The 72,089-nt window shown below is 43.2% G+C and overlaps 2 pseudogenes; one reads left to right on the top strand and one right to left on the bottom strand.

Moving 5' to 3' along the window:
- Positions 1 to 35,345: 35,345 nt before the first annotated feature.
- Positions 35,346 to 36,566, bottom strand: LOC147673859 (proline-rich protein PRCC-like; annotated as a pseudogene).
- Positions 36,567 to 43,894: 7,328 nt separating this feature from the next.
- On the top strand, positions 43,895 to 44,445 carry LOC147673858 (coiled-coil domain-containing protein 43 pseudogene; annotated as a pseudogene).
- The last annotated feature ends 27,644 nt before the right edge of the window (positions 44,446 to 72,089 follow it).

Raw genomic sequence — 72,089 nt, 5'->3', positions numbered from 1 at the left:
TCCAGGTCTCCGTGAGGAAGGCAACGTCTGGAGCTGTGGTGTCGAGGAGGTTCCAGAGTTCGATGGCATGTCTGTGGATGGAGCGGGTGTTGAGCAGGATGCACTTGAGGTGGGTACTGCTGGTGTTCGGCTTGGTGGGTGCTGGTGCGAGGCAGGTCCGGATGCAGGTGAACTTGCAGGCGTGGCAGCTGAAGGGTCCGTGGGTACGTCGTGGAGAGGCTTGATGGCATTCTGGGAGTCGGCCGGTGTTGAGAGCGGTGAGGGTGGCGGCGGAGTACGTCAGGCGGGTCGGTCGGGGTCTTCGGGGGCCAGGGGTCCTGGCGCTGGTCGCGATCCGGTCGCGGACGGGCGTAGACGGGCTTACCTTTGGCGCGCCTTCGGCGCACAATCGGCGCGCCCGCTGCGCGTGACCGCTGCGCGTCCGCACGGTCGCCATTTAAGGCGAAGTGCGCGGGTGGGCGGAGCAGCTGGGAGGCGGGAGCGGGGAGGGAACAGAAGAGAAAAAGGGGCGGGGCCAATGTCGGTGGCGGGAAGCGAGAGCGGAGGGCGGCGAGGTAGGCGGCCAATCAGGAAGGAAACTGGACACGGCACAGGGGATACAAAGAAATTAACAGGCACAAATTTAGGGCAAAACAAATAAAAACGGCAAAATACGCGAGCAGACGGCAGAAACAGACAAGCACAAATTTAGGGCAAAACAAATAAAAACAGCAAAATACGCGAGCAGACGGCAGAAACAGACAAGCACAAATTTAGGGCAAAACGAGGAAAAACAGCAAAATACGCGAGCAGACGGCAGAAACAGACAAGCACAAATTACGGGCAAAACAAGGAAAAACAGCAAAATACGCGAGCAGACGGCACTATAGACTATCTCTCTAAAATGTGAATTTTTTTGTTTTGTACCATTACTAAACAATCTATCAGTTTACACTGGGGGCAACATCATGACCTCTGAAATTGGTTGATTACACAGAACACTCTGAGCTTCTCAAAGAAAAGGATGTGAGTTCACTTCATAATTTTGTTCTTTTCTCTGCACATTTTTGGAAATTAAAGTGAGATTGCCAAGAAGCTATCATGCACAAACTGGTAGGCAAACTAAACTAAATAATGTCTCGAAAGAGTTGTCTAATTAAGGAAGAAGCCCATCAGCTCCCTCATGAGTCTAAAGTAATGTTCAAGATATATGCCAACCGAAACTATACATTGGCATCACTGTGTGGTGTATGTGATTAGGTTTGTTAGTTGTGATAAATGACCCCATTTTTGCCTGGCTTGACACTGTGTGCGTTTTCACTAAACAGTAGTAAAGTGCCTGTGCATCCTCCTAAAACATGGTATACGTTGTAAATTTCTGTTTGACCTATTTAACTCATCTATAAGGTCATTAGAATTATAGCATAAAATGCTCCTATGGCATGGAAGGTAGACTGGTTATACATGGTGTACATTGCATATTAACGCAACAAATCTCTATAACAAAAAAGGTCTGCCAGGGGCACCTCTGTGCTCTGACTGTGCTGCAATAAAACATGCAGTGCTATGACACATAGAAATAGTCTGTTTGCCATGCCAAAACGTCCTCTTTTTATGTATCTATGTGTTTACTCCTAATGTGTGCCATGTAAGCCCACAGGGAAGTGTGCCAATTTATGATAATAATTAAAATAGGGTACATTACATATTGGGGCTAGTGTGCTCTCATATTGAAATAAAACCAAAAAGCGACTTCCAAGTTTCCTTGCTAGACTTTTCCCTGAACAGGTCTACATGGGATTAAAATAATTTCCTATCTCCTCTTTGGAAATTTTATTTATTTTGGATTTGTAATGCGCATGGCTGCCTCAGCAATGAGGCGTCCCAGCGAAACCAGAAACCAGGAGACATGAGACCAAGGAGAGCGGGGTAAAGAATTAGATGACCAAATTAGGGAAAAGCCAGGTCTTTAAGGCTTTGCGAAAGGTCAGATGATTCGTAGTGCTTCTCATAAAGACAGGAAGCGAGTTCCAAAGCTTCGCCGCCAGGTAACAGAAGGAGCGACCTCCGGCCCTCGCTTTCCAGACTCGTGGAACGCGGGCCAGCGCGAGATCAGCGGAGCGGAGCAGACGCCCCAGCTCATAAGGCGCCAGCAAATGAAGTAACCCTGCTGGGGCCTGATGTGTTATAATCTTATGGTAAAAGCACCTCACCTTAAACTCGATGCGCTTTTCAACTGGTAGCCAATATAGTTTAGGGAGCACATGCGCCACCGAGCAGGATCTAGGCAGTGCAACCAAGAGCCGGGCCGCTGCGTTCTGAACCCTCTGCAACCGCTTGATACTCGCCTTATTTGCCCCCAAGTAAAAAGAATTACTGTAAACCAATCTGGACAAAATAGACACCTGTACAATGGTCTGGCGCACCTTGGGAGGACAGAAACCCAGCAGTAGTCTTAGACCCCGCAACAGCCCAAACCAAACCCCAGCCACTGTTTTTGTTTGTTTTTTCAAAGGTCAGACCATTATCCAACCACACACCCAAGTTCTTCACAACCTCCTTAGGGAGTGGGGTGGGTTTGAGACGATCCGGCCAGCACTGCTCAGACCAAAGCTCCTGGTCCCTGCCGAACAACAAGATCTCCGACTTGCTGGCATTTAGCTGCAAACAATTTGATGCCATTCAGTCGGAGATGGCCAGGAGATCGTCCTTGAACTTCCCCAAACTGGCGTTGCATTTCTTAGAGAAAGCAATCACCAGTTGGGTATCGTCCTCATATGACACCAGGGATAGCCCCCTGCCCTTTGCCACCTCCGCCAGGGGTCTAACATACAAGTTAAACAGGAGTGGACTTAGGACCGAGCCCTGTGGCACCCCCAGATGCAAACTCCTGGGAATTAAATGGAGGAACTAAAACCCAGAAGGACCTATCCTCAAGAAAGGACCGAATCCAGGCTAAGGCCAGGTCCCCAATCCCAACTTCCAGGAGGCGTTTCAAGAGTATGTCATGGAGAACTGTGTCAAATGCGGCACTTAAGTCCAAAAGGACCAATGCCGCCGAGTCCCTAACATCCAAGCTGCCCCGAATAGCCTCCGACACAACCAGTAGCTCAGACTCAGTGCTATGTCTGGGTCGGAAACCATGCTGTGACAAATCAAAAATGGCGTTCTGCTCAATGAACTTCGGAAGAGTAGAGTTGACATGGGATTCCACTAGCTTAACTAAAAAAGGGAGCTGGGAGATTGGCCGGAAATGTTAGGAAAATAATTCATATTTATTTCCTTACTCATTTTAAAAATAGGATTTACTGGTGAAATAGGCTTTTTGATAACCTGAGTGGAATAGTAAATTAAAAAAATTTAATTTAGGCTCCCTGAGCCAGATCTGGCTTAAAACCAATTCAGCCGTTCATCACACCGCCAGAGCTCGAATGCACATCCTTGGCTGGGAAAGTAAACAGCTCTGGCTGATAGGATAAAGCCTGCCACTGTGCCCAGAAAGAGCAAATTGGTGTTAGCTGCTGACCACTTAAAAGGGGTTAACTATCTAGGAATTTGCAGGAACAGTTGGCAAAATAAAAGAGCGACTTTAGTCCTAGTCCTTTAAACTTGGAGATGTCATGTAGTACCTCTCCTGTTTATTCTGAGGTCCCTCTCTGATAGCTAGGCTCTAGTCACAGTGGAGGAGAGATTCAGTGTTGCCCCTGTCATGTGGAAGGAAAACACATCTAAATTGGGGAGCGGCTAAGGAGCTGAAGACAGATCTGCATGATAGCGTATGGGCTCCATTGTCATGAAACAGACTCCTGGGTCATTTTATAGAAAGGCAAGAGAAAGGGCGGCAAAAGGAGATGGGTAGACTGCAAGCAAATAGTTAGGATAGTGTGACAGAATTTCTCAAATTGCTGGCCAGTCCAAATCTGGCACCTCAACCTCCTCAGAACATACCCGGACCTAGTAAGACTCCACCTGAATAGGGTCCTACTAGTTGAAGACTGCTTAAAGAGTTCTAAAACCTGCTGCAACCAGGATACAAAACTGCTCTCCTTGAGTCAATTGGTTGGTCTGCTGTTTACTAGTCTTAAAGACAACAAAATCAGAATGACTCCAGACTCCAAGATGGCATGACAGATCACTAAGAATAGGACTCTGTAAGAGTCCTGACTGGAGAGTGACCTGGAGCCTAGTTTCTTGTACATGAGGAGCTGAGTATGGTAGGATTGACGAGGCAGAACTTTTTCACCACCTTTAAAAAGTGGTACTTAGTCATTTTTTTCACCTCAAGTAAACTGGGACAAGGTGCTGAGGCTTGCCCATGGAAGTCACCGCCATGGCGGGCAAGATCCCATGTTTGTCCTACTAAGAACTTTTTGCTGTGATGAAAACTGGTTCAGCAGGTCATTGTGGTGAAAGTATCAGGCCTTTTAAGCCCTACCTGGCTACATCTTAGAGTCTTGCCCTACTACCGGAGGCTTTTGACTTTCAAAATAATGAATACATTCAAATGTAAAACCTTGAACTGAGGTGAGAAGGCAAATTTTTCCAACTCATGAAGTGAACTAATCATATACCGGTTGGTGTATCTAGCCTCCATTACTTAGTGATTGGGATGACCATCCCTAGGACCAGGTAGATCATAACCAGTGATTTTTGATTTGCGCTTTTCTTTTTCTTGGTGCTTAAAATTTAAAAATTCCTATCTTCAATTCCCAATAAGAAATTGTAATCATCTTGTTGTCTTTTTGATCATTAAATTTTTTCTAAATTGTTTTGGGAATTTTATTGTGTTTTGTTCTTTACTTTAAAATTGATGGTACTTCTTGAACAAAACACATAATTTTTGGGGAATTACCTGCTGCTTGTGTTATAGTTTCCAGGGGTTGAGCAGAGAGTCTCTTACAATGTGTTTTGACCCACTCAGAGAGTATTTGTTAAGGGTGAAGGGATACCCTCTTGGCAAATTAATAACCTCATTCCTGAAAGGTGTCAACTAAACATGTGAAAGTCAAAGACACTCATAATAGCTATGTATGCTGGGTCCTTCACCATAGACAAACTGTAAATTAATTGTCCATTAACTTGACTGTCTCTCATCAGGAAAATACATCCAGTGTTCCATATATGACTCTTGAAACTGTACTTCCCACAAACGCATTACAAAGCTGCATTGAGAGCTATGAAAATGCTTCACTACTCACTCATGTTCAGTGGATACTGTTTATCCTTCGCAGGAACTACACAAGATTTTGTCAGGGTTCAAAAACCCAGAGCTTGATGAATAAGAGATTTCACCATCTCATGCTTTGAGCAACACAATGTCAAAATAGATCATCTTAAAAATTGAGATACTAAAGAACTACCTGAGGAGCGAAGCAGCTGCCATTTCTCAGCCGCCTTTAAAATCTTCATAGATGTGCTCCTGACATTCTGTTCCAGGGCTGCGGCTAGACCCATAACAAAATCAATAGTAGGAACATGGATCCTTCCCATCTAAGTTGAAGATCACCTCCATCAGTACATTTCTTGAAAAGAAGAATGTTGATCCATCCAACCCCGAGAATTACAGATTACTTTCAAAAGGCCAGTTCCTGGGTAAATGCATACACTTCACATATAAAAAGAACTTCTGTTGAATCAACGATCTGGATTTGAACCAAGCAGAAGCACAGAGTCAGCCATCATATCTATATGGGACTTATGCAGAGAAAAATGGGGTTACTTGTCTACTGCTTCTGAACTTATCACCAGCTTTAACTTGGATAAACACATAGACAATACTTAGACTTCACATTGTGGTATTTGCGAGAGTGCTCTACAGTAGACTGTCTCTTTCTTTGAGGAAAGACAAAGACTGGTATTCCAAATGTTTTTCATGCACCCTCACCTTACACTGCGGCACCTCACAGAGATTTAGCATTTCTCCTCCTCAAGACAATGCTTACCTAACCCCCCCTATGGGAGGGATGGGTGGAAATTAAATCTAGGAGGCTTGATGTGTTTCTCAATCTTGGTGGTTTATTAAACAATGTTCAGATGCATATGAGAGTGACAGGTTGCAGGAGTATTCAGCTCTTCATGCTTTACTTCCATTTGTCGTCTTCTCGTTCTCTTTAGGTCCATCCCTCTCCGATGGGATGTCCCAGGACCTCAGGAAAGAAGACAGGAAGATGGCGGTAAGTAATACTATATTAGGTTCTTGGGTGTAGGATAGGGACCGTTACCACACTGGTGAGTGCCAGTTAGAAGGGGTAGAGGAAAGATGGTTATGCGTTCCTTTTTTCTCTCTCTTGGCTATAGGACCCTCTGGGGGAAATTAGAGGTCTAGAGGGGCGGTGTGCACAGGAAAAGAAAACAAGTGTGGTCCAGCAGAATGTATCCCTTTCTTCCTAGTCATGAATCCAAGCTTTTTATTTATAACAAGTGTACCCGCTAATTACGCAGTCTGTTTCATCATGGACTACTGAGCGAAAGGAAAAGTGCGAGCCAAAGCAAACAAAGGAAAAAAAACAACCAATAGTTACCTCACAAAGACGGTCATAGGGTGCCCTCTTTATCCATCCCCATACCCCTTCTACACACACACGGTTAGGTTCCTACTCTCTGAACCCCTACTGTCTTTTGCTTTACTCCCCTGCCCATGTACCGCAGAAGCCGCAACTCTCCTCAGCAGCAGTGTCTTTACTACTTCTGGGGCGACCACCACTCTTCACTCCAGACCTCTGGAGCTTCGTCTTCTGATTTGACGGTAGGTGAAGGCGTCTCTTCTTGGGCACATCGCTTCCAGCTCCCGTTGGGCTTTGAGTCGTTTCAGTGAAAGGTGCTTTCTCCACTTCGTGTCGTCCCGCTGTGTTCCTCGGCGTCTTCCTGGTTTTCTCTGCGGATCCTGCCTTCGGATCCTGTGACGTCATTCTTGTTCCCCTCTCTGCCATCTGGTTGGTCTGTTGTATTGTTAAGTCCGCCCCCTCCTGATGTCGCCAGAGTCAGGGCTGCTGAATTAATCTTTTCCTTTTCTTTTTTCCAGGGCAACGGCTGTCAGAGCTGTTCGTCGCGGTCATGCTGGGGTAAAAAGGTAAGTGAGGGGAGGTTATTGGTATCGTGTCATAGCCTTCAGAAGGAACATGGGAAGGGTCCTCTTCACACCCCCCTTCCATATCTGAACAAATCCTTCAGTCATATATACTACAACTGTGCTGACACACACATTATCCTAAAGTTGGTACTTTTGTAAGAACTGTGCACATCATGATGGATGATTGCTTCTGTATCTCAGAGGGTGAAACATGTGTTTGGATATTGTAACTAGCGAGGATTTGTAATAGTGTATGCTATATATCTGACCATTTGGATTGATTCAAATAAGTAATATATTTCACAACAACCGGCGTATGAATTATCAATATGAGCTAGTATGATCTAGGCAGGCCACTATCCATTCCTGACTCAAAAGAATTCTCCTTTTATGTGGCCTTTTAAGTGAAATAGCTGTAAGGACTAACCAGAATACAAAATTAAACAGTCAGACAATACAATGAAATGATAAAATCAGGGCCACTGAATATAAGAACTATGTACCAGTTGTGATCGCTTGTGGATCAGGAACAATGGAACACTTCTTAAAAACACAAAACATAACTTTTCCACAGTACAATTACGACTGCAATGGGACTATTTGCAGAATCTGCCCTTTTGCGAAACTAAGCAAACATTTGGTATGTGCAAAAGCCATATTATGATTCAGTAACTTGTTACCAATTCGCAATTTGGTGTTTAGGGCGTCCCTTCAAATATCAAAACATAGTAGAATTAATTAATGTTTCGTGACTAAATTACAGTCCGAAAAATATTCTTTTTTTGCTGACTACTCAAAGTTAGTGGTAACCATTCGTAAATGGGAAGGCATTGCCATGGGACTCTTTCCCCTTTGAGAACGTTAAAATAAGTATTTTTTAAGAGCAGGCTGTGGTCTAAAGGAAAATAATTTAAAAAATATGCCAACGGTCTTCATGAACTTCCATGCATCTCAGTAATCACAGAGCGCACAGCCCTCACTCTCAGTGCAAAATAATGTGAACATTTTACTGTAATGAGGCATTCCTCTCAGCTCTAGGAAAGCTTTCAATCAACCATTGTCCCAAGGAAGCAGATCGGACACATCTTTGTGTGTCAGCCTCAGTAAAGGCTTAGCCGCTAGGGAAAAATTTGGTGTCAACGGTCCACAATAGGCAACTAATCTCAAAAACATCCTGCCTTGTCTCTGTATTCTTGGTGGACTAATTTTACGGATAGTCTCCACCCTTTATTTTGACAACTTTTTCGTTCCCTTCTCAATTATGTGTCCCAAATACTGTGCTTCTTTCTGACTGTAAAGCTGTTTGCTCAGAGATATTCAACAATGCAATTGTATCCTGTCTGCAAGCTTCTAGTGCATCTGATGCCACAAACAGGTCAAAGATATACAATATGAGAACTAATCTGTAAAGGACCTGCAGTGACTCAAGATTCTTTTAAAAAATCTGGTTGAAACCTGATGGGCTTTCTCTATATCCGTGTGGAACTCTACACCATACCAAAACTTTCTCTCTGAACACAAATGAGAACAAGAACTGGTGTTCCTCGTGCAACGGGACAGAAAGAAGGCTTGGCAAAGATCTACAATGGGAAACCATTCTTCAGTACATGGAATTTGAAAAAATGCAGTAGCTGGATTTGGTACCATGGGACAACTTGGAACAACAATGCTGTTAATCTTTCGAAGATCTTTAACAATCCAACATTTACTATTAGGCTTTTGCAAACCCATGATCAGAGAGTTGCAAGGCCTTTTAAATAATTTCTTTTAAAATCCCTTTTCTCAGCATGTTTTCGATTACAGGCGTTATTCCTGCAACTGTCTCTGGGGTCAAATTATATGGTGGTGTTATCTGATACACAACATTGGGTTTTACTGTGATTCAGACTGGTTCTGCACCTTTAATTAATCCAAAATCTTTCCCTGTAATGTCCCATACTTCTGGGTTCCTGTTTTCTTATAAATCAGGAGGTAAATCATCTACTTGATGCAATCCTACAGCTGCTTCTTGTTAGGCCATTTTTTTAACAAAAGCTTCATCATGTGTTTGGAACTTGAAACCCAGCAGGGTACAGTAAATAGTGCAATTTTACTTGCACAACAGGTCTCTACCTAACAGATTTACCGGACTGGAATCACAAACAAGACTTGATGGTTTTCCTCAAATGAACCTATTTTTACAGGGACTGTTTCTGAAACAGAGTTGGTTATCTATTTATTAGTAACTCCTAAAACTTGGATCTTCTTTCTCAAGAGGAGTAGGTCTGGAACTTTGGTGTTCTAACAGTGGAACAGCTTGCTCCAGTGTCAATCAGAAATTGTACTTGGTGGCCATGAACTTCTCCTTCTATAAATGGTCCACTCTGGTCTACCTCCAAGATTGTGGCAAGTACATAATCTTCCTTCACCCTCAGGCACCATCATTGGGAATCCTCAGAGCCGGAACTCCTGTTATGTATCATAGAGTAAAACTGAAATGGCTTCTGGTACTGATTTTGAAATGTAGCCAGATTTGCTCTTGGCATCTGATTCATATTAAATCTAGGAGTTCCCTTATTCTATGGGACCATTGGGGCTTGTGGAACCTTCATCTTTGGATCTTTTGTCAGCAATGGCGCTTGTATTTGCTGAACAGGTATATTCTGCATTTGTACTTGATTTCTTCCTTACATTTGACCATCTCTGCTCACTCTATTTGGATTCAGCCTACACCACCTCTTCCAATGCCCACTTTTGTTACAAAGATGACAAGGGGTTGATCTCTTTAACATTGCAATGTATATACTGGAATTCAGATCAATCGGAACACCTCTACCTCTGCCCGGCAAAACATAGACACGTCCTTGAGCACCTTGAATTCCCATTTGGAAACTGGCACCTTGCATCCCACTCCAGTTTTCTGCAAATTATTGATTCTGAAAACCTTTCAGAGCCAACCTGGTCTGCAGAAGCATAACCTGCACCTTGAGCTTTTTCTGTTTCAGCTCATGTGCATTGCTACAATATTTTGCATAACATAACAGGTGTATTTGTAAAGCGCATGATTATCCGTAGGTGTCCTGACACTGAATAACAGATGTTTATTGTTACCCAATTCAATGGTACTCATTTTATCGACCTCAGATGGATGAAAGGCTGAGTGGACCCACCGGACTTTGAACCTGTGACCATGAGGTGGAACACAGGCCCCTGTAGTGGTTGCTTTAGTCCTCTGAGCCACCAGACCCTGGCTCCATTGAGCCACCAGACCCTGGCATATCTCAGGATCTCATCTAAAGGTTTTGTCTGTCAGCAAATCACATTCTGCTATATGTGCAAAGTAATCTATGGTCTCAATCAAAGAACAAACTGTGACACAAAGAACCCAATATTACTTTTCTCAGGATTTTCTTGTCCGCTATATTGTTTAAACAACTGTAGCAAACTCTCATAATAAGCATATACTGACTCTTTTGCTTCTTGTGAAGTTCAATTTAACTTCAACCAATCAATATCTTTGGCTGACTCTTCAAATAAGTAATCACCTCATCATACTTGGTCATTACTACAAGAGACGGTGCATGGATACGTGCATCTCTTGGAGGCTCAGCATTTGGCCAATGGACAACTATTTTACACTCAGCCCACAGATCACCTGGTACCACAATATCAAAGAAAGTATTCACATCAGTCCACAGCACCTTTGCAATCTTCAGAAACCTGTTAACTTGTGTGTGCCACTAAATGGGATTTCCCTCATTTTAGGAAAATTGTTCATCAATGTTGCAAGATCTCCCCTACTCCTTGGAATATGAACATACCCAACGGCCCCTGAGATCATTCTCTGAAAACCTCCTTACACCCTCCGCTTTCCACCTCTTATCTAGAGGAGGAAAGTCAATAGCAGTCCTAGGAACAAAAGCATGGAATACCTTGCCCACATATCTGAGGCTGGCACAGTCTGGGCTCCTGTTTAAGAAGCTATGAAAATCCTGGGTCAGGGGGGCCCAGATCAGTTGGTGCTTTCACTTATCTGACCTTCTACGTGACGGCTCTAACTATCTCCTTTTGCACAGCCTACCTCCAGTTTTCAATAGCACCAGATGCTCCTCTGAGGGAACTTTGCTCTTTATAAATAATACCATTCATTCATTCATTCATTCATACCCTCCACATGTTATCTTGCTCATAGAGAATGTTAAAGCTTCTCCTTCATCAGGGAAATCTGTCGGTGTTTTACTATTTGCTTCAGCCGCATCTGATTGTCTCTTTTTCTTTCACAATTTCTTTGCCCATTTACTCTCAAACTTATCAGATTCACTCCATTTGCATATGCATTTCACCAACTCGATAATGTATAATTGCATTCCTGATTCCTGAAGAATGCACTGTTTCGATTGTCTCGTCATCTAACTCTACCCTGAAACTTCTTTGTAACGGGACACTCTTTGAAAAATCAACCTCATATTTCCATGCCAAATTAGTTAATTTATCATGTTTTCTGCTGCACACTTTGTAATTTCTTTACTCCAACATATGAACATTAATGAAACATTTAATGGTCTCTCTCTTTCAGTAGTTGTGGGGTAGCTTGATGTTCTACAATCCCTGTCTTTTTATTCTCTGTTGGTTCTTAAAACCTTGGTGCAAAAAATACATCTTCAAATAAATGTGTCTCTCCCTGTGCTACTTGTGTCGTAAAGACAATCCTTTGCCCTTCTCTCAATGATTGAACTGTTTGCGGTGGTGTCCAGTCAACATTCTGTGAATTCTGAGATGTGGGAATATATTCTGCCGCTGGTGCTCCTCCAACTACTCCTTAAACCTCAAGATTTGGGACAATATTTATTGGTGCAGTCGTCATTTGAATCTCGTAAGGTTGAGCATTGTTGGACTTGGCCCTTCTGGCAGGTTCACCCCTAAACTTTTTGCTTTTTGTATGTGACCTGGGGATGGTGATTCTTGGTTTCTGCGCACTTTCACTGTGTCCCAGTGGAAAGTGCGTGCGCACACTGAGTGCATGTGGTAAATAGGCCTGCCCTCCCATAGGAATGCATGGGGAATGTATGTGTCCCTGGCAGTTCCTGATGCGTGGGGTGTGCAGGCTCGAGTCTGGTATGTGCGAACTCGTGAGATTGTATGCTGCGCAATGATGTGTGCGGCGTGAATGTGTCTAGTGTGGAAGTGCCACTTCTAGACATGGGTGTGCGTGTGCAGTGAGTGTGCTGGCGTGTGATTGGCTGGTGAGCCTGGCTCCAGGAGTCTGGATGGGTGTGCCCTGGTGGTGAGTGGAGAGATTAGCATGCTGATGTGAGGGAGTGGTGCACCTGGGACCTGAATAGGGCTGGGCTTTCCCCACACAATGCTGGCTCCGCCCCCTGTGGTGCATCTAATGAGCCTAGCCTGCCTAGTGAATGGAAGGGGTGGCTGAGGAAAACAAAGTACTCCAAAACCAGCTGCAACTGGTTTTTCCCCCACCCTGCCCCCTGAGACAAAGGGATTTAATGTATAAAAAGGGGCTGTGTCCCCTTGCAATTTGTTCTCTTCTTGGATCCTTTTGCTGAGGGGGGCTGCTGCTGCTGCTGGGCACCAGGAGGACCACCACTAGGGATTGCCTCCCTGCCTAGGAGGACCCTGTGAGCTGGCTCTGGGCCCAGCCTTGCCCCCCCCACCTACTGAAGGACTTTTGCTGGACTTTTGGGCCAGTAGCACTGGGGAGCGCTTTGCTTTTATACCTTTATCCCACAGCGCCTGGAAGTGCGTGGTTTCCCTTGCCAGGAGCGCTGTGTGGCTGGCCCCTTGCTCATTTTGTGTGGGGGGGGAGAGCAGGTGCCTACCCTGCATGTGGCACCGCAAATTGCTGGTTTACGGCGCGGGGGCCCACCCCGCTTATTTGCCGTTTTTGTGCCCCCCAAGCGAGTGCCCACCTCGCATTTGTGCTGCTCGTGGCACTTCGCTCTTTATTTAAATTAGAGGGAGCCTACCCCTCGTGGACCCGGGAGAATCACCGCTGCGGCCCGGGTGACAGAGAGCGCCGAAAAAGGAAGTCAGGCCGAGTATTGCCTGAGGTGGGGCAGGACTTCCGGTTGTCCAGAAGAAGCCCCGCGCCCACGTGACGACCCAGAAACAAATGAGTGAGTGGCCGTCTCTCCCCGGGCCTCCCGAGAGCGAAGGAGAGCCCTGGGTGCTGCCCACGCCACAACACCCAAGGAGAAAGACTGCTGTGACAGGCGGGGCCCCCATGTGGTGGGAGAGCCCCGCGCTGCAGCACAAAAGCCGCCGCGAGACCGGGCGGCAGGAGGAGGTCTCAGACGGCGTGTAGCCGGTAAGTGAAAGCCGGCTGGGGAGAAGGTACGAGATCGCGCACCCCCGTGCCCCTACTCGAGCAGCCCCCACTTTGTAGCGGGCCACCCCCCACCGTGGGCATTGTTGTTGGTTTAGAGCCCACAAGAGGCTCGTGAGGGCCCCATTGTTGTAGAGCCCACGATGCTCCGACGCCAGGGGCAAGTTTCTTCTCGAACCCACAAGGGGCTCAGGGGGCATTTCGGTCGAGCCCAGTGAGGCTTAAGGGCATCTGGTGTATCTCGGGCCCCCCAGAGGGGGAGGCTTCACCGTTCTTGGGCCCTGCCAGTTGCATAGAGCCCACAGGGGCTCCGGGGGCAGTTCGCTGATCTCGAGTCCCCCAGAGAAAGGGGGGACTCCAACGAAAAGGGCATTTCCGTTTTAGAGCCCCGAGGATCCTGGGGGCATTGAGGCATTGGTCTTGAGCCTGAAAGGCTCAACAGTCACGGGGGCATATTTGTTTACCGGCTCCCTGCCACAGCTGCCCAGCACTTAGTGGGCAGTTGCTCCATTTATGCCCCTGACATTTGGGACAATCACTGGTTGTGGCCTAATGTGATTTCTGCGAATTGTTCTTTGCTGCACCTCTGAATGTGTTTTTGATGCATCATGTGCCTTTTTCTTACACCGCTGAATGTATGTTTATGCATCATGTGTTTTCCTTCCCTACACCTCTGAATGTTAGGATGCATCATGTGTAAAATGATCCTATGCCTATACCCCTAACTGTATGGTGATACTTAGAGGGTTGTTCTTGCTAGTACAGATGGTTAGGGTTGCGTAGGTGGTACTTACCTGTTACCAGTAGTTACTGGTTGTGTGCTCTATTTTCTTTTTTGTGCTACAGTGATTTATATTCTATGTTCTAAGTGCTAGTTCTAAAAGTGACTATTCCTGACAGTGGTCCAGGTGGCCCTGTCTTGTACATATACCCTGTAAATTCTGCCTGTGCCTGTTGACACATTGTAAAGTGTGTGTTTTTATCTTATGTGTTTTGGTATAATACAAAGGATATTTTTATATAACCTTGTGTGGAGTTTCCTTTGTGGTGGGCCTTGGGTGTTGTTGCTGGGTGCGGGTGCAAACACTTAACCTACATAGCCTCCGAGTTTAGCCTTACTGCTCGTGTCACGTTACCAAGGGGGTGAGCAGGGGTTATCTTGGCGTGTAACTGCCTTGCCTTGAATTAGAGTGGTGGTCTCTGACTGACTTTGGCGCAAGCCCCAGCCAGAGATCCCATTTGTAACATTGGTGGCAGACGGTGAGGATCCGGATTTTTGTTTGCGTTGTACCGCAGTGGCAACTGGCCGCACTACAAAACTCTGCATTTTAGATAAATCACATTTTGGGGGATTATTGTTTTTGAAGTTCCATTATTTCTCTGACTGACTTTGGCGCAAGCCTTGGCCATCCAGAGATCCCATTTCTAACAAGCATCTGTAACTCTAGTAACTAGGGCAGGTATTGTAACAATCAAAGCCATAACATCCTGAGGTATAACTGTGGGAACAGTCTCAATTTGTGCCTGCACAATATTAGATAAAACAGGTTGTACACCTTCAATGGTCTCTAAATTGGAATCACATTTTGATCAGCAGAGACTGTAGCACCAGTAGTGGAAGTACTTTCAGCATTTATAGCAAGGGCCACATATGGTGATGGACGTGCAGCCAATAATGCATCCAAAATATTATGCCATGAATCAGTATCGGATTTCTTTGCAGCCACCTTATGATCTTATCTCTGTCTCATTCTTTTTGGTCTTCTCTGTGGTTTTAGCTGGGTACAATCTAGTTCCCCTAACTATATATTTTCTCCACCTTTGCTGTCCTTCGTGTCATTGAGCATCTGCTTAATTTCACACAGCTTTATCAGTTCAATTCTAGTATTTCTCTTGTTCTCCTTAACATGTGCTGTTTTCTCCCGATGATTTAATGCTTCATACTGTGTGGGTCTAGGAGGGGGTTTAATCTCATATAACGTTTTCCTTCTGGTGTTCAATAATCTTTAACTAGCAAGTACTATGTTGTGAAAATTTAAGTGGACCCTCATTTTAAGTGATCTTGCACCATTGATGATGCCATGAACATGTGTTTAACTCTATATTCATTGACATGTACTATGCTGGTGTACCCACAGGTGGTGCTTCTTCACCCTCCCATACTGGAATCCTAACATCTCCCCTCACAAGACTCTTAAAACTTTTAAAGCATTTCATTTTTGCAATATTTCAACAATAAGTGTTCAGCAATTCAATTCGCTGTTTTCGATTTTTCAATTTCCGTATACGTCAGATTTCTTTCTCAAATCCTGTTATATCTTTAATACTTAAGATTGGTTAACCAATCTCAATGTGGAACTTGCCCAAGAATTGACTGATGCAAGTGCAGCATTTTGTGTCACCATCAACCGATAGCAGTGCAATGGTACACCAACCAACCAATCTCAGCGTGGCACTCTGACATATTTTCTCACTCCTTGTAGCTGTTTGCCCTCCTTCACAATTGTCTCAAACATAACAATTTTACAACTCAAAACAAACAAAAGCAAAATGTCAAAAAATACTTTGTCTGCTTCCCTAAAAAAAAAAAGATAATACAACAATCGGAATATTAAAGACTTGACACCTTGCGTCTTTTCAACACAAAAAGCTTCACACATGCAAATGAAAGCTTGACCAGCAGGACATCACCTTAATCAATGTAGCTTTTGCTCAAAAGATTTCACTAACATCAATCAACATTGGTACATTCACAAAAATTTATTAGAGCCCTATCTCAATTTTGCAATCGAAGATACCTTACGATCTGCACCAAAGTCTTTAGCAGACCTCTTCAACTTCTTTACAATAACCAAATAAGGATCTCCAATTTACATGCCACACTCTTCAACACATGAGCAAAATCAACAAGAAAAACTGTGATGAATTACCCTATTAATACTCACACCTTCAATCCAGCAACTGCCTTCAGAACAGCAGCACACCAGTCTTCAAAATTTGGGCTATGGGACTTGGACATTATTCTAACTTGGGTAATTACTTACAGCTCCTCTTCTCATAACATAAACCGTCCTTTGCTACCAAGATTTCCTGAAGCAGTGATTTATTTCAATTACATTTTCAGTTTAACATCATCAGGACTAATCCCCACTGTCTCAGGCCCATCAATCTTTGCCCTTGTTTTAGAGACGATCAAGAGCTGTACATCACATTAAATTATTTCTGTTCTAAACTGTCTCTGTCAATAGAGCTTGTTATGAGTTAAAGGGTTTTAATATTTAATTTTAGTAAATCATCATTATGAAAAAGTCACAAGTTAATTCTTGTGAATCTTAGTCATAAAATATTAACTGGAAAATAAATTGATAATATTAATCAATTAATAAATCACAATAAAATGTGTTAAGCACGTTCGATAAAGGAAATGTCCCTCTTCTAATAATGAGAAGCAAAAGGTATCAGTCTCAGAAACCCGTAAAGAGTTCTGATACTGAGAGAAATCTTAAAGGCTAAAGCTTCAGCATTAAAGTCAGTTTAATAAATCAATAATCAATCAAAGCAGAAATTATCGTAAAGAGAGGATCAAGAAACTCAGCAGAGTCTCAGAGCAGTGTGGAATGGGTAGATGTGGAAAGTGGGAAAAAAGATCTCTCTGTCTACTTTATAAACATGCATTATTATAGAAAGACAAAATATTCAGTTTCAATCTTCATGACACTTCTTCCTTCTGTCGACCAATCAGCGTCCAATGCGCCCAAGGAAACAGTTCACTCGCCATCTTCTCACAGGGAACACAATATTATTCAGACAGCAGTTTCAAATTCTGCAACTAAGTTTTATAACTTGTAAGTTTCTCATTCTTAACCTTCTAAATAACAAGTTTATCCATTAGTTAACAATGGTCTTTTGGATGCTGAAACATCTGTATAAAAAAAAGAAAAACATTTTGCACAGCAACTGTTCTTTTGAAACGTTTAGTTGAAAAGGTCTAGATTAAATCAAATGCTGACTTCACAGTTTAACAGCTCTGTTTAATATGACAGCATCTCAGCATTTTAGGCCTAGCAGGTTTAAATACGATTGCCTATTGAAATTGTTCATTAATTTTTAGTTTTAAGTCTCATTAAATCAATCAATCAGTATTTATAGAGCAAGTTAATCAACCCAAGGGGTATCCAGGCGATGCCTGTTTTATTAGTTTTGCACATTAATTAACATTTTCTGGATAATTTTAAATGATTCCCCACCTGAAACATTTTTTCGCTGGATATGCCCCCTCACATTGATCTCTTTCCTCCATTTTGTACTTTACATCTCATCTGTCCTCAGCCTGTAACATCCTAAAGCGTGCTGTCTCTTTTACATCCATCTCCACCCTCCCTCTCTCCCTAGCTTCTTACAATATCTAGATGGTTCTGTCTATCTTACATCCCCTCTAACCTTCCCTCCCCTGTACATCTCTCCTTCCACTTCTTACCTTCTCTTGCTGGTTCTGTGCCCTTCTAATTCACCTTTCCCCTTCCACCATCATCAACCGCCTACTTTTTTTCACTGAATCTGCTCTACTTCTCCCACCCACTATGCTCTTTTTGCTTCCTCTAATCCTAGTCTCTTCCCTTCTATAACTGAACCTACCACTCACTTGCCTGCTGAACATTTCACTTTTCATCTCTTTTCCAGCCTCTCCCTTCTGTTGCTGCTGTTGTCCCTCTTCCATCTACCTTTCTACCTCTACTCTTCATCTTTCATCCCTCTCCAATCCTTTATCTATTTTTTGCAGGTCTGCTCATCTATGATTCACCTTTATCCTTCCTTTCTCCCTGCAAACCTTTTAACATCTCTTTGGTGTCTGCTCTCTTATATCCACCTCTCACCTTTACCCCTCTCTGTCCACTCCCTTACATTCTCTTACTTTTTCTCTCTCTCATATTCACCCCCTTATGTATGTAGTACCCTTCACCTCTCACCTTTCAACCTGGATCTTCTGTCACTGACTCTTCCTCATTTACTTTTAACCGACCCCTTCCCCCTCCACAAGTCTCTTACCTTTTTCACTGATTTTACCCCTCTTACACCCTCCTCTCTCCTCTATGTTCTACTCTTCACCTCCTCTCTCCTGCAGCATCTGTTACCTTAGCCTGAGGGTTCTACGTGTCCTACATCCATCTTACCCCTCTCCTCAATCGTCGTCCCTTCTCTTACTAGTTCTGCTCTATAACATTCACCTCAACCCACAATGCTGTGCACCTCACCTCATCTCTCCCCCAGCCTCTTAAATGTAAATGTGGGGTATTTGTAAAGCGCACTGTTACTCTAACCGAGTGTCCTGGCGCTGCAGACCGCTGGGGAACCCGTTCTGGTTTTCCCTGTGAGATGGTCCCTTTCTGGGAATCTCCAGGGTGAAACCAGGCATCCCTGGCGTCTGTGGGGGGCCGTTGTAGAGATGAGGCAAGCTTAATGCCCAGAGTTACCGAGTGTGTTCCCAGGTTAGAGTAGGCACCGAAGCGAGAATTATCAAGTCCGTTGACCCCTGATCCACGACTCTGCCGCGTCGGGAATTGAACCCTGGCCCCGGGCCGTTCTCTGCTTACAGGTCTGCCACCTCTAACCAGTGAGCCACACCTCTTACCATTCTTGTTAATTCTTCCCCTCTTACAACCACCTCTATGCTATACTGTTCACCTCCCTTACCTTCTCTTGCAGGTTCTGCCCCTCTAAAGGTTACCTCTTCCACTGCTCTCCCTCCGCCTTCAACCTTCTACTTTCTCCTACTGGCCCTGTGCTCTTACATTCGCCTTTCACCATCCCCCCACTTTCCCCTCCACTTAAGTTAATTCTGCCTCTTACCCTTTGTGGCTGATTCTGCCCTACTTACATGCACCTCTAGCTTATCTGCTGTTCTCTTCACCTATGACCCTCCCCTTGTTGCTTTCCTTCCTTTGCTCATTGTAACCCCTTTCCTTCCACCTCTCTCCTCGTTCTCTCTGCTCTTCTCCCACTCCCTTCTACACAAAGTGAGCAATGCTCACAGTGCTACGAGCTCAGTCTTTCTTTTGTGGTGAGCCTTTCAGCATTCCATTCTGGACAGAGGGGGCTGATTGACTCCAAATCACTGTTATCATGCAAATGCAGCAAAGAGAGAGAGAAAGGGAGAGAAAGAGAGGCCAATAGGGGAACCAAATAAAAAAAATATGTAAACACAGATTTTAACTTGTGCAGCTGAAAATGGTTTTAGAAGGGGGCTGCAGTATTTTCAATGTACTGGGTGAATGGCACGCAGCCCCAGTCAATCCACTGGGAGAGGGTAGGGCGCACAGGTTGAGATATGAAGCTTTTTCAGTCCAATGGGCATTCCATGTGTGACATCCATTGATCATACAAAAAAGATATATTTTCTGCTCGAAAAAACATGTGCTGGGCTCCTCTTGCCTCTCCTTTCACGTTAAAGGTGATCCTAGCAAGGTTGTGCTTTGCATTTTATTCTAGGAAATTATTTTTTACATGTTTTTTGAGTTTTAGTAAAGTGCTCCAAATCGACGCAGAATAGTCCAAGGGAGCCTTAGGAGTTGGAGGTGGCAAAAAGAGGGGGGGGGGGCAGGTTTAAATGAGGGGTGAAGGAAAGCAAGATAGCAACAACATGTTACTGACGGCTTGTTCTTGTCCAATAAACCAAGGTACAAAACGTAAGCCTTGGTAGATGAAACATTTCCTTTTGGTCCTGGATTAGAGGTCCTAGCCAGTTTAAGGCTTTTGGGTAGATGGACAATTTAATTAGGATTATTGGCTTTGGGAAGTACAACCCAACTTATGCAACAAAGTTTCATAAACCACTTAAATAGAAAATTAATACAAATGAGGGTTTATTTAAAAGGTTAGAAACGGTGGCCCTCAATTTAAAATCATTGTCAAAGCCCGTAGGTCTCAGCTCTAGAAGGCTGAGCTATTTGCTTTTCTACTGTGTTTTTTTCCCATTGACAATCGCATACAAACACGTCATGAACTTGTTTGCATATACAAATTAAATGCCAGTAATAATGCAATGGGTTTTTATATATTTTTTTAAAACACTCAAAGATGGCAAGCAATGTGTGTGTGCATGCTTCATGACTTACTGTGCAGGTGAGCCTCATATTGAATACATAAAATTAAAGTATGGTGGGTGTCCATTTTAAAACGGTAAATTAACATATAAAAATAGTGAAAAGCAAGTGCATGCCAGTGTAAAAAAAAAACAAGCGAGCAGCACTTTGCAGCTGCCAGACCCTCCCAAAAAAAGTAAAAATAACCAAATCTCATTGAAAAAACATGGATTATAAAAAAATAATTAAAAACAAGAAATAGAATGAGGAGTGCAGGTTGGGAGTAAAAAAGAGAGCGCAGAAAAAACAAGCATTTGCAATGCAATACGACTCACATTTAAGAGAGTTTGAGCTATTGCCATTGTAAATGACAATGCCTTTTATTTATGTGTTGTTTTTAAAATAGATAAATAAAAGGCATTGTCATTTACAATGCCAATAGCTTAAATTCTCACAAATGCGAGATCTATTGTATTGCAAATGCATTTGGCGCCCGTACTATAAACATTTTTTAAAACGTTAGAAGAGAACGTGTCCTGCCTGAAACAGCAGGTAGGACAAAGCTTTTTGAGAAAATAGTGCTCGGAGGCTGTAATTAAAGCCTACCCAGTAACAACACTGGTTACAAAATGAGAGAAGGCGGTACTAAGGAGAGGCTACTAAGCCTATTGACCAATGGACAGCCACAGTTTACAGTGGACAATGACACAAGCCAATGAAAGATATGGGGGGGGGGAGTGGGCGGAGCTGCAAGTCCCTACATGAATACAGCATGCCTCGCAGAGCAGTGCATGCGCTGCCCAGGCTCGACCGAAAAAAGAAAAAAAAGCATGTATGTGTCTGTGGCAGAGACATAAAAAACAGTTATACCCAGTGCTTTAAATGGGCCGGTACTCACAGGTACTGAGTACCGGCACTTCTTAGTTTCATCTCTTTGAGTACCAGCACGTCTCAACTGCCGAGGATAGTACCGGTACTCATTAAACGCTGGTGCTGGCGGCCTGCCACTGACAGCCAAGGCACTTCTGTAGACCTGAGCCGAGCCCCTGCTATACTATTCAGCTTGGGCTCATCTGAATTCAGTTGGGGAGTTTACCATCATGCTGTGTGGCAAACACAGAAATTGAGGCTGCCTGGTGACAGCGCTATTAAGAAAGCCGTGGGAGGTAACCAGGTTCAAATGGCTTTAATCCCATCTTATTCTTTTGTGTAAGTGTCTGCCTATGAGTGTCTGTTTGCCTGTGTACTTGCCTGTGATTGTTTTTGTGTGAGAGAAATTAAATATGAGAGAAAGGGGGAGAGAATAAAGACACTCTTGGAAGGTATATTAAAGAAAATGTGTGGGATGCTTGTGTGTGCACGTCTGCTTGTTTCGGTGTCCCTCGCCTCGAGAATATATAGTATTGTGCCCAGCAACAGCAATCAACAGTATTGATGTTGAAAATATTAAAAACAAGGAAATGTTAAAATATCACCACGTTTGGCGTTCGTTGTGTAATGAGTAGAGAAACCTTCTTTGTTTATTGAAAGACGTTTTTCATGTGTTTTGGTATGTGCTGCAAGTAGTATAGAAGTCAAGAAGTAACAGCATGGACTCCTAAGCCCCGCCTCCAAGCCCCGCCCACTCGCTACATTTAAATGAGTACCTGCACTATTTTCCCCCCATTAAAAACACTGGTTATACCTATCATCAAGCCCTTATATCCAGACACATTTCCTTCACCTGCGCAAAATCTTACAGGGTTCATTGACTTGGTCACAATTTGTCTTCTGTTATTTTGGTGCAAGAATGTGGGCGATTGACAAACTGGCAACCGTATTTAGAGATTCAAGCGGTACCATTTAGGGACTGAATGGGTTACAGAGGTTTAGCTGGTGTGAAAGCATATGTGCGCTCATGTCTTGTCTTCATTAGGCATGGTGACGGTGTTAATAATAAGAGCCGACAGCAGCCGAATTATTTCCAAGTCTGAATGTTTTCTATTGACAATAAACGTTCACGTGTCAGCCCTGTTTTGATCGTGTGTTACTGCTTTCTTTATTAGGTTGCCAGTGTTCCAGAGTTTGTCCACAAGATGGCGCTCGGAGCTCGCTTATGTAAGTAGATAAAACATTTCAATTTTTTCATCTAGTTAAATACAGCACCTGCCTTCTACTATGATCGGATCATTGCAGCTTTCTCCAAAGACTCACGCCGCTCACTGCTCATCCATTCTGCAGTCCACACAGAATGGAAATGAACAAGTTATATATACCTGTCATAATGGCGGAGGAGGTCACCCCACAACCCGCGCCGGAAGACGGTAAATAAAATGACAACGCACTTATTGTCATTTTATTTCTGCTGTCTTCCCGAGCCCGCAATGACAATAGGGTGGGGCGGGTGTTACTCAGCAGGGTTGGAGAAAAAGCACATGCTCCAATGCACGTCTGAGCGGCAAACGAGGCCGCTCAGACCAATCCTGGTGCTGCTCTCCTGAGAGCAGGGTCTGGATTGGGTGTGGTCCCAGAGACATTTTAGGACAAGGGAAAAGTGGGCACTGGCCACTTCGGGGGAGGAGGGGGGCCTCTGATAGAGCCAGATCTGTTCTGCAGAGTCTTGCCCGATGAACTTGAATAATTCTTAAACTCATTATTTTAAATTCCATTTTCCTTTAATTAATTTTAATGTAGGTGCTGTGTGAGAGTCTATTATAGACATTTTGCTGAGAAATGTTGTGTTTATGGTTCATGCAAAATTGTTTCTTTTAGATCACAATAGGACCTCACAGATGAGAAATGGGAGGGTGTTACAGAGATTATTTGCAGTAAAATTAGTGAGCTGCTGCTGGGTTACAATATTGAAAACACGTCACTTTCCTTTAATATTAGATGCAAACACATTCACAATTGAGACGAGCGCGCCTGTGCACTGTCAGTGACCAGGCCAAAGAGGGCATGAAAGTGTTGAAATTGAATCATAAATTCAAAGCTGTTCCAAGCAGGGCCCCAAAAAAATACTTTTAACCCAGGGCCCACAAAATCCTTAAGATGTCCTTGTGTGAAGCCTCTGCCCTGAGGGCTCATCCCCTTCTGTGCCATCGGCGACGAGTGGCGCAGCGAAGATGGCATCAGCGGAGCAGCAGGTAGGTCTTTTATTTTTTACTATTTTAAACCCCCCTCTCCAATCCCTTTCCCTCCCCCGCGGCCGCCCTACTACTCAAGTTAGGCGTCAGCCGCCACTGATATCTGTGTTGTGTACTAGTCTAATCTCAAGCTTTCTCCGTTGGAGCTCTGCTGTCTAGTTTATCACCTTTATATACAGGTCTAAAGTCCTAAAAAAAAAATGAATTGGTGGCGGGGGGGGGGGGGGGGGTTGACATACCAATTTGGGCAGTATGCAAGTGACATCATGGCACGTGGCATTATGGGAAGTGGCATCACAGAAAGTGCCATCACAACCCATGACCTCACAGGAAGTGACACCACAAGAAGTGGGAACACCCACGCAATGCCCATTGAACACCTTCCCAGAGCAGAGTAACGCAACTCAGCGAGTTGTGTTGTGTTACTCCTGATTTATCAAGCCATGCAGGGCCAAGCAAAGTGCAATTGTATTTAAACTTGCTAGGCCTTAAATCATTGCGTGGTGCAAAGGTGACACAAACTCTTGATAAATTGTGCCCTTATTTTTTTAAACTCTGCAGAAAGAATTTGACAACAAGGAGAAACATGGTAGTAAATCTGTTCTTTGCAATTGGTTGCAAAGGCTGCATTTTAAAATATCCTATGGGGTTAAGGCACCTGCTGCAGAGATCTTTGTGTGCCCAGTAAACTAATGGAATAATAATAGTAAGATAACTCTGGAAGTTGACCATCTTGGTCGGTGGATTGTGTAGGGTGATGGCGCTTCTGGGAAATACGCAGTGAGTATATACTAGTGTGCAACTATGATTGCAGTGCTTAAGGGTAGGTAGACCCACCCTTCTCCCCAATGTGTGGATAACCACTGATAAACCAAAACAACAGTCCCTTCCACACTCCAACAGTATATATTATGTATCATTGACAATAATAAAGAACACTCTTGTTCTTCTGTTGAAACAGTCACTTCAGTTTAATCTTGAGATCCTTAGCCAACAGTTGTTTCGTCGCGCTTAATTGTTGTGCTCAGGGTTAAGAAACAAGCAAGTGTATAGAACTTTGGAGAAAAAGATATCCATCACTAACATCAGATGTCCATTACTCTTTGTGACAGTATGTTTATCGCAAAGAGCGGCTCAAGTATAGTCATTGAGCCTGAAAACCCATGCTGTTTTACTAAAACATATCACCATTGCTGTCTCTAGTTAGCTTGTGCAGTTTTAAGATGATCGCTATTTCAAACAAAAATTGTCAGCAAATGAAAATAAGCTAGTTTCTGGTGACTTATTTACGGACATCCAATCTCCGAACATTTAACAGGGACTCTTCTAAAGTGATTTACGAAACACAGCACCCCCTCAATGTTGCCTCAGATCAAGAAGAAGTAGATTTATAATCTAAGAAGGACCTCTTATCTCTTTGTATGGATCCCATATGGAGATAAGGTACAAGGGAAGAAAATAACTTGGTATTAAAATAACGAATCCACTAGGACTGGTGAATAGTGATGATTGTGGAAAGATATTGTAGTGAAACCAACCTCAGTTCCGGTTGTATTTCCGACTCAGAATGGGTTCTAGTACTCCAGTGATGTTTGCACAGTAAAGGGCTACATAGATTACTGTGGCCAAGATTTAGTGTATTCTAGAATTCTTTTCTGGGGATAAACGAGAACGGCAGGCAGAAAAGTCTCTGTTACAATTGTGAGTACACCCCATTTAAGGAAGGGCTTGTTATCACCCCATTTGTAGCTGACAATAGGAAGTGCCATGTACCTTTAGTGTGGATCTTGTGTGTATAAGTCAAAAATCCATCATGAAGAATGACAACGTGGTGTAGTAAAACCACTCTTTGAGGACTAAATGAGTCCCTCTTGCCAGCAACCAAGTCTTTGCTGGCGTAAACGCAAACCCTAAACAAAATAAAGGGTTGATGGGAATTTTGTTACAATCCCTATATACGCCCTCCCCAATTAATACAATTAAGGAGCGTACCGCAACTTAAGGGTGCGCATCTCAGGAGTGTAGAGTATGCCACCGCTGAGTGCTACCGGGTATCCTATCATGGGTGCTTAGCTCTGTTCAGTAGCAGGGCTGCCTCCGGAGTGTCTGCAGAAGAGCTTGGCCTGCTGAGGTTCCTGCCTAAATACTAGAGAGACCGCAGACATATTCATAGGACTACACCCGCTTGCTCCTAACAAATCAAGGAAAGGACGTCGGCTATCTTGAAATGGAGTAAAGTTAATGTTTGAAAGTACAGCTGCCTCCAAAAAGCTAAGTGGATGATGCAGTCCCGAACCCAAAGTGCTCGCGGACTATACTTAAGACGCTCTGTGTGATAAACATAGTGTCACAAAGGGTAACGGACATCTGATGTTAGTGATGAATATCTTTTACTCCCAACTTCTATACACTTGTTTATTTCTTAGCCCTGAAGAAGTCGATGCGCACAACAACATTTGCTGGAAAGATCTACGTTTTGTCTAGTCTCATTTTTTAATCGAAAGTAGCATTGAGGGTTAATGCGTCTCTTGCGAAGTACATAATGCAATATGCAGATGGCAGCTTGTTATTTTATGTGGATAGGCAAGTAGGTTGCTGCTTTTAACACAGAGATCCTTTTGTTACTCTAGTTCATAAACTGTAATCCTTCTAATGTAGCACTATGAGCTGTGAAGGACATGTGACTCCTACACCTTGTAACTCTCAACATATACTGTATATTGATTTACTAACTTGTATAATGTATTCTAAATATATATTGAGTATGTGTAATGTAATGTAATGTAAAGCGCTATGGTACCCTGCATTGGGATAAGTAATAAAACAAATAGTGTTACTTAAACTGTTGTGTAACTACTGAGACTGACCAACACGACTGACACTCTTACAGTGCATGCATATCTCTTAAATACAGGGACTAAACAAAGTCAAAAACATGCCTCTCTTAAATACCTGTGAAGTGATAAGCTGTGTGCCTTTGCTTCCGCTCCATTGCATCTAGGTGTGAGTCTCCAGATAGCTCAACCAGCTACTCGAACAAATAGGCCCCTTAACGTTGGCCTTTTTTTGGGCCCACTGGATTTTAAAATAACAGTCTCCTCGCCGCCTGCAGTTGCTGCTAAGAACTAAGGCAGACAACATGCAGGCACCACTGAATGTGTCCTGGTGTCTGAAACTTACACTAGGACGAGTTCTGCATATTTCAGTGGTGCCCAACTTCTTGGTAGGGTGGACAAAGTCAACCCTGTGAAAAGAGTGGGTGGACTCTGGCTTCCAGCGTTTACCCAAACTTGTAACTTGTGTCCTGTTTAAATGTTTGTTTAATATATAATATTTGCTGAAAAAAACTAAGATTAAACAGAAGTTATAGTTAGATAGGGTAATAAAATCTTAGGTTATGTTTAAAAAAAAACAAATTGACCAAAAAAAATCAAAGGTTAAAGTAATGTGGCACCCCACGGAAGGACCAACCTTCCAGATATACTTAAATTTTGAGCCCTTTCAGGCCCACTCTGAGCACCTCTTTAAATGATAATTTCTTAAAAACGGTTCACCAGATTTACACTAAATTGAAAAAAAGCAAGCTTTCTGAGTAAACCTCCAATTTTCTGCCATATTTGGTGCAATTCTGTTCAGCCATTTTCTTCTGTATCGATGAGCAAAATTTCTTGTGGGATTTAACAAGGGAAGGCAATATTTTGGAACCATCCTTTTTTTGGCACCCTCTTGACAGATCAGTGCCAAACTGTCCATGGAAGAGCATAGGTGGATAAAGTTTTTGGGAACATTTTGTGCAGATTTGCCAACCTGCGCCAGAGTTATTAGCTACCCGTGTGTAGTTTGCAACTCCAGCGGGTTGGTTGTCCAGATGCTTCTGGGCTTTGTGGTATTCATATTTCTTAGAAACTGGCTATCCAAGAAAAAAGCTGGTACAATGCAAGAGCACTGGGTTTTAGTTTATTGTAAGGGCAGCTGGAACAGAATCTGCACAATATTACAATAAAATATGCATTAAGACGTTTACTGTGTGCTCCTGTAATATATTGGCTTATTTCCTAGATAGCCATTTTCTAAGAAATATACATCTCTCTCTCTCTCTCTCTCGCTCGCTCTATTTCTGTCTCCCTTCCATCATGGTAAAAAAGTCTTCTTATTGAATGTTTTCCAGTGCTTTCAAAAACTCGGATTTCACAGAAAAGAGTACTAACCATACAAAATTTTCACATGCACATAAGTCTCCTATCAATCTCTTTGTCAGTTGAAGCACTGTTATCCAGTCTATTACTTTCAAATGTTTATTAATACATATATCTCTATATACTTATTTGCCATTTTGCCAGTCGTTTCAAAACTCGTAATTCATAGAAAAGAGGTCTAACTGTGATATATTTCCCATATTTCACAGTGCTGAATTCATTTGCATGATATTTATATTCCCTAAGTAAATAAAAAAAGTTAAACACAGCATTTCATCTTTCTTTCATTGCAGGCAACATTTTCACAGTGATGGTGCTGCTTTTAGGCCATTATTCAGCACACCTGACAAGCTCATTCTTGCAGGCCCTTCCTTGATGCAAGAATCTACAAATAAATCCTCCCCATTATGTGAAATTGAACTTTTTAAATGCAGAACCCTGTCAGCAAAAAGTTGCACTGTCCCACATTACACTTTGTTTTCTTTCTTTACGTATGTCTTGTTGAACCTATTCTATGATGTCAATGTACTGCAAAAGAAAAGCACATTTTAGAATGCATGTTTTTGATTTCCTTAAAATGTGTTATGCCTTTCACATTTTATTTATTATACCACTCATAGTTGCATAAATCAATTTTAAAACGTCAGCACTCAGCACATTATCCCTGACAAAACATTTTTTTAAAAAAAAAATATTGAAAGACATATCAGCAGTTTCAGGCAAATAATGAGTATTAAATAGACGATGCTGTAATACTATAAATTATTGTAAAGAGTACTAAGATTAATTAATAAATGAGGTATTAGGAAAAAAACTCAGCAGAAGTAACATGTGCAGTAGGCTCCTAGTCGCCTTGTGTTTTTCTAAATGTCACCAGAACCATGTGGTGTATATATATATATATATATATATATATATATATATATATATATATATATATATATATATATATATATATATATATATATACATATAATAAAATAATAAAGGCATTTATAGAGCGCATGGATAAGGTACGCCATCTCGGCGTGTCCCCGCGCTGAGAGAGAGAGGAAAAAAGACTCCTTTAGGGGGGGGGGGGGGAGAGATAGTGCGAGGCACAGGGCAAAAAAGAGACTATAGGGAGAACAAATGGGTTTTAAGTTTCCGTCGGAAAATAGTCTCCGAAGGCTCCAGGCGGAGATCGATGGGAAGTTTATTCCATGCTGTGGCAGCCGCCACTCTGAAGGATCATCCTCCCATTTTTTCTCTCTTGTAGCGGTGGGTCACAAGCGTGCCCATACCACTGGATCTCAGTGATCTGCATGGCTCGTACCTGGTAACCAGACCTGTCAGATAGCCGGGGGCTTTATGCCATATGATCTGATGACATATTAGGAGTGCTTTGTATTTTATTCTTTTGTTCACTGGAAGCCAGAGGAGGGCATCCAGGGAGGCTTTAGAGTTGGCTCTTCGTGGGAGTCTTAGCACCAGGCGAGCTGCAGCATTTTGCAATATCTGGAGTCGTCCTATGCTTTTTCTAGAGGCTCCTAGGAAAAGGACATTGCCATAATCGAGGCGTGACGTAATCAGTGCCTGGGTCATAGTGCGCCTGGCCTGCAAGGGAAGGAGATCCAGGGTTTTGTTGAGAGTTTTAAGGATATATATATATATATATATATTAGACAGAAGGACGTCTTGCAGCGAATCGAACGGCACAAAAGACGAGGCAAACCCAGGAACTGGTGCTTAAAGATTTATTTTGCTCTCCACCACACCGCCATTACGCGTTTCAGCCTGAAGAGGCCTTGATCACATGACATATATATATCACGCTCCAATTTCTTCCGGAAAACCAAAAGAACCAACTGCACTCCGTTAGTGGAAAGTAAAACGGGTTTATTAATCCATTAAATCAGAACAGGACGCATTTCAGCTTTGTGCCTTTTTCATGCTGTTAGGCACAACTTTTGAAAATGGTGTTTATATATTTATGGTGTTTAGATAGTTATTGTTAGGACCACGTTTCCATAGGAAAAGCATTTTTTGATTTGCCTATAACTTTAGCGTCATTTGACGAATGTTTACAAAATTTGCCTAAAACTTTCTCTTTTTAGATCAGCTCCTATGTTGAAAGTTTGGGGGTTATTCGTCAAGGGAGGGCTGAGAAAAATGGGGGGTCCCAAAACGTGTTTTCTTCATGCAATTTCCATAGGAAACTTTAGACAAGGCTACAGGTCAAACTGCTGAATGGAATTACTCCATATTTGGCAGGGAGAAAGGTCTTGTTCCAGAAAGCACGCTTTTGTTTAAATGGGGTAAGACAGTTCAATAGTTTTAGTGAAATATCAAAATTTACAGATATCGATATTTGAGAATTCTGACATCTGATTGGTTGAGGTGTTACAAGCCTGAGCGTGCGGCTCATTGGCTGCAAACTGTTGAGACTAGGAAGTGTTGGCAGCAATTTTGTGACTGAGTTAAAAGGTGTAGGGGAAAAAAGAGAATAATTGTATAGGAGGGTATAGTAGGAACACTGTGGTCTTAGTTTAAGCAGTCTGTACGGTGCAGAGGCAGGGAGTTTGAATGTTGCATATGCTCTGGTAATCCCGTCGGGAAAACAATGCGCTGTATTGCGGCAAGCAGTAAGGTTGCTTAGGCTCTGGAAATCCCGTCAGGAAAACAATGCACCGTATTGCGGCAAGCAATGTGTAGGGTGCACACACAGGTAGTGTGAATGTTGCGTAGGCTATGGAAATGGCGTCCGCAAAACAACAATGCGCTGTATTGCGGCAATGTTCAGTAGGCTGTGGAAATCATATCAGGAAAATAACAATGCACCGTATTGCAGCTTTCCTTTAATATAATGTGCAGTAAAGTTTACTTATAATGCGAAGTTCACTTTTATCACAGACAGTGTCACTTTGTTAGATGACATTTTATATTATGTGGGAGGGCTTTTTCTTTTCCTGTGCGCGAAAATGAACGTTTAATTGGCTGAGGTGTTCCAACAACAAGCTCAATGTTCATTGCTGCAAACAATTAAAAGTAAAAGTGTTGCCAGCGATTCCCTCCCCCTGCACGGAGTAACAAGGACATCTGATTGGCTAACGTGTTCCAAGCAGGACCTTCCCAAGCTTAATGTTCATTGGCTGTAAACCATTGAAAGTAAAAGTGTTGCCAGCCATTCCATCCCCCTCCGCGGAGCATCAGGGATATCAGATTGGGTAACGTGTTCCAAGAAGGGCATTCCCACGCTTAATGTTCATTGGCTGCGAACAATTAAAAGTAGATGTGTTGCCAGCCATTCCTCCCCCTGCACGGAGTAGCAAGGACATTTGCTGACGTGTTCCAAGCAGGATCTTCCTAAGCTTAATGTTCATTGGCTGTGTTGGCAGCAATTCCCTCCCTCTCTGTGGACCACCATGGACATTTTATTGGCTAAAGTGTTCAGAGTACAAGTTTGCTCATTATTGGCTTGTGAACCATTTTGTTCACTTCAATGGAGTACGGGAACACAAAGTAGTAGCGGCGATGGTAGGAACACTATTAACTCTGTACGGTGGTCACAAGGTGGTGGACAGGGATTGTGAAGTGAAGGTAAAAATAGTAAAATAGATTTTTATATATTTTAAGGGCCATTTATATAGTTGGCGTGGGGTCTACAAATAACGGCGGGAAAATCACAGAGTGTGTTGCGGTCTTCTTTTTATTAAGTTTGTGGGTGGGATACTTCCCAGGAGCACTATTTATTTATAATGTGGTGTTTACTTTTGCGACGGGCAGGTGTGGTTGCGCAGCAAAAATTTCAGTCTAGGTTTGAAACTGTTTTTCTTAAGTAATTACAAGTAAAATTTCTTTGGAAACTGACGCTGTATATATCAAAGGGGTAACAAATAAAAACGTGATTTATAAAATATCCTTTAAGCGTGGCCACACCCTCCCTTTTTTTTCTGCTATAGTTTGTAAAAGTGTTACCCCATATTCTTGATAATATAAAAGGGCATGAGTTACTTTTAGATAGAGTAGAAAAGAAGTGCTACAAGAAACACTCCGGCACTACATCATCTCAGGTCACAATAACAAGTAAAAAACTGTTAAACACAAATTACTTTATATTACATAGAAATGTACGCTTTATCGTTTTTTACAATTTCTATTCTGTAGAATTCTGGAACGTTCTGTCGTTGTGCTTAGAGGTTGCTCACTGCTCCGCTAACAAATCACGTACTCTTTTAAGAATATATAGGATAATAGTATAATAATATACACTACCGGTCCTATATATTCTATAGGGAGAAGCTGAATAGGAACTGCAACTGAGAGAAATAAGAATTACAAAATATCATTTAGAAATGTAGGGTTTATCAAAAGTATTCACTAAGAAAGTATCTATGCAAAATATCTTTTTATAGGCTGCAATTTCAAAAAACATTCTCACTGTAAAAATATCTGATCATGTAAGTTAGAAAGGTCAGTAAGCTATATTTCAGATGGTTTACTCCTGGGCGCCAACAAATCTCCAATTCCTGTTCGGTGACAATATGACACTCTATTACAATATAGAGAGTGTCACTGATGCCACACAAAAGGAAAATAAAAATAAAGTTATGAATACAAAAATAGATCAATAACGAAATACTTTACAGCTGTGAATATGTTCACAGCTTCTTTTCTCCGGGACTTCGAAATCTTTCATCTTCACGGTGATGGGTCATAAACTCCTCTGAGATCATAATGACTGTGAATATTATCGTATACATATTCACACTTTATAATCCCAAGGGGGAAACCGAGTTAGATACCAGAAGCTGCTGACGTTGCATATAAATCTTTAGTATTCACACCAACGGGTCATGAACTCCTCTGAGATCACAATCACTGTTAATATTATAATGTACATATTCACAGAATATGATCCCAAAGGGGAAACAGAGTACCAACCAGAAGCTGATGAAGTTACGTATAAATCTTTGATCTTCGCACCTTCGGGTCACCAACACCTCTGAGGTCAACACCTCTGAGGTACAGTCTCAATATTATAATATAAAAAGTCACAGTATATGAGCTCAAAGGAGCCAGAAAAGGAGCAATGTTTGCTTTATTCTGTCTGTTTCTGAAAACAAGCTGCCGATGTTACAGAAAAAAGGCAAAAACAACCAATAACACTTTTTTCTAAATACAAATGTTTTAGATATTGACAAATAACTACGTATTATAAATATCTACTATGCCATAATCAAACAACTTACAACTCTGGAATGTGTTTTGTTGCCGCAAAACAAGAATTCGAATCTAGAAAAGGGAACCTGCATCACAGAATGAACACGCGTAAATAACTTCCAAAAATGAAACTAATCAAACAGCGGGTGTGGTTTATATACTTTTTGGTTATTAAGTAGTCTATGGAATGAAGATGCAGCTCCGCCCATTTAGATGTCACGTTTTACATTTCACACATGGTCAAGTTTAACTGTTTAACTTGTGCACCTGTTGGGAAAAGTTAAAAAATGTGAAGCCGTAAAGTTTTCGATTTCGATCCTAACACGTTTAAGGTCCTTAATATGTACGTACGTTGGAGAGGTTAAAAACTGTTACCCGGCAAACCGTGTCATTTACATTCTCATGACTAAAAACATCTATTAATTGCCGTAATTCTAAATAGAAGACATAAAAGAAATTATCGTTCAGAATAGAAGAAAAAAAAATACGAGCTAATATTTCTCATCACTATTTTTGTAAATAAAAAAAATGCCAGCATTTGTAAAGCATACAGCTACCCCTGGAAATGTGTGCCGGCACTTGGGGGCGTCGGGAAGATTAAGCAAGGTGTTGCCCACAGTGACATAATGGTGGGTTAACGTGGCGTTGGAGCCGGGAATCCAACTGTGAACTCTGTTGTTCGAAGTAGGTATCATAACTGATGTGTCACACTTTTTCCACACTTATATGTTAATTGCTGCTAATAAAGTTTTAAACATTGTTACATTATAACTTGTAACAGACTACTGTTACAGTTACTTTATCACTACAAAAAGTATGCACGTCTTTTTAAGATGTTCTTAAAAACAATATAGGTTTCAGGGACATTGTAGTTAGAAATGAGCATTTATAAAATCTTTGAAATTCACTGAAAAAACCATAGATTTTACAGACGTTACAGTTAGAAATTAGCATTTAAAAAACCTTTGAAATTCACTGAAAAACACCATAGGTTTCAGGGATGTTATAGTTAGTTGGACTTTTCACTCATACAAAACCATAGAAATTCTACTGTTATAGTTAGTTCAGGCCAATGACATTACTGATGACATCACTGATGACATCTCAAACGACATCACTGATGACATCATCCAGTGACTGAGTGTTTCTGTAAAGTTTAAATTTGTTTTATATATATTCCAAGGTGTATTGAAGAACGAGTGGGTGTAAAAGTGTGTGGATGGAGGATTTAAAGTGTATGTGACTGATTGTATAAGTGACTGATTAAATGTCTTACTGAAAGCATGGGTTAGTGACTAAACTGTGTGAATGTCTATCAGTCTGTCTGTTGTTGGGTAAGCTGGTACATGGGTTGGTAAGTAGCTACATGAGTGTTTATATGGGTTATTGATTGTTTGCCTGAGTATTTGTATGGGAGACTGAGTGTGTGTGTGTGGGCGGGTTAGAGGTGTGTGACTCTATGCATAGATGTGTGAGTGGTTGATTCACTGGGTGTATGGGTTCAAGAGTGAATGAGGAAACAGCTATATGGGTGGGTGAGTGTGTGAATGGGTGTGTTGGTGAGTGAATGCATGTGTTGGTGAGTGAATGGATGTCTCAATGGTACATGTGCGAGTAACTACATATGTAAAAGTCAGTATATGTGAGTGAGTGATTGTGAGAGTGGCTTTATGGATGAGTGTGTACTTGTATCAGTGATTATATAAGAGAGTAAGTATGTGTTACTATCTGTATGAATTAGTGAGGTGGTGTGTGTATAACTGTATAGGTGAGTAAATGGGAGTGTGATTGATTCTTTGCATGACTGACTAGGTGTGTGAGTAACTCCATGGATGAGTGGCGGTGTGTGAGTGTCTGAATAGGTGTATGAGTGCATATGATGGTGTTGTATTGATGAGTGATTGCATGTAAAGGTGATTGTATGGGTGAATGAGTGGATGTGTGTGTAGATCTAGGAATCAGTGGGTGCGTATGTTGTAACTGGGATTGGTGTCTCGATAGTTTCGAAAATGGTAGTCTGTATTTTACAGTGGATATATCTATTTAACAGTGGGTGTATCAAAGGGTATATTAGACTGTGAGGAGGTGCATCTGATTTTCACGAGAATGATGTCATGTCTCCATGCTCTTTCTGCAAGTTTAAGGTGCTTGTGTACCTCATTAGGGTTTTAATTGAACCAGGGGTTAGATCATTTGGGCAGGATTCTCTTTAGTTGTTTAGATGCAAGGGTGTCCATGATTTTTGACATGGAATTGATGTAGTGTTCAGTGAGATCATGAGCATTATACATGGAAGCGGGCAGGGGCAGGATGGTGTTAATCAGAGCCAACATAGTGAGTGGGCTACGGTTGCAGGCGTCTCAGACCCAGGGTTTACTTTTGCAGGTTGACCCTTAGAGATAATTGCTTTCTGAGATGAGGAAGGTGATGCGGTGATAGTCCAGTCACAAGGTAGGATAGATTCAATTTGTATGGTATCTCTTCCATGCTTCTGTTTCACTTCCCCTGGAGTCGCTTTAATGCTTCATTGTCTATAAACGATGATGGCCCAGTGACAGTTTCAGTAGGCGATGATACAACTGAGTCCGACTCACCATAATAACCTGCTGCACAGTAGTCCTGATAGTAAGGAGCTCCAATCACAGGAGGAACAGAACCAGAGCCACGGTACTCAGTGTACCGGTTATAATGATCTACTTGGAAGTCCACTCCTCGTTTAGCTTCCCAAATGTCAGACGTCCTAGGTGGTGGTGGTGTTCCTGGACCCGCTTCTGACTTGAACTCCAAAGGGACATTGAAGGAACTATATACCAAATTAACAGTTTCCAGCAATGAACTATCCATCGCAATGGGGGCTGCGCACATAAATGATTCAGTTCGGACAACAAGAGAGTCACTGTTATTCGACAAGAAAAGGAAGTTGCCACGGTTAGGCTCATCATCACTGTCCTCTTCCTCCTGAAGTATCTGTTTGGTGGTCTGAAGGCTGGTCCACTTAGTCTCAGCTTTGATTAGAGATGGTGAGAGACTGGCATGTACCACCAACTTGGACACAGGTTTTGGATTTGATGAGGAAGCAGTCTTGATAGGGTTTTCATTATTGTCTGCAGGTTATTTCATGAAGTAGTACGATAGAAGCTGGTGCTGTGACCCTTCTGGCCAAGTTCTTGGGTTGCAGAAGCAAAGCTGACAATCCTGATCCATCTCTGCTTATCTGTTGGTGAATGGTTTTCTTCTTTGCAGGCTCCTCTTCTTCTGAATCTGAATCATGTCCATGCAGCTGGGGGGTAATGACCCTCACACGCTACGCCCTCTTCTTGGCACTGGGGATGATAGAAGTATCAGAGGTACAAGCAGGAGGGATCAAACTGGTTTACTTAAGAGTGGGCAGCCTTAACCTGAATTCAGTAGGGAGTGCAATCTTTGGGCCGAGGGACGCAGTCCGATGAGGAGGTCTGCCTCATCAACCAAAGTGAAGTGGGGCTATGACGTTAAGGGAAAGTGGCAGACTTGAGAACAGTCTTGCTTCCCTTTCCCAGGCGGCCCAGGTTCTGAGCCACTATACTCACTACTGGCATAGGCTACCAAAGACATATCGAAGAAACCTCAGTGAATGCAAGGCCCAGTATGCTAGCCCGGGAATCAGCCTGCACAAACCTCGATGACTTACCCAATTTCAGACTTAAGTACCTCAATCTCAAATATCTCAATCGCAATTTCAATATCAGTCACAAATACCTCATCTCAAATATCTCAATCTCAAATATCTCAATCTCAGTCTGTCTCAATCTCAATCTCAAATATCTCATTCTCATCTCCTCTTATTCTGGCGCCTACCAGTAAACTACCGAAGTGGTAGAATGGCTAGACTGTCCCTGCATTTATTGTACCAGTGGTTAGTTGTTGTGGGCGTCAGCACTCATTTTTCGGGACAAGGTCCTATTTTTCTTAATCAGACTTTGACCCAGAGCAAGGGAGAAAAGCCAGACACGGAAGGTGGAAAAGAATGCTAAAAAAATAGTTACAAAGGGAGAAGCAGGGATGAAAAAGAACCTTCAAGAGTGAGGTAACAAGACAGGAAGAGCAGGGTGGTGGAAGAAAGAGGCATGAGGTGAAATCTAGACTAGGCAGGCTTTGTCTATATAGTGATCATCGCATATGATAGTACCGGGGAGGAGTGGTTCAACTTAATTGTTTTACAAATTAAGCACTACAAAGACAGTTGTAAATGACATATCCTGGCTAATGGGGAACATCTAACGCAGGCATGACATAGTAATGCCTTTACAACGCATCCATTACAACACATATGCCATTACAGTGCATGGTATTACAATGCATGCCATTACAATGCATATGCCAATACAATGCATGGTATTACATCGAGAGCTGAGGTAAGTATTTAGGTAAGCACTATGAAATAGGGGTTTAGCATAGGGGAAAGTATTAATACTGTTATATTAATGTAAATACCTTTGATTTATTCGTTTTTGTTTCCTTAAATGGTACATTCCTATTTTTGAGGATGTAATACGGGATTGGTGGGGGAGAGTATTATTTCACAGGCATTTAATGTAATACCCGGGTATTAATGAATATTGAATTTAATATACATTTTTAGTAATTTAATAATAATTAAAAATAATTCTTATATGAATGTGAAGCACTATTTCTCTGGCACAGGATGCAAGGGAATTAGGGGATTTGGGTAGGGGAGTGTATAAATACTCTGGTATTAATTTTAATACTAATTTTATAAATGCCATCTACCTCGGTCTGCCTGTCACCCTTAGCAGACGTTTACAGATGGCACAAAACCAGGCAGCGAGACTGATATATCACCATCCACGATGGCAGTCCGCCAGACCGCTTCTGAGGCAACTTCATTGGCTTCCGATTCAACATCGTGTCACTTTTAAATCGGCCTGCATAATTTTCAAATCCCTTCACAATTGTGGCCCTCAGTTCATTCAAAAACTTCTTCTTAGGTACACCCCCTCTCGCAGCCTTCGCTCTGCTTCCCAAATTCTCTTGACTGTTCCCCGCTACAAGCTGTTGCGCAAGGGAGGCCGCAGGTTTGCCACCCTTGCTCCCAAGTTATGGAACTCTCTCCCCTTGGAGATTCGTTCCTGCACCGCTCTTCTACCATTCAGGAAGCTCTTAAAGACATGGTTGTTTAACCAGGCTGCGGCCTAGTGCTTGAGGTCTCTTGTAAAGTCAGTTCCCTGTTGGTCAGCGCCATGAAACCTTTGGGTGTGCGAGCGCTTTATAAAACTTTGATAAGATAAGATAAATATTGCAATCATTAAAATCAATAGTTATGAGGGTTTAACATTTACAATCTGGTATGGGGTGTTTGAGAAATAGGGTTTGTATGTAAGGGTGTGTACTATTTTTAAAACCTTACATCTAAATTACAGTTCATATACAATAAATTAATAAAACATTTAATGATAGGTAAAAATGGATAAATGTACACACAGATAATTTAATAAAAATAAAGCATATATAATAATAAATATAAATGTATTAATACTTTTTATTGAAGTAATTAAAGAGGACACACAAAAGTATTTATTAGAAAGATGTATTTATTTATAAAAAGATATAACCGTGAATCAAAAATTTACAATGAATTAATATAAATAGTTTTTAATATATACTATTTTTCAAAAATAAAAACTTTTTCAAAGGAGTAAGTTAATATTTTTTTAACATATTATTCAGAGTTTTCTCGTGTTTTTCCATAAAAGTTAATGGGTGAAATTGTCCTAATACACATAACGTTCGCGATTGTGTGTTTGTTTCTACAGTCAGTGGAGCATCGTGGTCAAGATCGGAAGCAAGGGAGAGCTGCGATCAGGTACGCACATTTTATTTATTAAAGAGATATTGTGGGTGGCATAGTTTATTGTAAGGAGAGAGAAGGGAGGTAGTTAGATACATGTTCTTATTTTGATGTATGTTTTGAATTTTGTAACCACATTTTCATTCTTATACAAGTAGCGGTTGTAGGCCCACGTCGGGTTGATTTTTTATTTTTTTTTACACTTGGGGTTTTTAAACAAAACTTATGTGGAAAAAATTATTAACATTTCTTTTAAACCAATGTGTAAAGGAAGCAATATATATATATATATATATTTTTTGTGCGTCGCTTTGTGAAAGAAAAGTATAGCATAACCATGGATGCTCGAGCAAGTTGCATTTGGGAGAACACAGATGGCATGGATGGCTGAATGGATGCTTTGGACAATTTGGATGTTTTTTTAACAGATTTTAACCTAATGCAGGAGTTTTACTGCATGTTAGTTTGGATTTTTGTTTTTTGTAAACCTTTTTCCATAAAATGGATGGATTTCAAATGTATTGGAGAGTGGATTCAAAAGATGGATTTCTAATTGCGTTTTTTGCCAAACTTATTGCATTTTTCGGGATTTTTTTGGGGATGCTTTATTTTAGTTTACACAGTATATTTTGTATCAGTGTGCTTGCTGTAAAATATGGCTATTCCAATCTGTGCCTCTTTGATAGTTATGCATGAGCTTTGAATTAGATAGTGGATTTTGGATTTGATATTTTGGATTTTTCGTGTGCTACAGACTCTTGGTGAACTCTGGAATTTTACAAAAGGCCAAGAGTCGAAGAAGGAAGACAACTGAGGGTAGGAAACCTGACTTATTTTTTGATTTAGAAAAATGTTTTGAAAAATGCCAATTTAATTTAAACATTTTTTGCAAAACAGGTAAGTAACATAGAATTCATGTTAGTGTTAGTTCGAAATGTAGTATGTGTGCAATATTGTCTAGGTAGTCTGAAGCCACGATCAACAAAAATTGTTGAATGTGTCCCAATAGTCGCTCGGACATTTCTTTTGGAAATTTGTGGGTTAAGATACCAGTCAACGATTGCGCTATTCTCATTTCTTGGAAATTGGCTTCTTCTTCAAAATTCCCAAGAAATAATAAAAGTTTGGGTGAGGTTTTCCAATTGATTTATTGAACAAGTTGTGCCATCACTCTATGGCATTATTGGTCTTTGCTCGTCCCTCTAAACAGGCCTTGTAACAGTTCCACCACCTCACAGGAAACCTTGGATTCCTTCTGCGAGCTGACCTGCTTAGATGATCAATCCATGTGTCCTCAAAGAAATTTAGTAGGGTGCCCAATTTGTCTACATTTGCAGTAAAATACTCGTATTCAGTAATTGATGTGTAGTATTCAACCACACAGTTGGGAGGAACAAAGCACGAGGGAGTTTGTTTTTTAACTCAAATTGCAGTTTACTGTCTGATATGTAATCCTCAACGAGGAATGTGTTTTTTTTATTTTCTCCAATACTCTTGTGAAAAGTGAAAAAAAAATCCTTTAATTTGAGTATCAGGATACATTTCAGTTATGGTGTTAAATATGGATAATTCTAATCAATAATCACTTTTCTAGGACTTTTATTTTGTGTTTTAGATTTTACCACTATTAAAAATTCAGGGTATGTTGAGGATTGCTTATCAGGAAGTAAACTGTATATGAAGGGAACTACAGTGATATTGACGTACATGTAGATAGTGTATATTTAGGTGAATGGATGGGGATATAAACGTCCCATCCATCATCCAAATTTCACTGGTCTCCAATTTTACAAGGTTATGGAGTGTGCTACAGATTATTATTCTTTTCTGAGGGTTTTTGTTGCTATGCAAAAGAAAGGTTTCATTAGTAACAGTAAAAGTTAGTTCAGGAGGAATGTTAATATTGGAGTATGTTTGGGTGTTATACGTTGGGGGTTACTTGCCTGTTTTTTTCTCTGAATTAGTCTGAGTAATTTGGGATTGTGGGCATACAACGTGCTACATGTATAGGAATTTGTTGGGATACCTCCCTCAAAACTGCGCACAGGGTTCATTGGAGGTGGAATCAAGTTCTTTCATTTGGTTTAGGCTTTCTCTAACCTCGATCACCACACCAGAGGCAGAGTGGTTATGCTCTGCGGCCCTTTCAAAAGTGTCACCAAGTGTAACCACTCTGCCTGTGCATTGGGATGAGTAATACTACACACACTTCCAATGATTCCTGGGCTCAGTTAATCTCCCCTTACAATAAAGATAGCCGCTGTGCTTTAGGAGTCAATTTCCTCTTTGGGATTTTACATAGGTGTCTTGCCTTCCTGATGCCATTATATATATGTCTGTAAAAGAAGGGAGAAAAAGAGTTTTTGTGTTATTTTTAAAATGATTGTTTAATCTGCGTGTTTGACTATTTATATTTCAGAATACGTTTTAAAAATGGTTTTCTGTTATTATGTGCTTTTCTACTTGGAAATTATTGATTGATTACAGACTGCAAAAACAAAAAGTGGTTAATAGATATTTGGTTGTGTATTGAGTTTTCAAAGAACATGTTTATTACATTGTTTGATATTGATTTTGCCAGCTGTGGCTTTCTAATATGGTTTGTTGTTGATTTCTGTTAAAAGATGAAGAGGCATTTCATATAGTTAAAGTAGTATTGTTAAAAGATAAAGAGGCATTTTATACAGGTAAAGTAGAATGCCTCACCTTGGTAAGGTTCCTTTGTTTGCTTGTTTGTCCTTTTGCTGGTATAGTTTGTAATTTGCAGCCGTTCTTGCTGATTTTGTTTTCTCCATTTTGGGTGATGTTGGGTAGGTCTAAAAGGAAAAGTGGATTTTAATGATTGATATTTGCTTGGCTTTTTTGCTTTGTAAAAAGAAACGTTTTTGTTAGTTTTGGTTGCAACATTAGGTTTGTTCAAGTATTTTACCTGCAAAAGGCCTTCTCCTTGTTGAACAACTGCTTGAGAAGATGTTTTGTAGCCCAGTTGATGGATTTGATTGTATTGGTTTTAGATGTAGCTTACTCAAGCTGTGTAAAAAAAGTATGACTGTATGTATTCACTTATTTAGGTTTACATTTAATAAAGCAAGAAGAGACCAGCACCTTTTATGAGACAAGCACCCTGTGGTGTTAGAATATTAATTATGCCCCCCACCACCAACCAGAACCTTCCCTGAGGCTAGCCCCCTGCAGAGTTAGAATACTAATTTTGCCCCCACCCATTGAGCAGCACCTTCCCTGAGGCAAGCATCTTGTGGAATTATATTAGTAATTATGGTCCCCACCACTGACCAGCAATTTCTCTGAGGCAAGCACCCAGTAGAGTTGTAATAGTAATGTTGCCCCCGCCAGTGACCAGCACCTTCCCTGATGTAAGCACCTGGTGGAGTAAGAATAGTTATGTTGCCCCCCCCCCACCACTGATCAACACCTTCCATGAGGCAAACACCCTGCAGATTTAGCATAGTTATTTTGTCCCCTATCACTGACAAATACCTTCCCTTAGGCAATAACCCGGCAGGGTTAGAATAGTAATTTTGCCCCCCACCACTGACCAACACCTTCCCTGCAGAAAACATCCTGTGGAGTTAAAATACAAATTTTTCCACCCACCACTGACCAGCACCTTCCCTGAGCCAAACACCTGCTGGAGTTATAATAGTAATTTTGCCCACCACCACTGGCCAGCACCTTCCCAGAGGTAAGCACCCTGCTGAGTTACAATAGTAATTTTGCTTCCGACTACTGCCCAGCATCTTTCACAAGATATATTTATTTAAAAATCACTTTTTTTAGGTTATAAAAATACTTTTGCGTAAACCTACTGATGGATTTCCTCAGAGTTTTAAATTAATTTTGGTATGTGTATGTCTCTCTTCAAAGCCTGTGAATATATTAGAAAAAATCAATTAAAATTTTGGTTTGAGGTTTTTTAACTTAAAATTAAATCTGATTTATGTTAAACATTCACTTACTTTTTTTCAAAAGATCAGTACTGTTTTGCTGTATCTATTTGTCAAAGATCTGTGAATTTAATATTATTGCAAAATTAATTTTAGGTTTATTAATTATTTGTTGTTTATCTAAATGTGTTTCGTTTAAAACTTTCACTTACTTCAGTCAATAGATGGCAGTGTTTGAAGTTGAAGCTCACACAATTTTCCTGCTACTGCAGATGTGTGTGGTCACAAGGAAAATCAGTGTACCACTGAGCACAAAATGGTGGTCGGCTGAATTTAAAAGAAAATATGTATTGAAATCTATATTTCCACATGATTCAGAACCTGATAGAATGTATATTTATTATGTTGTGTGTTAAATGCTGTTTATAACCAGACCCTCCAGGATTTCGCGATTTCGCGGTTTGCCGCGAAATCGGCACTTTTGTGAAAATGCCGCGATTTTTTCAAAAGTGCCCGCGAAATCGGCACTTTTGTAGAAATCGCAGCATTTTTACAAAAGATAATGTATGCCGCTATATCCTGAGGGTCTGCTTAATTTCCCGCTAAGTGTTAAATGGCCTCTGGCAGTCGTGGGAAGTTTTGGGTGAGATATGGCAGGCTTCAGCCAGACGAGCGATGCATTGGGGCACGTAGACCCCCCCTGTGATTGGTCCATTGCCTGGAAGTTAAGGCCCAGCTCCCCCGCTGCTAATGGGCGCCGGTTTAAAGCAGCCTGCTTAATTCTCATTGTCATGATTACCCGCGCTAAAAGCCTGTTAATACAAACTTCACTTTATTCAGATGAGGATGGAGCGCGCCTCGCCAGGAGCTGTATATTTTAAACCCATTGTGGCCGCCAAGTTTTGCGAGCAAACCGTCCTCCAGCCAGGACCCTCTGAAGGATTTATTGGGCCCTGGGACCTGTTACCTCCAATTTCATTTTTCTCATTTTCAAATAATTCAAGCCCTTATGATGCCAAAACAATAAATGAAAGTGTCAGAACCGGAGGCTTATAATACATATAAGTTCTAAGCCCGAGCATGCTTTCTGTCTCCAGTGGCTGTCAACAGGTCATCCACTGCAAAGGCGGCGAGGCTGGCCGGCAGTCAGAGCACTGTCCCAGTGTGGAATGGAGTTGTCTGGCTTCCAGGAGTGGCTGGGACGGAGGCTAGACGCGCTTGAGATAGATAGCGCTGTGTACACGGCCTATATTCAGGGCCTGCTGCGGCAAGAGGAGAGCGACGAGGACAGGCTGGATGCATTGCAGAGCGTTCTGGGTGCCTTCTTGGAGGAAGTTTCCTTAGACGATGTTTGTCAAGAAATGTTCACAAAATGGTGTGAAGGCAGAAAAATCATCACAATCTCAGGAGAAGAAAGAAGAAGCATGATGGAGAAGCAGGCCAGATTGTAGTGAAACCGAAGGAAATTTCAGAGGAAGAGAAACAGAGGAAGGCTGCTGTCTTGGCACAGTACGCCAACATAACTGATGAAGAGGATGACGCGGATGAAGAGAAAGGAGCAGCTGCCACTGTGGCCATCCCTTTGGAAAAATCTCTCTTTAAAAATACAAATGTGGAAGACGTCCTCTGTGCAAAGAGGTTGGAAAAAGAATCCCTTTGAGAGGAATCCCAGAAGATAAAGGAGCAGGACAAGCAACAGAGAGAGAAGGGACGCCTGTAATGCTGTTTTGCTGCCCTGGGCTGCTGACGGGCAGTCTTTTGCTTTTCGAGGGAAACAAAGTGTCTACATTGTAAGTAAACCAAATATACATAGCTTCATGTTGGTAAATAACTAAAAAAACTAAGATATCTGTGTCTGTTGTAGGAAAAATGGGCAAATAAAATGCTGCAAAATTGCCGCTAAATTTCCATATTTGTGCCGCTAAATTTCCATTTTTGTGCCGCTAAATTTGCTAATCCATGCCGTTATATCCTGGGGGGTCTATTCCATTTCAGAATGGTTGCCATTTTGAGTAGATGATGGCTTGGCTGTTTTAGTTCAAATAGTGGAAGGACACATGTTTTAATGCTTTGTATGTATATGCTTGTTTTGCTAATGAATGCACACTTTTTTATGGGATTTATATCTCGAAAAGTATTTATTTTTTAAAATATTTTTGCAAAGTATTAAAAAATAAATTTTAAACAAGTTTTCTTTCGCCCGTAACATCTGCTTAAGTGTCAAACAGTTTAATTATTTATGCGTTGTAATGGTATTCGTAGTATTGGTATACATTGTAATAGTATGCGTTGTAATTGCACATTTTATGTATCCTTATACACATGGTGTAAAAACATGCGTTTGTAAAGTCCACTTTGCAAAAGTATGTGTAGTAATGGTATGGGTTGTAATGTCATCTATTCCTGGCTAATACAGTCATGATCTACTGAAATTTACATCTGCAGATGCGACAATTTACTATGGGAAACCAGCGCCATGTTAAGAAATATGAGAGTGGAACGGAGCAAGCAATGACACCTATAAAGGAAGTTCACACCCACAAAGTTGCAATTTTTCGGAGTCTTATCTTATCATTATTTTATTTCCTAACACTCATAAACACACTCCCAAAAACGTTTGCAGAACCATGCCATTTGGATATAAATACTCCTGCAAAAGTTCTATACTTGATGTAAGGAAGGGATTTCACCACCAAAATATGTCCATAAAGGAGAAAAACTGAAAAAATATATATATGCTAATGATGCACGAAATCATAACACTTTAAGGGGCTCATTATGATGGCGGGCGGACTTGGTCCAACTGCCACCATAGCAGTGTTTGGGATTGCCCGCAAGACATGCTGCGGTCCTACCACTGCTATCAGGATGCGCCCGCCATACTGGCGGGCACATCCTGGTCCTTTATCATTGCGGGCGGTGCTGCTGGCTGCAGCACCGTCCGCAATGATGAAGGTGCAGGCACCGCATTTCCCTGCACCACGTGGCAGGCACCACTCGGTACTGTAGGGGGGTATACCATGGGTACCCCCAGTGCACCCCCCACACACACAGAGGGGGCCCGCAATAGGCCCCCAAAGGCTGTCTCCGCCTGTCTTTTTGCGGTGGGATATCCGCCCCAAAAAGTCAGGCGGAAAGGGATACCGTAATCCCTACGGCGGGGCCTGCCCAGCACCGCCGCAATGTTGCCCATGTTCATCGATCATACTCCTGTATAGATCACTTCTTCTTGTCTCAACCACTTATTCGCCTGCTAGAGTCTGCGAAAAGCTGACATATCGATCTCGGACCATGCTCACCTTGAAATCACTCTGATAGGATTGGACCCGATGACGCGCTCCATCCCTTGTTGTAGGCTTCCCCACACATTTTATGCAACCAGGTCAACATAGCTGAAATCCGCCAGGCCGTTCAAGCATATTTTTAAACAAATGACATCCCAGAAACTAAGAGCCATGTGCTTTGGGATGCTTTCAAAGCAACCATTAGGGGTGTTATCACTTCTATCTCAATCATCCGCACATGCAGGTCCCGCCTCGTTGAAAGTGGTCTCACTCGTGATATTAAGGCATTAGAAAAACAGGAACATTTAGCACCCTCTAAACAGCGCTATAAACGCTTAGCCTTGCTTCGGGGCCAAGTAAAAGCACTCTGGGTGAATAAAGCTGAGCACTCACTCCTGGCCTTGAGGCTGAAGTTTTATGAAGGAGGGAACAAGGTGGGCTCTTTACTGGCCTTCCGGCTTTGCACACGCATCTCTCAGAATCATATCTCTAAGACTGAGATCGGTAGGGATCAGTGGCCACATCTGAAGCGTACAAACAACGGGCCTTCCGTACCTTCTTTTCATCCCTTTACAGCCAGGGTGAGACTGCCCAAGAAGATATTGAACCATTTTTTGCCTCATGCCCCTGAGAACCATTCAATCCCTCTCATGTTTAGCAATTGGAAGACCCAATCACCCCTGAAGAGCTTCTGAAAGCGTTCAAAAGCTTGCCGCTGGGGAAATCTCCAGGGCCCGATGGCTTTGCAGTCGCATTTTATTGACTCTTCCTCCCCCAACTACAGGCTCCAATGCTCCGGCTGTTTAACTCCTTTGCCGACACTGTTAGTGTGGCCCCTACGATGACCGAGGCGGAAATAGCCCTTATTCCTAAACTTGGGAAAGATCAAACATCCTGCGCCTCCTATCGCCCTATATCCCGCCTCAATGTCGACGCCAAAATATATACCAAAATATTGGCTCATCCTCTGGCACCGCTCCTTCCAGGCCTGGTCGGCCCTCCCAGGCAGGCTTCATACATCAAAGGCAGGAGGCAGATAACGTTAGGTGGATCACCCACTTAGTTGAGAAAGCCCAACCTTGAAATATTCCAGCATTTTTGCTCTCCCTCGACACTGAGAAAGTGTTCGACAGGGTCGAATGGACCTTTCTCAGAGCAGAACTACAGAAGATAGGCTTGGGACCAGTCATGACATCTCGCATAATTGCCCCCTACAAATCACCCTCGGCATGAATACGAATGAATTGCCTACTTACCCCTGCGATTCTGATCCACAAGGGAATGTACCAGAGGTGTCCTCTGTCGCCTCTACTCTTTGCCCTGGCCGTAGAACCCCTGGCGATGGCCATACGCCAGTCCTTGGTGGTGAGGGGCATACCATTCGCAGAACTTGAACATAAGGCTGCCCTATTTGTGGACAACCTGCTTCTGACTCTCACCGACCCCCGGGGCCCTCTCCCTGCCCTGCTTCTAATACTCTCTCAATTTGAAAAAGTCTCAGGACTAAAAATTAACATTAATAAATCTCAGGCATTAAATCTCCCCCCAGGAGCTTGAAGAATTAGGTACATATTCCCCATTCCAGTGAGCCTTCCTCTCTATACGATATTTGGGGCTTAACCTCACGGCCACCCTAGGTACTTGGACTCAAACAAACTGGCTCGGTTAGAGAAGACCTTCGATGCTGAAAGTCGCTTCCCATATCGTGGTCGGGTCATTTAAATGCGGTCAAGATGTCTGTTTTACCCAAATTACTCTACCTTTTTCAGGCACTCCCAAACTTCATTCCCCCAGAGGGACATTTTAAGCCTCCAGACTGAGGTCACCTCCTTTATCTGAAGAACGGGACGGCCAAGATTCTCCAACAAACTCCTAATGACGCCAAAAGACAGAGGGGGTCTTGCGTGCCCCAATCTTCTTATCTATTACTGGGCGTCACATTTGAGGTTTATCTCGGAATGGGTAGCACGCGAAAGCGATGTTCCACATGGACAGGGCGGTGACTTGTTGACCCCTGTGGGATCTAGCCCACAGGGTAAGATACCTCCAGTGGCCAGAACAGGGGAATAACCCCAACCACGACAGGGCGCAAATTATTCCTTCTATAATCCTCCCCTCTTATCAAGACAACTTTCATATCCCCTTGCTTCTTCCTGGTTGGGTTTAGGATACTCCCTTCCCCTTCTTCTCTGCCCTCTGCTCTCTTCCCTAATTCTTGTGGGGTTTCTTTCTATTTCTTTTTTACTACGAGGCTAGTGTCCTCCCCCATTGTAGAACTGCTATACAAGGAGAAAGTAATGTGTCCTTATTTATGTTATTATATTATCACAGGCCCGGCCTCTCTTTCCTTTTCATAGATAAGATATGTGCCTGTTGACCGGTAAATCCTGATAGCCATTAGCGGTTCCTAGAGCCGACTGATTTTCGACGCGACATGGACTAACACGTTTGTAATCTCCTTGCTTGATGCTGATTTTATTACTGTGATCGTTCTATAGTGTTGTTCGATTGTATAATTAATAAAAGAGATTTCATACAAAATGATTTGGAAAATGCTTCATACACATACTTTTATTGAGTGTGAGCAATATCAGCATTTACACACATGAAAACATATTCTGAACATATTGAATAGAAAATAGTTTGGGTGGATTACATTTACGAGGAATAATTGATTTATAGTGGTACAAGTGAAGAACTTGAATTGTAATTTTTTTTTTAATTGTACATTTTAGAGTATTGAGTTATGAATTTGCACATTTACATTTTCATTGGGTAAAGTACAGCTATTTATATAGTTAATGTTACCAGGCACAGATGGGAATCAAAGGTTTAAGATGAGGGGGTTAGTTATTTCACTTTGGGCTAAAAGGGAGGAGTTGGGCTTTGAGGATGGGTTTGATGGCCATAAGAGAGGGCATGGTCTGCAACATCTGATGTAAGGCACATCACCCTTAGAGGAAGGCTCATATCCCAATGTGGATCATGATAGATCCGGGACAGTGAGGAAGCGGTTGGGCATAGAATGCAGTGACATGGTAGAGTTGAATCAAATGAGTTTGTAGACGTTCTGGTGGTTAGGGGACGTGCCATTACTTATTTTTATATGACAATTAGCAATTAATGGAGAGAGTGATATTTGGCTGACAGCCATGCACCTTGACATTGGCACCGAGCTGTGGTGAGTTAATAGGAAAATTGACAAGTGTTATGGTGGCAATGTTTAGGACTCTTTTCTTAAGAAGAGCAATGGAGTGTTGCGATAAGTCAACTAAAAGAAATGTCTAAGTGGAGAAGTGTGGCTCACTGGTTAGAGGAGGCATACCTTGAAGCAGAGGTCAGACGCGACAGGGTCTGAGCCCAAGTGTCCATGGACTCGATAATTCTCACTTCGGTGCCTACTCGAATCACGGGTTCACACTCTGCAACTCTGGGCAATAGCTTGCTTAATCTCCACTACGGCCCCCCCACGGCGGGCTGCCTGGCTTTCACCTTGGGGATGCCCAGTACGGGTTATCTCACAGGGAAAAAGCCAGGACAGGTTCCCAATGCAAGCGTCGAGATGCCCTAGGGTAAGTCGAGCGATATATAAGAACACACATACATACATACATACATATGTCCTAGCCTACCCTCAACAATGTTATTACTTAAAGATCTTGTTGTGTGTAAGGGGGAAGAGAGTGAATTTAGGGAGACTTCATATCTGGAACTTGACTGCAGATTAGGTAAGGGTGATGACTGATTGGAGCCACATCATGCTGTCCAAAATCACACAGTTTTCTGGTATTGGCGGATGGGGAAAGCAAGCCAGGAGGCGAAGAGCTGAGACCGGACACAGAGACAGGGGCTGATGATGAGTGAACCAGATGACTTCTGATTTGGAAGCATGCGATGGAGAGACTTAAGTGTTATCCAGTATTAGATGGATGTAAGGTAGGCTGAGATGCCAGGCTGGAGGGCAGTGATGAGCATAGGGGAAGACAAGGGGATTTAAGGGTGATTGGCATAGAAGTGGTGCTTATGAAGAAAGACAGGGTGATACCCAGGGGCTGGGGAGGGTGAAGATAAGGGAAGCCAGAACAGGGAGGAATGTCTATAGTTAAGGATGCATGTAGGTATGGCGATGAAGACCAATGCACAGTGAAGCGCGATCAGGTGGGTAGTACAGGAAAGAGTTGAGTAAGAAGCTAGCTATGCCAAGCAGGGAGATGGTAGTGAGAACAGATCGCTGAAGGTCAGCAAGAGATCAAGAAAGAGAATGGGACCGGGGTGATTGTGTGGCCGGAAGTATTGGGGTTACCAATATAAGTTAGTGCAGTGTCAGTGGATCAAGGAGCCAAGAACCCAGTCTAAAGGAGATTTTGGGGGAGAGAGATATAGGGCCAGATGTATCAAAGGGTTTTGCCCATTCTGTGTCTATGGGGAAATGGGTTAATACACATGGCCCATAGTGACTTGGTCAAGGACAAGGAGTCCAAGGGGTTTAGGGACACAAGGTAAAAGGGACATTGGGTTAAAGTTGTTAAGGGAAGAGGGAATAGTCTTAGGTTTCCTGATTAGGAAGATTGGACTTGAAGGGGACAGTGAATAGGGGATTGTGGCAAAGGATAATCAGGCAGGAAAGAACCGGTAGGAAAAGAGCCCACTCACAGCAAAGACACCTTACAAGACGTGCCCTTCACAAAGGTGATCAGATTGTCCTGGGATTTAAAGACCAAGCAGCGGAAATGGGGTAAAGCCTCAGGCAAAGCAAGTGCAAACACTTTACCTGCTGCACAGTTGGATTTGATTTTTTTGCACTTGATAATTACCAGTCATTGCAATATTCCTATTTACTCTAAATTCGCTGGAAACGTAGATATGTAAAGTAGTTCAACTGCCACACATAGGTACTATTTCCGTTCCGCTCTAAATGAGTGCTCTGACGTCATGAAGGATTATTTTTAAAACACTCGAGGGTTTTGCAGCGCTCTCACGTTCCCGGCGCCTGCGTAACTCATCCGATAGGTGATTTTTTTGCCAAGCTGGGATTTGTAGTGCTATTCTTATAATGAGATCAACAGTACCACAACTCCCAGAATGCAACGAACCAAGCCCGACTGGATACGCTACTGTTGCATGGAACTGGTATGCTTGAGAGATCTGGTATTTGCCCAGTTTGAGTGTCCCTAGCGTGGGTCAGAACCGGGCTCATAACAGGACACATAGACATCATTAAATGATACATGGCTCTCGTGTTCCTCACTGATTTTTCTATTTTTTTAAAATAATGCTGTGACCTGCTGCCCGCCCTCAAACCCACATGCGTGTTATTAGACACTACTGCGGTTTGTAATACAAGGTACGGGTAAGTAGTGGGCCATGCGATACATCTGAAACAAATTACGCCTGCTTTTTTCAGAATGGACATCGGATCAGAAACATGCACGTTATTTAAATGACCTTTCTGGTTGCTTTTAAATGTACGTCAGTGACAGCTACCGAAGAGGGGGGGTGGGGCACTTTTGTTTAAACACAACACATTACTGTAAATAGAGAATTAGGCACCTGTTTTGTAAGACTGTCTTTTGTACAACAGACTATGGAAACTAAGTCGTGGCAATTTAGCGGCAAAACCCCCATCGAAAGATATTCTTGGAAAGCGAAACCTGATGACTTTCATGGATTTCTTCAAAATGACAGGTACATTTGTAACGCTAGGGAAATCAATTCTTGTAATCTAAGCCCTCAGCACTTGTTCTTACAGACTGAAGGCCTAGAAGCGCGGAGCTGTGCATTGTAGCTATCCGGAGCTTCGGAGCGCGTAGGGGCAGGGCCGGATAGGCCTCTTATTCTACCGGAGCCCTTGGAGGCCGGTTTTGAAAAGCCCTGGCCGCTCCTTGTGAGCATGGAGAGAACGAAAGAGAGAGGATGGGGGGATGGATGGATGGATGGTTGGATGGATGGATATTGAGCCAGGAGACAAATGTAGAGGGCTAGTTTGGGCATTTTTGCCAGGCCTGCCTTTGGTTCCCCAGTACAGCCAGGCCCGGACTGGCCGTAACTGGCACCGGGCAATCCCCCGGTGCGCCGCACGGGTGGGGGCCGGTTTTGGGCCCCTTGGGGGCCGATTTTGTTACAGGGCCTTTTTTGCAGCGTAGCTGCAAAATCGGCCCTGTAACAAAATCGGCCAAAAAACGGCCCTTGCAAAGAGCTCGGCTGCACCCCCAACCCCCGGGTGGGGGTGGGGGGGTGGCCGAGCACTTTGCCAGGGCCGGTTTTGGCCCTGAGTACAGCCCTGCTTGCATGTGAATGAAATAGATGAATAAAGCACCAACCTATCTGCAAAAGCAAAGCAGAGTTAATGAAAGTGTAGAGGGGTGCACCCTAGAGGAGTGGACATCACTAGAGGGGTACAGAGCAGGGGACAGTGGTTGGAATGCTTAATTTGTAAGAAAAGTAGGTCCAGAGGTCCACTGCCGGTGTTTACTAGTCTTGATTCCACGCTATGCTTCTTTTTTCCACCACCCTACACATCCTGCCTCCTTTTTAGTCTCTTGCGAGTTCTTTTCCATCCCCAACGTCTTCCTTTTGTCACTATTTGCTTGTTATCTGTGTCTTTGTAATTATCCATTATATTTCCGTCTCCCCTTTTCCTGGTCGGATTCTAATGATGAATAAAAAGTCTCAGTCCCCAAAAAGAGAGATGAATCCCACCGCTGGCATCAATTCAGTACACTCTGGTGGCTGGAAGGAGGCAAGTTTCACTGACATGAGTGGAGAGGCAAGGGAAGACGAAGTGAAGGAGTGTGCAATGCTGGCAGTGGAGCACAGGGAGAGTACTGGACTATTCAGTGGGGGCACAATTCAGCAAACTGTTTTAAGAGATGGCCTTGAGTTTATTTGGCAAAGTAAGAAGGTCTGCTGGATCTGGGTTGGGGAGATTGCCAGATCCCCCTAGCATGGGGACAGGGCTGGATCCGTGTCTCCTCTTTGCTGCCCTCCCTGGTCTCAAGCCTGGAGAGGCTGCTGCTCTGAGGTATGCATGAACCACCAGAGGTATGACTCTTGGATCCAAGGTATGCTTGGGCATTGGAGTGGACTGGGTCTAGACAACACATGAGGTTTCGACAGAGGGAGTCACTGGAGTTCTCGGTGGTTGGGTAGGATTCTGTCATTTCAGTGCACTGGCCATGAATTATGTCTCCATAAACAATTAATTCTATCTTTTGTCTCCAGTTACGGGGCTATTAATACTTACGTTACTTTACAATACCTGGCTCTTTTTTTATTTCACTCTATGGAAAAATAATCTCTTATACCAGGGAATCTCAAGCTTGAGAGGGTGATATTTTCTTATATAACACATATTCGCAGATAGGCAGACAACACAAAATCACTAATAAAACTTCCAGCAAAGCTTCTTAAGAGAGCCCAGCTTTCAGGCCAAATACTTATCTACCCAGGACCCATTGGTATCTGCATATTGAATAACTCAGATTTCTCTCTGTGCATACTCAGAAGAAGCGCTTCGAGCTGTAAGCAACAGTGCGGCATTAACCTCGAGCCCTCTGTCCAAGAACCCACGCACTCTTTCTTGATTGAACAGAAAGGAGAATAACATACAACAGAAGGAGATTGGGAACTGTAATGCAACCCCTGCTGAAAAAAAGTGATTTAAAATATTCAGGGCCAATCACTTGGCTGAAATGCATAAAAGGTGATGGGAGGAATGCATGCAAATAATCTAACCACTGGCAGTCTCTCAGGGTAGATTTCCAACTTATCGTGGCCAAGGGTATGCCCAGACGTGGGTCTAATGCTCAATGTGTTACTGGAACCAATCTGCAACCAACTAAATAGGCCCAAATCAGCTGAAACTTGTCATGGGTTGTTTGTGTTTTGATTCAGAGAGGACCTGGCTTGGCATTTCATGTTGGGCTGTTCCTATTGCAGCAGGATCAAGGCTGATTTGCATAAGACTGTGTCTAATCTAAGGTGGCATGTTCGGCAAAAAAGGTTTGAGTTGAAGTGCTACCACAAATGACTGCCAGTAGCTAGACTATTTGTAAGCATTCCTCCTATCACCTTTTGAGTGTTTAGTGAAATGACACAGGCAGCAAAGGGTAAGGGTATGCCCACACTTGGATCCTGTGCTCCCTGTGCCTTTGGAACTAAGTTGCACCAATTGATCAGGCCAGAATGATTCTTGACAGTTCAGTCATGGCTGTTCCTATTGGAGCAGGACAAAGGCAAATTTGCATATGGCTGCATCTAACCTGAGGTGATATGATGGGAAAAATATGATGTTTTGGAATGCTGAGCGATTGCCAGTTGTTAAACTACTTATAAGCATTCCTCCCATCACCTTTTGTGCGTTTGATATGTCATTTGAATGACCAGCTGTAGACATCACCCATAAACCAGGTAATTTTAAAATGTGCCAGGTGTGTTTTCTCCATACACAAGCAGCAAGATACTATAGGCTCGATTACGATGCGGTTAGGAAGGCCTCCTAGCAGCATTTGCTCAGTCCAGATCGGGAACATGTCTTTCCGACCGAATCATAAAGGTGTCCAACCTCCCGATTAAGATGCGAGTTAAGTGTTAGGAATATCCCATCCAAACCCGACGACATTTCGAATGGCCGAGCCCCACGGAGCAGAATCGTACCTCTCTACGGGCCACGTTTCCGAACAGGTGATTACGATGCTGGCTTTAGGTTTTCCGAATTGTGCCATCCCACTTAAATTGGCAGTCGGAATCAGACTTTGGGGACCCGTAGTGGGCCCCCTGCACCTGGAGCCTTCCCAATCGGGTCAGTGGGGTACTGATGATTCCCATCTTACCAGCCATGCACAGTGCGGCAGGCACCAGGGGGTGCCCACCACAGGGTGCCCAATCTTCTCGAGCCTCCCCTTTCTTCAATGGAAGCGTATGCATTTGGTCAGCACAAAGGCTCCCATTGAAGTCAATGGGAGTCCGACCCAATCGTATCTGGAAGCAGCCGGATGCATCGTAATCGGTGGGTTGGACTCTCCTGATACCAGTTGGTTGGAAACCATTCCCAAACCGCTTCCGTGGGAATGCTTTCCTAACCGCAATTCTACTCCGGCCCTATGAGCCCTGTCAAATCAGTTAATCCCACCATGTAAATTGATACTTGTATAGCGCACTACTCACCTGCAAGGGTCTCAAGGCGCTTGTACGAATACCGCTGTGGAACCCATCCTGGCTTTCCCTGTGAGGCGTCCACTCCTGGGCACCCCCAAGGTGGAGGCCAGGCATCCTTAGCGTTGTGGGGGACATTGTAGAGATTAAGCAAGCTATTGCCCAGAGTTGCAGAGTGGGACTCCATGATTGGAATAGGCACCGGGGCGAGAATTATCAGGTCCGTGGAATTTTGAGCCCAAGACCCGCCGAGGCAGGGAATTGAACCCTGGTCCCGGGCCAGACCTCTGCATCAGGGTCTGCCGCTCTAACCATTGAGCCACACTTCTCCATGTGCTAGATATTGATTCATGTGCCAGATATTTATTCTCTCTCTCTCTCTCTCTCTCTCTCTCTCTCTCTCTCTCTCTCCCCCTCTCTCTCTCTCTCTCTCCCCCTCTCTCTCCCCCCTCTCTCTCTCTCTCTCTCTCTCTCTCTCTCTCTCTCTCTATCCCCCCCTCTCTCTCTCTCTCTCCCCCCCTCTCTCTCTCCCCCTCCCTCCCTCCCTCTCTCTCTCTCTCTCTCTCCCTCCTGCTCTCTCCCGATCTCTCCCCTCTCTCTCCCCCTCTCTCCCCCCCCTCTCTCTCTCTCTCCCCCTCTCTCTTTCTCTCTCCCCCCTCTCTCTCTCCCCCTCCCTCCCTCCCTCTCTCTCTCTCTGTCTCCCTCCCGCTCTCTCTCGCTCTCTCTCTCCCCCCCTCTTTTCCCTCTCTCTCCTCTCCCCCTCTTCTCCCTCTCTCTCCTCTCCCCCTCTCTCTCATTACCACTGGGACTTCACCAGGCATGGACAGCACCTAGCATGAGCATACTGGTGAAGAGAGAGAGCACTCTCTGCAGAAACCAGACCAACACAATCTGCGAGTGACATCCTGTGTTCACAATCCTAATGGAAAATGTTTGTTTTGGAAATCACTGCTTGAGTAAGATGGAGAGCATGCAGGGCCTGCGTCCCACCAAGGTCGTTAGTGACACCCCTTTCATGCTGTCTCCTCTTTACAATTCACCACAGGTTGCAAAACCCCTTTGTGAGCTGGCAAGACCTGTACGACTTGTAAAAACGGGCTCTATATTGCAAAATACTCATTTACAGTTGCAATGAGTCTTTTTGCGAACCAGAGACGTTTCAGCCCTTTGTGCGTGAGGCATGAGGCCCTCAGGGTATCTTGGCGCTATTCATTCCAATCTACTGTCTTTAGCAATTGAATTCTAGTGCAGTGACATGTCTCCATCAGACTGAGCAGCCTGGACCTCTCTTATGTATGTATGTTTTGTAGATGTTCAGAAGAAGAGGCAGCGCCTCCTCCCCACCAGTGTTCCTTTTCTCTCGATAAATCCTGTAATTTGCTGCTTCTGTCGCTGCCAATAGTCCTGGATTGCATGAGTCATCGAGCCATGTCTCTGTTCAAAAATTAAATCAGGAACTGAGTCAGTCGTGCAGTCTTTGGAAGGCATGATTACGTATAGCAGTAACTCTTGCTTGCCTTACATTGTAGCATGTGTAGATTCAGGGCACAAAGCGCTGGCCAAATATCCAGCGGTGTAGCTTTAGGTTCTTTTTGGGGGTGGTACACCACCGAATAAAGGTATTTCCTGGTAAATAGTTGAGTACAGGTGCTTTCAGTCGGGAATGGTGAAGTGTCTATCAGATGTCACAGGAAATGTTTACATACAAAAAGAGAAAAAAGCACACACACAGACACTCTCTGTTTTGAAAGTCCTCAAAAGTTAGTTTACAAAATATTGTGTTTTTCAATCTGCATTCCTCTCCCATTCCACTTCCCCTTAAGCCCCTCTCATGCACCCTATTAGTCATGTAATTTATTTCAAAATTATATGCCAAGGTGAATGTGGGAAACGTTGAAACTCACCCCTTTAAACTCACTGACCAAACTACGCCCCTCCTTGGATTTGTTTATTGAAAGCTGCAGTTCAGTAGGTAGGATACCTTGCATCAGTTCATTAAGCCTTGAAATATTCTTGCTGACGCGTTTCGTGCAATGCTGCACTTCTTCACAGGCATATTTCTCACAAAGCGCAGAGCAGTCCGCGCACTCTTAAAACTCGATACCTGCCCATGTGGGCATGGCTCCAGGCAGAGCATCCTGGTATCTGGAGTTCACCACTGATATGCTTCGTTAATTTTCGCTGATTACATCCTAGTGGGTGAGCAAAAAGTATTCTATTCACACTGGGCTGCGCAGTGCACATGTCGCTTCCAAAAACTGCCTCCTGCTGACTGCGAACCAAGTGATATCGCTGTCTTCTGCTCATGACAAGCGTGGGCTTCTTCCCCGGCTGAGCTAGCCGTAAAACATCCATCGTAAAGAGTTGCCCCCTTCAGAAGAACCACAGTGCAGGTAGGTTTACTTGGGTTTGTTTATTGAAAGCTGCAGTTCAGTAGGTAGGATACCTTGCATCAGTTCATTAAGCCTTGAAATATTCTTGCTGACGCGTTTCGTGCAATGCTGCATTTCTTCACAGGCATATTTCTCACAAAGCGCAGAGCAGTCCGCGCACTCTTAAAACTCGATACCTGCCCATGTGGGCGTGGCTCCAGGCAGAGCATCCTGGTATCTGGAGTGCACCACTGATATGCTTCGTTAATTTTCGCTGATTACATCCTAGTGGGTGAGCAAAAAGTATTCTATTCACACTGGGCTGCGCAGTGCGCATGTTGCTTCCAAAAACTGCCTCCTGCTGACTGCGAACCAAGTGATATCGCTGTTGCGGGGAATGAGATTTTGATACCTTTTCTGATTACTTAGATACCTATCTCATTCTTCCTTTTGGATCGATTATTTTCTGTCATTGAGTAAAAGGCAACCCCACATAGGTTAAATCAACCCCATAGACTGACGCAACTCTGAAGAACCACTTACGACTGATAAAGTTTAAAAGTTTTAATATAAAATCAGAATCAATTGCATATACAATCCTCTCAGGATAAGATTCAACAAGTATACAGGAACTAAAAGGAACATAAATTCCCTAAAGAATCTAAGTCTACAAAAGAATACAATTAAGATCAATTCCAGAATCAACAGATTAAAAAGCATAGACACAAAGTGGATCCGTTGCGTCATCTATAAAAGAGAATAACAAGTTAAATCTGTCCCTACTATATACTAGGTGACATCCCTACTTCACAAGTTCCTTACCTAAAAAAGGTGTCAGCAGTTTGACTTCCAAAGAAGTTCAAACTCTCTTAGCCTCTGATGGTAACTTATCGAGAAACAGTACCCTCTCTGCCTACCCATCCGCTCTCTAAGGGTCCTCGGCCTACTGCTCTCTTGCGCTCTGCTTTCTGATCTTCTGTTCTGCGCTAACTTCTCCCCGGGATGCTGTCCCTAAATACACAATCACAGTATGGGTGGAACGCCCCTTGACGCCCATCACGTATACATTTACACATGCTCTCATTCTTGGGTTTTTCCATAGCTTCATCTCTTCGCGTCGTCCGTTAAGTTGACCTTGCTTCTTAGGCGCCATCTTCGTCTTCGTGCTGGTGACTTCATTGACATTCCAGTTGACACTTTCAGAGCAAAGTCTATCACCTCAACAGAGTTCCATTCATTACCGTTGTGATTATAACCTCGTTTGGTCCTGTGAACGGTCATTCCTAAACAAGACCCCAAATTCCAAGCGTCTCTTATCTCACTTAGGCCATAAACTTCGTCCAACATTGTCACCTTAAATCTAGCAAGACCTTTGACTCTTGTCTCGCACGTACAGATCAAGGCTATCCCCTGTTCCTGTGAGCCCACTAAATTACATACAGCGGACTACATTCTTGCGAATCCTTGGTCAGTTAGGTTAAAATCACACATGACCACACTTTCTAAACTCCTTCGTCTACACAGTATAACCTTTAACACACATACATATATATATAATCGAATTAGCAAATTGGTGATTATACTTGAATCCATGTTACATAAAATACAACGTTTACATTCTCGTTTCTACACAGTGCTATATAATCTACACATTTCTTCGCTTTATAATTCGTCTTCTTTCTCCATCTAATGATTACATACGTATATTCAGTTTAGCACGTTTAAACATTTTCACATTTCTATATTAGACCACTATATATACACGGTCTTTCTAATGCATTTCTAAAGTGAATATAGATACAATTCCTATTACTTAAGTTACATCAGCTAACTTTACGCTACAAGGGCTACTTTCACGTTACAACTTCTACGTTTATGCGATATGCTTGTAAATATGGTACAGATATACTTTTCATTCAAATTGCGCTCTCTCAGTTCCCCCCTTTGATGACCTCTTGGGTCATCACTAATTTCAATTTGAATGACACTTTACACAGAACTAGTTGCAAGGTTCCCTCTTTTTATCGTTTCGAGAGCTCTCAAACTTTTATACTGTTGATCTTGTAAAGCAGCTAATCTCCTTTCCTGCTCTCTCATGGACCTTTGTAACCGGTTCGACCTATACCATTTGTACAATTTCACTAAACCCAACAATGTGATTATGCAAATTAATATTATTAAAACAGGTTTCAATATGTACCAAATAACGCTTTTACCAAGATTGGCAAACCAGTTTCCAACCTTTCCCATTCCATGACCTACTTTTTCCCAAACATTTACTTTTGTTAAATCTTCGATTTCTTTATGTATCTGTGTAATGTTCCGTATGACTTTCTCAAGTGGTTTTGAATTATCTGGAATGTAAGTACAACATTCTTGGACCTTCAAAGCCTTGCAAACTCCGCCCTCTTTTGCTAGCAGAACATCTAAAGCAAGACGGTTCTGAAGAACCATTGCCCTAATCGACTGCATCTCTCCTTCTACTAGCATTAATGACCTTGCAGTACTTGCAGACAATCTATCTACAACTGTAGCTAGTCTCCTGATCTTAACATCGTTAAGTATCAAACCTAAAAGAGGAAACATTGCTCCAAATATGTCTCCAACTACCTCAGCATCTCCTACTTCCCTTTTCGCTTTTCTCGAAGTTTTTCCTTCTATGATTTCTAAATCCTTTGCATGATATATTTTGGGGAAGACAATTGCCAAGTAACACGAACCATACCAATTGTCAGGCAGTTTTACATAGGCATTTCTTCCACATACAAAATATACATTAGGAATCGCTTGCATCCCTTTCATAAAATCTTTCGTATAGTACTCTAACCTAAAAGAATGTTCGCAATTAACTTCACCTACAAATACACTCTCATAATATGTCTTGCTTCGAGTTAAACATAACTTTCCTTTCTGCGTTCTATCCAAAGCTATTGGACCATTGCTACCCTTCTTCTTGTGTGCTTTTTCTTCTTCGGTCCAATCTGTTTTCCACTGTCCTGACATTTTTAGAATCTTCTGCCTTCTGTACCGGTCATCTACTTGTCCTATGAACTTTTTCTCTACCTCTGACACCTTGCAAGTCAGATTATTTCTGCGTGCATATGAAGTATCTAATGTATCCCAAGGAAGAAAGAATTTTGCTAATCTATCTTCCTTTTTGTGATAGTCCCACTTATTCATTTGTTTATAATTCGGGACTTCAGGCAGTACCGAATCATAATTTGAAAAGTAGTACTCGAACCCTTCTCTACCATAAAATATACTGAGCAATAAACTACATGTTATCCCATATGTCAGTGGGAGATGATGATATCTGATGCCTTCATCTACGGAAGCCGGCAATTGCATGCACACATAACAATCCTTGGCCTCCATGGCATCAATATACTCATATAATAGCTTGGCATATGCGTTTGATCTAAAATTTCCCTGCGATTCGTCTACGTGTAACCTACGAGCTTCATCTGTCAGTAACGCCTTTTCACGGATGACATTGCTCTCCTCCTTCTTCCCAACAAGAGCAGGTTTCAAAGTCGTTACAGGCTTTACATCTGTTGTCTCCCTTTCACTTGCATGTCCTACCATGTATGATGTGGTAACTACTGTAATAATGAGAAAAATTACTACCGCTATTAGTGTACCTACTATGCATTTGGCTTTTCGGTTTGGGTTGCCATTCTCCATGTTATCAAAACAGCGTAGCTCCTTCTTTTTCAAAGAAAAGTTTTCTTTCCAAGTCTTTGTCTTGCTTTATTTGCCTTCTCAGTCTGTGAAGCGCTCTTAATCAACAAAAAGTCTCTTTTCACAACAATGTCTTTTTCTCTTCAGCAATAGACAACCCTAACCCTTCTCCGTCCTCTAAATGCAATCCCTAATTTGATTCTTCTTTCCACTCGGCGCTAGGTTATCTTCTTCTTTATAGCTTAAACACAAAAGTCTTTATGCATCTACAATGATTCTCGTACCTGCAGCTCTAATAACATGTTCCAATAATTCTAAACGAATGACTTTTTCTTCTTGTGCTGGTATTTGATGACCAAAAGTCGGAAACTCTAATCGATTTAGTACTAGGTCTTTGATCCGACTTAGGTAAAGGGGAATGGGAAGTGTGAAAGTCAGTAACCCCTCAGTCTCGATTCCAGGCGTCAACATCCATATCTCCACTGCCACAAATGGATCGAGATTGATCACTTGCACTTCTCTCACTCTCCCAGATCTCTGTCCCCAAGACATCTGCTAGATAAGTCCACTCTGGGGTGGCGTACCTTCTGCAGGGCACACGTACCCTTCTTGATCTTCTCGGACTCTCAGAGCCTGAATCCGTAGCTTCTTCGTCTAGTTCCGAATCTTCAGAGATCGGGACAAGGGTGCTCTCTGGATTTGCTCTCAAGCTTGACTTTCTCCTTCTTTCTGGCCAACTAGCGTCTCCATTCCTTGTCCTCCTGCTCCTTGTTCTTAGACTCGTCTCTTGATCACTTGCAGCTTGTTCGGTATCTGACTCGAACTCCCAGCTACTTTCCTCTTCTGAGGCGACTTCGGTCTCACTGGTGTCCTGACCGTCGTCAGCTTGTTCCGACACAGGCTCAGCCTCTTCAATCACCTCTACATCTTGGCTTTCCCTCTCTGTGGCTTCTCCGCTTTCCGCTGGATTCTCATCCGAGAGAGGAGCTGTTTCTTCCAGAGGTGCTGGAACTCTTCGGGTGTGTGAGGCGTGTATCCAGTTGGGCAAGCCTCCACACTTTACGGCAGTGTTCGTAACTAGTATGACTTGGAACGGTCCTCGCCAGCGCGCGTCTAGACAGTTCTTCCTGACATGCTTCTTCACCAGGACCCAGTCCCCCGGACACAGGTCATGGCACAAGTCTTGTGCTGATGGAACCTCTGCAGCCTGGACCTGGAGGGACACAGAATGAATGGCATCAGATAGTCCCTTGCAGTAGTCCAAGATCAAATCGTCTGTGATGTTCAACAATGCTGTAGTCGGAACCGATGGCAATCTCATAGCTCTTCCCATTAGCACCTCGTGTGGAGAGAGACCTGTTCTTCTATCTGGTGTGCTACGTATGCTCATAAGAACCAATGGAAGTGCATCAGGCCAACTCAGAGATGTGGATGAACAAACTTTGGCAAGTCTGGATTTAATTGTGCTGTTGATTTGCTCTACAATCCCCAAAGCTTCTGGTCGATAACTACAGTGGAGCTTCTGGTCAATACTCAAGGCTGAACATAGCATCTTCACTATTTCGCTGTTGAAATGAGTTCCTCTGTCCGATTCCAAAGAGGATGGCACCCCAAACCTCGGTATCAACTCTCTAAGCAACAGTTTTGCTACTGTAAGTGTATCGCACCTACGTGTCGGGTAAGCTTCAACCCATCTGGAAAATATACAAACAATCACTAAGACGTATCTGAGTCGATTGCACTTGGGCATTTCAATAAAATCCAGCTGCATTCTATTGAAAGGCCCCCCAGACCTCCCTATGTGACTCAATGTGACTGGTGTTCTTTTCCCTACGTTTAGTTGCTGACAGATCGCACAACGCTGACATACTGCTTCTGCCGCTACTCTAAACTTCGGATTGTACCACGTTTGTCTGAATACTCTCACCATAACATCTCTACCTATATGTGCTGGTCCATGCAATCTCCTTGCCATTGGACTAACAAGTTCGTTTGGTAAAACTGCTCTCCCATCTGCAGAAATCCAAAAATTCATTTCACTTTTGGTACATCCAGCTGTCTCCCATGCTTTTTTCTCATCATCTGGTGCATTTTCCTGAACACACTTCAATTCATCCCACGTATCTACAGTGTCTAATGACATAGTCAACTCAGTTATTTCCTGTATTCCCCCCACTTCTACATTGGTGTGAGAATACCCCTGTTCTGCACAATAACGTGCAACTTCGTCTGCGTATCGGTTACCTTGCGACACAAAGTCAGTATTCTTTGTGTGCGCGGCGCATTTGACAACCGCTATGGCTGTCGGACCTTGTAATGCCTCTAACAATAATCTCACGAATTCTCCATTCCTAATTGGAGAACCCGAGGAGGTCATGTAACCTCTTTGAGACCATAACTGCCCGTAGTCGTGAACTACCCCGAAACCATACTGGCTATCGGTGTATATGGTGACTCGAATTTTGTTACCTGCCAAACAGGCACGGGTCAAAGCAATGATTTCAGCTACCTGAGCGGAATGTACTCCTTCCAGGCAGGCGGCTTCCACAACTCTGGTAATTGTACAAACTGCATATGCTGCTCTCAGCTGACCGATATCGTCTCTTACGCATGAACCATCAACAAAGAATATTTCATCGGGGTCAGTCAATGGCTCATCCACGATATCTGGTCTCGGTTTGGTGCATAGTTCAGTCACATCAAGGCAGTCATGATCTGTACAGATTTCATCATCAATGTCATTTGGAAGTGGCATCAAAGTAGCAGGATTCAAGACAGAGCATCTCTTTAGGGTCACATTCTCAGCAGCCAATATGACTTGCTCGTAGCGTGTGAGCCTACTATTCGTCAGATGCTGAGTCTTAGTCCTGGTCATTAACAATTCCACAGAATGCGGTACGTACACCACTAACTGATGTCCCATTACCACATTTTCACATCTTTCAATGCTGACACCCGTTGCAGCAACGGATTTGAGACATCCGGGCAACGCTGCGGCTACTGGATCTAATGTAGCCGAAAAATACGCAACTGGCCTACGCGCATTTCCGTGTATCTGGGCCAAAACTGCTAAAGCACAACCTTCTCTTTCGCAGCAGTAAAGCAAGAATGGTTTTTCGTAATCAGGCATTCCCAAAGCCGGGGCACGACACAAGTCCTCCCTCAGCTGCAAAAATGCCATCAAACAATCTTTGTCCCATGGTACCGGATCACTCACTCCCTTGTGCGTCAGTTTTAGTAAAGGTTTTGCCTTCAGTGAAAAGTTGGCTATCCACTGCCGACAATAACCGACCATGCCTAGGAACATCCTGACTTCTCTTTGTGTTTTAGGCGCGTTCATTTTCATGATCGCCTCTATTCTGTCCGGAGACACCTTCCGTTTTCCCTTTTCAATCCTGTGGCCCAAGTATTGCACTTCGGTCAGACAATACTGCAATTTACTTGGAGACACCTTGTGTCCGTTCTCGGCCAAGTGATTTAGTAAGGTGATGGTGTCTACTTTGCAAGCTTCCTCAGTTTCTGACGCCACTAGGAGATCGTCTATGTACTGGACCAAAACCGAGTTCTTGGGCAGTACTAGACTTTCAAGATTCTTCTTCAGCAGCTGGTTAAAAATCGATGGGCTTTCTGTGTACCCCTGGGGAATACGACACCATGTTAAAACGCGATTTTCCAGCTTAAAAGCAAACAAATACTGGCTCTCCTCGTCTAAAGGAATCGAAAAGAAAGCCTGGCACAAGTCTATCACTGTGAACCATTCAGCTTGGAACGGTATCTGAAACAATATTACTGATGGATTCGGTACCACTGGACAACATGAAACAACAATATTATTAATCTTTCGAAGATCTTGCACTATTCTGTATTTCCCACTAGGCTTCTGCAAACCCATAATCGGGGAGTTACATGGACTTCCCACGATCTCCTTCAGTATTCCCTGTCTAATCATGAATTCGATCACAGGCTTTATTCCTGCAATTGTCTCCGGTGTCAACTTATATTGTGGTGTTCTTGGATACTCAGCATTGGGTTTTACCATGATCTTTACCGGTTCTACCCCTTTGATCAGTCCTATTTCTTCTCCAGTAAAATCCCACACCTCAGCTGACACTGTCTCCTTCAAGTCCTGTGGAAGCTCCTCCACCGTTAGGGTAGGATATAATTCCACGCATTCCTGCGAGTTTACAACCTTAAAATCGGCATCATCATCGTTAGTCTGCACTTCTACTCCTTCAGGTGTGCAATATATAGTGCAATTTAGTTTACACAACAGATCTCTTCCTAGTAGACACACAGGGCTAGAATCACAAATCACAAACTGATGTTCATCACTGTAGTTCCCTATCTTCACTGACACTGGTTCAGTCAGAGGATTCGTCATTCTCCTGTTTGCGACTCCTACCACCTGAATCGTCTCTCCCGACATTGGCAGACCTGGGACTACCGCCGATCTCAAAGTGGATCGAGTGGCCCCCGTATCCACCAAAAAGGTCGTAGGACATCCAGCCACCTCAGCCTCTACGTATGGTCCTCTCTGGTCTACTTCCAGGGCTGCTCCTAGAGTACAGTCTTCTTCCCTATTCACTCGTTGCCCTGTAAGAGGATCAACGTAGTAGCATTCTTCTCCTCCTACGAACAGTGGCAGTTGTCTATAGGTTTTTCCTCCATTTGTAATGCGAGGCGGTTGAGGGAACGGGGCTCGAGGAGTCTGAGTCCCCCCTTTGATAAACTTTCCCTTCGGGACTGCTGTTCCCTTTACCATGCTGGTTTGAACCTCATCCTCCTCCTGTTCTAATTCCCCCGTCTCGACATTATAGGGACACTCGCGTCTCCAATGTCCCACCTCGCTACACTGATGGCACCTCGTTGTCTTTTTCAGTGTCGCGATATCTACCCTCGGTCTTGGTCTTTCTTCCTCATCTCTGCTCTGATTATTCTGTTTCTTTCCTAGTGTTCCTGTTCCCTGTTGCCGCTGTCCACCCTTTCCAGCTGATTGCATCTGCACCAACATCAGCTTTTCCTTAAGTTTCTTTGCCTTTGAATCTATTTCATCGCTACAGTACCTCGCATACCTCAGAATCTCATCTAACGGTTTGTTTTGCCAACAGATCAAATGCTGTTGTATCATTAAGCTTATGTCTGGTCGCAATCCCAGGACAAACTTCGACACAAACTGTCCTATGTCTTTGGGATCCATCACATCCAACCCACTGTACTGTTTGAATGCTTTCAGCAATCTCTCATAGAACTCGTGAACTGTCTCTTTAGGTTCCTGAGTTGTTCGATCTATCTTAACCCAGTCTATGTCCTGCACCGGCACCTTCTCCTTTAACCATGCAATTACCCTCTCGTATTTTTCCATGACTCTCTCTGATGGACCATTCGTCCGGGCATCCCTATCTGGTTCACAAATGGGCCATTCGACACTAAGCTTACATGCCGTCCACAAATCTCCGGGCACTACAATGTCAAACAGGGTGTTCAAGTCGACCCACAGCACCTTAGAGATCTTCACGAACCTCTCTACCTGTTTGTACCACTCGACGGGATTCTCCCTGAGCTTTGGAAAGGAATTGGTAAATGCCGCTAAATCCCCCCTACTCCAGGGCACATGCACGTAGCTTCCGTTCGCGATTTCTCGCAAAGGGAAAGCTTCCATTCGCATTAGCTCTCCATCCGGGGACCTCATAAGTGTACTCCTTCTGACGGATCCCCTCTTGGACCATCTTTCCTCCCATTTATCCAAATCCCTCCACATTCTGATACTCAGGATCAGTTCCTTTATGTGTACTTTCAGCCCAATCGTCCTACGCTCATCTAGATCCTGATCCGTGCAGTTTAGCCTATGGTTACCCTGTAAAGCTTTAGTTCGGGATAAGTCTATCATGTACCTGTCTGCCAACTCAGATAATTTTTCATGAACTGACCTCGCTTTCCGAGTAACATCCTTAGACATAAACAGTATTTCTCCCTGATCATACAGCTCTATCCTTTCCATTGGCAATGTGCCGTCTATTATTTCATCCAAATCTGATTTTAAACTCATTACGTCGAGCCGTTTTGCTTTTATCTCAGCTCTCAGTACCTCACCCCTAGGTGGTTCGTATACATCCCTTTCACCCCCACTACGAGCCCTACGTCTCGGTGCAGGTGAGTTATGAGGCGTCCTTCTTGCTTCTCTTTGTTCCCACCTCTCTAGATCCCAAGCTCTCCCATCCTCCCTTGGGGTATGGTGGAACAATGTTCTATCCCCCATTACTGCGTTCTGTCTTTTCGGCTCGGTCTCTCTAGATGCAAGATAGGATCCTCCGTTCTGCTCTATATCACTGCAACTCCCTTGCTGTCTGGTGTCACTCAATAAACGGTAAGGTCCTTCACGGTCCTCCATGTTACCGCGATCCCGTCCGTGATCACTGGATGTATGGCGAGACCTTTCGCGACTCGCTATATTCTCGTGACTCCAATGTCGCACGTTTTCTCCCGGGGCATGGTGAGTGCACCTGAAGCTATCTCGGTACTCCTGCGTCTTTCGTTCTCCCTCACTAAGAATGAGGCGAGGCACTCCCCCACACCCTGCACTCTTGTCCTCACACATTTGTCTAGTGCCACCGATGGTATGGCAAGTATCTCCCTTGCTTCCTTGACTCCCTCCCTCCCACTCCGGGCTGCTTTCGCCAGCTCCGCAGTGAGAGAGGATCCTGTTATCCTGATCTCTCCATTCTGCTTCTGTTTCTAATCTTTTATTCTGAGTCTCTTCGGCAGCATCCCATTCTTTCAAATACTCCCTTAATTCCTTAAAGGTTTTCGGTTTCGGTCCCCTCAGATCCATCTGTCCTCTCTGACCCCCTTGTTCTATCCAGGGACCCGTTGCTGAATCCAATGGGGTACTCCGACTCTTTGGTCCTAGCAACTGCCTTTGGGAATTGATCGTATTATTCCTACTCTCCATCTCTGCCCTTTCCCTGTCCCATCGTGCCTGTTCCTCCTGCTGGACTCCCTCCGGATTGTAGATTGACACTATAGGACCTATGGTAACAGGTACTTGTAGAGCATACGGCAATTGATACGACCTTGCACACTGCGTTTCTGGCACCTTCTGGACCACGAATCTTCCTACTACTCTCTGTACGGGACTAGATTGAGGTACTTCCTCACCTTTCTTGGGATCCCACTCTGATGTGGGGAGCGGTTTATATTCCCCCCACCTAGCCCCATCCCCTTGCTGTAGTTCGGGACTTTCGGCTTCTCTGTTGTACGGAGGTGGTCTATCTAATAATAGCCTCTCTATCAGATCCTCATCCGGCTCGCTATCCTCATCTTCTTCTAGAGGTTTCTTTTCTCCCGTAGTCTCTAGCATTGTGAACAGTTTGTCTGCTTCTATCTTCTGCACCCTCCACTTTTTAGCTTCATCATCCCATTTAGCATCCTGCACTGCTTTTACCGATCGTCTCACTCTTTCTTGGCGCCTATTCAAGCTCTTTTCGTGTGCCGTTCTAAACCATGCACTAAGGGCTTCGAACTGTGTTGGCCTCGGTAGAGGTCTCATTGCTAGCATTACCGCTTTTAGTTGGTTCAATACTTCTAACCTAAACGTCCCGTATCTCGGGAACGTCAGTTCCTCATTTCCTTCTGTTAGCTTACTCCACTCGGAGATCCATAGTATTGAGTGTAACCCTACATTCACCGCCATATAATAAGCTGGTGTGCCTTCTGGTGGGGCTTCTTCCCCTGCATACGAGCTTCCTCTATCTTTCTTAAAGATCTCCCTTAAACGTTTAAAACACTTCATTTTCAAAATCTACGATTTTCCTTATTTCTCTTCCTTTTTACTTCCCGATGACAAACAACCAATCCCTACGCGGCTCTCGCTGACCAGCCTATCCCAGCGCGGCTCTACGCTGATGTCACTCGTCCCCTCTGCAGCAGTTCCCCTCCTTTCTCAACTCGTCTCACGATCTTGCATGCGTTTTCATTCATACGCCGAAAAATGACTACTTCCGTCCAAGCGATCACTTTTCTTGACTGTACGTCCACAGTCTAACTGTAATTGTCACCTCAACGGGCGAGACGTCTTTCCTCTCACGTTCAGACGCTCGCCTTATCTGATAGGTTACTTACACACAGTAAACGTCCGACCAGCGTCCGTTACTCATACACTCACTCTGTCACTCCCCCTATCATCGGTCCTGAGGGCGATCAATGGTACCTCATGACCCCCTTTACAACGGTAGACAATTACTCTGGGTGTTCGATACACCCGAACCACTTAAGCCCTTCACTGGATCTTAAGATTTTATCCGGTTGCGCGCGCTCACAACCTTCCCTCAATCACACTACAGGCATTCAACTCCGCTTGACATTACAACACAGGTACAACACAAAACACCGCAATCTGGCAACGCATGACCCTTATACTCACTCTCGACCGACTCTGCTGCTTTTCTCTCGCACCGTCAGCACCTTCTTCGGCAGGGATTCTTCTTCTGGTCGTCGATGACTAGGGACCTTGGGGTAATCTAGACCTGACCTAGGTTGTCTTCCTCAAGAAGAAAACCATCTTTCTCTGCTACCAACTGCGGGGAATGAGATTTTGATACCTTTTCTGATTACTTAGATACCTATCTCATTCTTCCTTTTGGATCGATTATTTTCTGTCATTGAGTAAAAGGCAACCCCACATAGGTTAAATCAACCCCATAGACTGACGCAACTCTGAAGAACCACTTACGACTGATAAAGTTTAAAAGTTTTAATATAAAATCAGAATCAATTGCATATACAATCCTCTCAGGATAAGATTCAACAAGTATACAGGAACTAAAAGGAACATAAATTCCCTAAAGAATCTAAGTCTACAAAAGAATACAATTAAGATCAATTCCAGAATCAACAGATTAAAAAGCATAGACACAAAGTGGATCCGTTGCGTCATCTATAAAAGAGAATAACAAGTTAAATCTGTCCCTACTCTATACTAGGTGACATCCCTACTTCGCAAGTTCCTTACCTAAAAAAGGTGTCAGCAGTTTGACTTCCAAAGAAGTTCAAACTCTCTTAGCCTCTGATGGTAACTTATCGAGAAACAGTACCCTCTCTGCCTACCCATCCGCTCTCTAAGGGTCCTCGGCCTACTGCTCTCTTGCGCTCTGCTTTCTGATCTTCTGTTCTGCGCTAACTTCTCCCCGGGATGCTGTCCCTAAATACACAATCACAGTATGGGTGGAACGCCCCTTGACGCCCATCACGTATACATTTACACATGCTCTCATTCTTGGGTTTTTCCATAGCTTCATCTCTTCGCGTCGTCCGTTAAGTTGACCTTGCTTCTTAGGCGCCATCTTCGTCTTCATGCTGGTGACTTCATTGACATTCCAGAGCAAAGTCTATCACCTCAACAGAGTTCCATTCATTACCGTTGTGATTATAACCTCGTTTGGTCCTGTGAACGGTCATTCCTAAACAAGACCCCAAATTCCAAGCGTCTCTTATCTCACTTAGGCCATAAACTTCGTCCAACATTGTCACCTTAAATCTAGCAAGACCTTTGACTCTTGTCTCGCACGTACAGATCAAGGCTATCCCCTGTTCCTGTGAGCCCACTAAATTACATACAGCGGACTACATTCTTGCGAATCCTTGGTCAGTTAGGTTAAAATCACACATGACCACACTTTCTAAACTCCTTCGTCTACACAGTATAACCTTTAACACACATACATATATATATAATCGAATTAGCAAATTGGTGATTATACTTGAATCCATGTTACATAAAATACAACGTTTACATTCTCGTTTCTACACAGTGCTATATAATCTACACATTTCTTCGCTTTATAATTCGTCTTCTTTCTCCATCTAATGATTACATACGTATATTCAGTTTAGCACGTTTAAACATTTTCACATTTCTATATTAGACCACTATATATACACAGTCTTTCTAATGCATTTCTAAAGTGAATATAGATACAATTCCTATTACTTAAGTTACATCAGCTAACTTTACGCTACAAGGGCTACTTTCACGTTACAACTTCTACGTTTATGCGATATGCTTGTAAATATGGTACAGATATACTTTTCATTCAAATTGCGCTCTCTCACTGTCTTCTGCTCATGACAAGCGTGGGCTTCTTCCCCGGCTGAGCTAGCCGTAAAACATCCATCGTAAAGAGTTGCCCCCTTCAGAAGAACCACAGTGCAGGTAGGTTTACTTGGGGTTGTTTATTGAAAGCTGCAGTTCAGTATGTAGGATACCTTGGATCAGTTCATTAAGCCTTGAAATATTCTTGCTGACGCGTTTCGTGCAATGCTGCACTTCTTCACAGGCATATTTCTTGCAAAGCGCAGAGCAGTCCGCGCACTCCTAAAACTCGATACCTGCCCATGTGGGCGTGGCTCCAGGCAGAGCATCCTGGTATCTGTAGTGCACCACTGATATGCTTCGTTAATTTTCGCTGATTACATCCAAGTGGGTGAGCAAAAAGTATTCCATTATCACTGGGCTGCACATGTCGCTTCCAAAAACCGCCTCCTGCTGACTGCGAACCAAGTGATATCGCTGTCTTCCGTTCATGACAAGCGTGGGCTTCTTCCCCGGCTGAGCTAGCCGTAAAACATCCATCGTAAAGAGTTGCCCCCTTCAGTCGAACCACAGTGCAGGTAGTTTTACTTGTGTTTGTTTATTGAAAGCTGCAGTTCAGTAGGTAGGATACCTTGCATCAGTTCATTAAGCCTTGAAATATTCTTGCTGACGCGTTTCGTGCAATGCTGCATTTCTTCACAGGCATATTTCTCACAAAGCGCAGAGCAGTCCGCGCACTCTTAAAACTCGATACCTGCCCATGTGGGCGTGGCTCCAGGCAGAGCAT

This window comes from Lissotriton vulgaris, chromosome 12 (assembly GCF_964263255.1).
Source record: "Lissotriton vulgaris chromosome 12, aLisVul1.2, whole genome shotgun sequence".
Taxonomy (NCBI): domain Eukaryota; kingdom Metazoa; phylum Chordata; class Amphibia; order Caudata; family Salamandridae; genus Lissotriton; species Lissotriton vulgaris.
The sequence above is the reverse complement of the archived record's forward strand: the minus strand, read 5'-3'. Positions and strand labels throughout refer to the sequence as shown.